Source organism: Oncorhynchus keta, chromosome 13, assembly GCF_023373465.1.
Source record: "Oncorhynchus keta strain PuntledgeMale-10-30-2019 chromosome 13, Oket_V2, whole genome shotgun sequence".
In the NCBI taxonomy this organism is placed as follows: Eukaryota; Metazoa; Chordata; class Actinopteri; order Salmoniformes; family Salmonidae; genus Oncorhynchus; species Oncorhynchus keta.
In genome coordinates, this window is record NC_068433.1 from 50730141 (window position 1) to 50802229 (window position 72089).

Genomic DNA, 72089 nt, shown 5'->3' on the forward strand with positions numbered 1-72089 from the left:
GTGTATGGAATGTAAATAAAATATATATTTTTTAAACTTCCAAAGTTGTGGCAAAATGGCTTTAAGGACAACAAAGTCAAGCTATTGGAGTGGCCATCACAAAGCCCTGACCTCAATCCCATAGAAAATCTGTGGGCAGAACTGAAAAAGCGTGTGCTAGCAAGGAGGCCTACAAACCTGATTCAGTTACACCAGCTCTGTCAGGAGGAATGGGCCAACATTCACTCAACTTATTGTGGGAAGTTTGTGGAAGGCTACCCAAAAGGTTTGACCCAAGTTAAACTATGTAAAGGCAATGCTACCAAATACTAATTGAGTGTATGTAAACTTCTGACCCACTGGGAATGTGATGAAAGATATAAAAGCTGAAATAAATTATTCTCTATACTATTATGACATTTCACATTCTTTTTATAAAGTGGTGACCCTAACTGACATAAGACAGGGAATCAAAAAGTCAGGAATTGTGTATGTAAACTTCCGACTTCAACTGTGCATACTGTATACCATCTACTGCACCTTGCCAATGCCGCTCATCCATATAATTACAGTGAGGGAAAAAAGTGTTTGATCCCCTGCTGATTTTGTAAGTTTGCCCACTGACAAAGAAATGATCAGTCTATAATTTTAATGGTAGGTTTATTTGAACAGTGAGAGACAGAATAACAATAACAAATCCAGAAAAATGCATGTAAAAAAATGTAAAAAATTGATTTGCGTAGAGCTTCCTATTGGTGGACTCTGAAATTTCCCAAGTGGGAAACTTGGGCCTAATCTTTCTAAAACAAGTTTCCAAGTTCAAAATGTCTGAGATTTTTAGTTCCATGTTGTCTTAAACATGGCATTAGATGATACCCGAGTTTCCAACTTGTAATTGTTGGATGACCGTTCAAAACAATGTTTCCCAGACGAGGTTGTTTTGTCCAAGTTCCGAGTTCCCTTGAATGCACCATTACATTTGGTCTATGGGTAACATAAACTTGAGTTTTCATGGGCTCCCGAGTGGCGCAGCACTCTAAGGCACTGCATCTCAGTGCTAGAGGCGTCACTCCAGACCCTGGGTTGATTCCAGGCTGTATCATAACTGGCCGTGATTGGGAGTCCCATAGGGCAGCGCACAATTGGCCCAGCGCTAGTGTTAGGTTTTGGCAGTGGTAGGCCATCATTTGAAATAAGAATTTGTTCTTTTTAACAGACTAGGTAAATAAAGGTTAAATATATATATTTTTAAATACAGTTGGATGAAGCATGAATGGCGTTGGAAGTTCTCAATAACCCTCTCCAGCGGGGCTTCCTGCTGTAACTTCAAAGGCATGCATTTCTAGCACATAGCAGGATCGGTAAGTTTGTCAGTTTACATCGATAAACATTAAGATTTAGCTCTTGTATTTCGGGTTCCTTAATATGGGTTGTTCAATGTCGAGTTAGGTAGGCCTACAGGTGTAGGATATTAATTTGACCTATATTGTCGCAGCAAAAATAATCCTGCAGCAACAGGATTTGAACGTTTGGTTCAAAATGTTGCTTGATTGGTGGTTAAGTTATTAGCTGGTCAAAATTAGGCTACATGAAAAGTGGGAAACTGTTAATATAACCTCAGTAATTTATGTAAATCCCAAAGAGTGATCAAATTAAGATCATACATCTGTATAGCCTACAGTACATACACATTTCAAGTGTCTCTAACTGTTTGAACTCTGAAGTATACAGTTCTCAGAATATTATCTGTCCAGCGTTGTGGCATAGGCTATCACGATCGTCGTAAGAAGCAGACCAAAGGGCAGCGGTGTGAATGCATCATTTTAATGGATGACGAAAACACAACGTAAACTGAAGAAAACCATAAATGAACAACGACCGTGATGCTATATACAAACTGTGCTAACACGACACATAGACAATCACCCACAACCCAAAATGACAAAACAGGCTACCTAAATATGGTTCCCAATCGGAGACAACGACTAACACCTGCCTCTGATTGAGAACCATATCAGGCCGAACACAGAAACAGACAAAATAGACATACAACATAGAATGCCCCCTCAGATCACACCCTGACCAAACAAAACATAGAAACATACAAAGCAAACTACTGTCAGGGCGTGACACTGGCGTAATGCATGGCCAGCAGACCAGTCAATGAAATGTTAGTCTGTCTACACCTTAATACTCTAATGTGGCACAAGCATGCCTATGCACTGCTGTGTGATGTGCTGGAGTTGTTTTAAGCAGTACATTTTGGAACAGCTCAGCTGTTGTGATGTTGCTTGTTGATCAATGCTCTGTTTTAGACCGTTTGATCAACAATCACAGTAGAAGTTGTGTAGGCTTTTTGTGTGTGTGTTGGGTTGTGCATAATGTGTGTCCGTTTGTACTTCTGTTGTCTATTTCAGTGCTTCTTAAACCTCTCCTCAGGGACCCCCAGACATTTCAAAACAATTATTTTTCTGAACTAGCTCACCTGATTCAAATAGTCAAGGACTTGATGATTAGTTGACAAGCTGAATCAGGTTTGCTGGCTCTGGAATAGATGACTACATGGAACGGCTGGCGATCCCTGGGGAGAGGTTTGAGAAGCACTGGTCTATTTGATGCACAATACTATAGTATATTTTCTGAGGTTTCTATGTAGTGCTCTGACAGGGCTTACTTTTACCCGTAATCACCACCAGAGAGAGACAAATACCATGGTATAGAGAGGATGATATGGTCTGTGGCAAGACGACTTGGGATGGACATTTTTATTTATTTATTTATTTTATTGAACCATTATTTTTACTAGGCAAGTCAGTTAAAAACACATTCTTATTTTCAATGACGGCCCACCCCAGCCAAACCCTAACCCAGACGACACTGGGCCAATAGGGCCATATGGAACTCCAAAATTACGGCCGGTTGTGATACAGCCTGGAATCAAACCAAGGTCTGTAGTGACGCCTCTAGCACTGAGATGCAGTGCCTTAGACAGCTGCGCCACTCAGAAGCCCATACATTCATACAGCTAAAATCAAATCAAATTGTATTTGTCACATGCGCCGAATACAACAGCTATACTGTATTTGTCACACACCTTACAGTGAAATGCTTACTTACAAGAACATTGCTACTAGTAATAACATTGTTACACGTTACAGAACCCACACAAGTTAATAGGATGATCACTTTGAACAGTCACTTTTGAAAGAGATAACTTGTTAAAAGATGGAACAGAGCATCTAACACTGTTGACACGATGGCTCGTCCATGAAAGGATTTGTAATCACATATTGTGTATTCAGTGAATTACTATCAATGTCTTGGTTTTGCCAGCTATTTCTGATTCATGAGTTCTGTTAGATTGGTCTATGTGTTTCATAGATCAGTATTCGAGTAGTGTTGTCAGTTTGCAGACCTACCATCAACCTGTGTGTCTGACTCGTGTTCCCATCTCAATTGATTGGGGTTATAATTGAAGCGATGAGACTAAAGAAAGAGATCGGTCTCAATACTCAAACAATTTAACCAGGGGTGGACAGATCACAAGGGCAGGAAGAGAGAGAGACGAACCTGAATGCCTCATTAGGCAAAATGTCTCAAGGCCTCCAAAGGCTTATTAAATTTGTTTAAAAACCTGTTCTATTTTGTCCTCATTTTATGAAATGGTCGTGTAGTGTTCCATAGTTAGAAGTGTGACATTTTATAGAAAAGGGTAGAAAGTCCCACGTAAAAAATAGTTGAATTAAATGTACAGGATTCTGATTAAATACATTTCACAATTGTGAAACTAGTAGAGGATTTTCAGCCACACCACTTGACGTTGGGGACATTGAGGGAATTTTCAAAAGAGATAATATCAAAGTCTAAATTAAACTATAACAAATTAAATGAGTGACATTATTATTGTTATTTTATTGTTACCTTTTTGTATTGTATTTTTTACTAAATATTTTCTTAACTCTATTTTCTTAAAACGGCATTGTTGGTTAAGGGTTTGCAACACCTGTTGTATTCGGCACATGTGACAAATAAAATTGGATTGATTTGATTCAACATACCAGTAGTGAAATGAGTCAGAAATTATAATACAAAGCAAGGCCACTATTCAATATACACCAATCTAGTTGTTAATTAATTTGATTATTTATTTAACAGCACAATGCGTCATTAGTTATCTTTCGACACATTTGTTCATTGTCCAGGGGCAGTACCAATATGTTGCCTAAACTACAGCATGACAGCATGTTGTAATGAAGGACCCAAGCTACAGGCCTAGCAGTAATATTTTAGAACCCAGAATCCCAAGTTTGGTTGATTAGGACCTTATGACTTCAAATGAGTCACCATAGACTTAAACAGGAGACCATTCTCCCGATTGCACAAAGGGCTATTGAATTACTGACAGGGCTGTCTAGATTAAAACACTTTCTGTCTTTCTACATGTCAGGAAGCCAGCAGAGTTGGGTCTTTGCACTTGGCCTCAATCAATCTCAGGTAAAATGATAAGCTGCGGTTTATCTCGCCCAGGTCACTGGGATGAAAATAGGTCATCGATTCCCTTGTCGGCCACAGTAGATTGCAAACAGCCGCTCTGCCCTAGTGCCCTCTTGAACATTGAGGACATTTCAAGCCAATCAAAGAGTGAGATCTTCTGTGGCTGACCATGACGGTTGTAGGGGGAGGAGGTGCATTAGGATGCAAGGGGATCATTCCTTGTGCTACAAGCAGATTCAGAAACCTTTGTAACTTCCTGCTGAAAGAAAGCAGGGCTAAAACATACAGTTTTACATACAGTTTTTACATACAGTAGGAGACAGAAAATTATATCCTGATATCAGAATAACTCCTTTTTGGTGACACTAGTAACAACAATGAATGTAGGCATATTAACATATTGTTGCACTATAGTTTAGTAATTGTATAGCAATTGAGTTGAGCATTTTTTTAATCACACAAGATGAATAGAGATCATAATTACAGTGTTACTACACAAGCATTTGTCTGTAAACGGGAGGGGGTGTATAGCTGGAGGGGGGAAAGAGACACAAGGATGACTGAGACTGTGTTTGTGTGTGTGTGTGTGTGTGTGTGTGTGTGTGTGTGTGTGTGTGTGTGTGTGTGTGTGTGTGTGTGTGTGTGTGTGTGTGTGCGCACAGGTTGTTTTTTTTGGCAAAAGGAGTGCGATGAGGCAGGCTGGTGCTCAGCCAGCCAAAATCCTATTGCATTCCCAGAGTTGGAGAGTGGGGGTCTGTGCAGTAATTACTTTGGGGGAGTCGCTGTGCTGGGGTGGAGGGAGCTTGGAGCGCGAAGCTGTGCAGCTTTGTAGCCGTGATCTTTCCATCTCATCTCATCACCTTCGTCTGGCAAATTCCCTCGACGGCTCTGTGAAGCCTGCTGCATTCAGCGCTGTCAGTCTGGGCCGTCAACTAAAAAAAAAATCGATGCCCATCTCGTCCACTTCTATATTTAACCAGGTTCAACGACTCAGGCACTGATAGGGAGCCTCCCTCCTTGCCACTCCGCTCCCTCTCTCTGAGGTTAGATAAGCAGCAGCTCCAGACTGATCAATGCAGGATAATACACTCTGCAGTCAGATCAGATCAGGCTGAAGCTCTGAGATGCCTTCTGTTACTAAGCCAATTTTAATTTGAATTATTTTGTATGCAGTGTCGACCCGTCATTCAGTGCATTTGGGGCACCTGTTTTGCATGTTACTTTTGCATCATTATGTGTCACATACCAGTTTGCAAACAATGTAAAAAATAAAATAGTGAGTTAAATGAGTTAATAAAGCTGCATACACACTTGATCTCTTTTTTGCTTTCTTGAGTAAGGCAGCTTCAAAATGCAGGTGTTTCAGCCTAGCTCAGTGATTTCTGTAGTGGTGGGGCAGCCAGCGGAGTATAGGTGTTGGTAATGTTCTCTAGTTGTGCCATGATTGGCTCAGTGTTGGCTCAGTCACTTATGGGGATACTAAGTCACTGAAAAATATACGGTAGAGCTCAAAAATTCAAGCCCTTTGGGTGCTGCCATAGAGTTACATTAGAAGTGCCCATCCAAGAAAGCTCAAGGTCATTGGCCACAGCTAAAATGATGTCAAATCACATTATATCTACAGTATCTTTGATTTGACTGACATGTCATTTGACTGACATGTCATAGCTAGCAAGCTAGCAGTCATCATCAGGAATCAAGTCGACAATCTACTGGCAAATAATTTTTAATCCTTGTCATATGAAGATAAATAATGAAGAGAAATTATAGATAAAACGTATCGGTGCTCATCAGCCATTGGACATAAACATAACACAAGAAGTTTGAAATCGCTAATTCAACAATGAGTGGTTTGGAAGGAATCAGTGGCTAACTGCAAGCATTGCAAAGCAATCACTAGCCTGCTATTCAGTGGAGTGTGTGTGTGGTCCAAGTCTGGGGTTAAGGGTCTCTTTTCCAAGTTTAAAAAGATAAACCTTCAACATTGGCCATGCTGTCAATCCAGCATGACTTCAGCCGCACTCAAAACAACTAGAAACTCAGAACTGGGACATCTCAGACTTCAGTACGTTCAAGACAACTGGGAAAAAAACAAGCTCAGACTGGGAAAATAGGTTTTGAACGGTCATCCAACTTGGAATTGCAAGTCGGGAACTCAGATCTTTTTCTAGAGCTCCGACCTGAAGATCACTGACGTCATCATGATTCGACTTTGTTTTTTTCAGAGTTCCTAGTTGTCTTGAAAGCGCCATAAATCCAGAAAATGCCAGACATTGATAACAAAGTTTGATGACAAAATTTACCCACAAAGGACCGCCGTGCCACATTCCTGTTCAAGTGAGCACAGCAAGGTGAGTCCAGAAATGTATTGTATGCTGCTGCAATAAATTATGTAATATGCAAGGGAGATACAGTGGGGAGAACAAGTATTTGATACAGTGCCTATTTTGCAGGTTTTCCTACTTACAAAGCATGTAGAGGTCTGTAATTTTTTATCATAGGTACACTTCAACTGTGAGAGACGGAATCTAAAACAAAAATCCAAAAGATCACATTGTATGATTTTTAAGTAATTAATTAGCATTTTATTACATGACACAAGTATTTGATCACCTACCAACCAGTAAGAATTCCGGGTCTCAAAGACCTGTTCGTTTTTCTTTAAGAAGCCCTCGTGTTCTCCACTCATTACCTGTATTAACTGCACCTGTTTGAACTCGCTACCTGTTGTTTAAAAGGCAATAAATTAGGCTGAATGAACTGTTTCACCGCTAGACAAGGCTCTGTTGATAGCCAGGTGTAGCAACGGTAAGGTGTTGGGACTGCTGTTGGAACGCTGCTGTTGGGACAGCTTTATGTAGGCCCTAACAGTTTGTGGGCACCGTTTATCACTGCTAAAGTGCAATTAATGTATTGTTTAGTGTTATATTGTGTAGTGGCTTTATTGGCATGCATCTAAAAACAATTGGTGGGAGTTTGCCCCACCAAGATATACTTGCTAAAATCACCACTGATTGTATGGACACTTTACCGTTGTGCAAAAAGAATCAACTAAACTATAAGCTAATGACAATACAGTTTCCTCCAAAGACACACTTGAGATTTTTGTCAGGACATTTAGAATGAAAGAGCCCAAAAGTCAAACTGTAATAAACAGACTTTATCATTATCAGTCAATGGAACATTTGTCCGTTATATTCAAACGTGCCATACTGCTGTAATTGCACACGGTAACGTTTGACATTTCCCTCATTAACGTGACCAAGTGTCCTCAGGAAGAATGAAAGCATATGAACAAGGTGGATTAACATCTTACGTTTAACCCTGTCGCTAAGCGATGGTGAACCCACCTGGATGAAGGGTGGATGCTAAATTAATGAGTAAGGAATGGGGGAATGAATGAAAAGCGGAGGAACGTGGTGAAGAAGCATATTTGAGACAGGTGGCACAGCCAACTTCATCAAGGGATGAAGCTTTCTCTGGCAAGAGCTGGGCCGATAGTGCTGTGCTAATTAATCCTTGGCATCATGGACACGGCAACAGTGTGTGTGTGTGTGTGTGTGTGTGTGTGTGTGTGTGTGTGTGTGTGTGTGTGTGTGTGTGTGTGTGTGTGTGTGTGTGTGTGTGTGTGTCAACTAGTTCTCACAGTCTCACGTCAGAATTAGACGTTCGTCAATGTTTCTCAAAAATCACATTTCGAAGTTGTTCCAAATGTCACATTTGAAAGTGTTTAAGGTTACGTTTAGGCATTAACTCCAAAATCTTAATGTTAGGCATTAACTCCAAACGGTCATGGTAAGGGTTAAAGTTCGGGAAAAGCTTTTAGAAAATTTAAAAAACAACTTTCTATTGCTGGTTTTAAACTTGCAACCTTTTGGTATCAGAGGCAGATGCTTCAAACGTGCAATCTTTGGAATCAGAGGCAGATGCTTAAGCCAATCCACCATCCCCGCCCACAACGCCCTAGCAAAACCAAAACCTACTTGAAGGTAACAGCGCTCACTGCTGCCCCTAGTGGCCGGTTTCCTCATAATCTCACGACATCCTCAGACATGGGTGGACGTTGAATACTGACTTGTATGACAGGTGACCTGGCTGGTGTGTGTGTGTGTTTGCACTGGTGTGTGTGTACTGTGTTGCTGGTTGTTCTGAAAGCCTGTTGCTATCTGAACATAACACAGGCTTCTTTTTAGTGTCTTTTGTTCGATGAGGCCCTCCAATCTACTTTTGTTAGGCACTTTTTATAGGCTTGGAGTAAGAGAATGTTTATTGATTACCAATAAAATTAAAAGATAATGTCTTTGAAACCAGGCAACGGAAATTATGAGTTTACAAGTAGGCCTATTTCTGTGTTCACGTGCTAGTCAGAACTATAGGAAACTCAGAAATGTCCGACTTGCTAACTGGTTGTAGTTCTACACCTGCCGCGTTCAAACATTTAGTAAGTCAAAAATATCTGAGTTTTATAGTTCCGACCACGTGAACATGGCATATGACTGCATTATTGCGTCAAGAAAGCATCTGGCTCGTTGTCAAAAAATATTTATAATAAAAAAACAGTCTGATAATATAGAATGAATGTTTGAGAATATAACTTTAACTTATTGTTAGTATTCTGAGGAAGCACCACGTCTGTCATTTTATAAATTGGTTTTCCATGAACAGACAGTAAATTTGGTAGAACAGTTTTACAAATAACTTCCTCTATGTCCTTGGCTGCACACCCAGTCAGTGCTCCTGCAGGCATTCCCATAATGATACCAATCAGTGAGACACTCCCATTTAACTAATACCACTCTTTATGTATGATAGTGGTTCTCTGTATTTACAAACCACCCAATTGCAACATAGCATCACTTCTGACTTTTCAGGATCTTGGTGGAGAAAAGTAGGGGTTCTGTGTTACGCTGAATGCTTGAGAGCAAATTACACTAATTAATTTAATCAAATGTGTACAAGGAGGGGATGGAAGTAGACCCCAGTTGTGAGCACTGTTGATCATTGTTCTACCATGCTAAATCAGATGACACCTGTAGGGAGGAACACTTGTCAAGCGTAGCAATTGCATCTTCTAATTGGGAAGACTTCAGCTGGGGCACAGACACAATCAATAGCCCACTGTGAGAGGAAAGTCAAACCCATTCATACACTGCCATGAGCATTACGAAAAGTTTGAGAGTACATTTTATATTTATGCACTTTGTTTGAGATCGATTGCAGAAACCAGAGAGTATATCGTAAATAGTTCAAATAGGACAAGAATAGGCTCATATGTAGGCTAACAGCTGTGAAATTATATGAGGTCAAACCACATCATTTGGGACTCATTGTGGCTCCTTTAATTCCACAATGGTTAAGTTTGCCCTGTGGTATTTTGGAATGGCTGACACTCTCGGTGACACAAACTGATTGTGTTTATCAAGTATGGATTCAGAAAGGTTTAGAACACCCACTCACTTTACATGCCACTGTACACTCTTACACTCTCTATCGAGAACCTAAAATGGTTCTTCGACTGTCCACATAGTAGAACCCTTTTTTGTTTGATGTAAAAAAAAACTTTGGGTTCCATGCAGAACCCTCTGTGGAAAGGGTTTTTCATGAAACCAAAAAAGGTTCTACCTGGAACCAAAAAGGGTAATTCAAAGGGTTCTCCTGTGGGGACAGCCAAAGAACCATTTTAGGTTCTAGATAGTGAGTGTAAGAGTGTACAGTGGCATGTAAAGTGAATGGGTGTTGCAGAATCAGCCAACAGCAGGGGGTGCTGTGTCTATTTGAGTCATTACCCAGTATTGGGTTCAGGTGTGATCACTGAGCTGCTTTGCTTATGCACTACCCTGATATACAGTGTTGGGGATCTATGTTGACATTAGTCCATGCTGTAGGTAGGTGGTTGTATGTGTATGGCAAGAAGGGACGAATTGTCTTCAACTGGACATTCAATCAGGTCTCATTTATCTTCAAGCGCCTGTTCAGTTGTGAATGCAATTTTCTTTGCAGGAAAACCTTTTTGTATAAACCTATAGAAATACAACCCTATAGATATGCAGCAGATATAGTATGCAACCCTGTCTGGATGTAATGAATACTCATGGGAAAAAGGTGTAGATTCACAGGCAGAGTGTGGCAGATGTTTATTAAGCCTTCACAGGAGGCAGGCATTGTGGTCGCAGTCAAAAAACAAACAGTACCTCACAACCATACAAACAGAAAGAACTGAACTAAATAGGGAGCTGATGAGACCAGGTGAGAAACGAACGCAGGTGAAATAAAAGAACCAGAATGAAAGACGGCTACGTTCCAGAACACAAAGAAACAGGGCTACGAACACAAAGAAACAGTTCCAGAACACAAAGAAACAGGGCTACGGAAACAGGGCTACGTTCCAGAACACAAAGAAACAGGGCTACGTTCCAGAACACAAGAAAACAGGGCTACGTTCAAGAACACAAAGAAACAGGGCTACACAAAGTTCCAGAACACAAAGAAACAGGGCTACGTTCCAGAACACAAAGAAACAGGGCTACGTTCCAGAACACAAAGAAACAGGGCTACGTTCCAGAACACAAAGAAACAGGGCTACGTTCAAGAACACAAAGAAAAAGAACACAAGGTTGACCAAGAGAAGAAAAGCAGAACCTTACAGTGGATGGTTGTGGGGAGAGAATATAGCCATTCCTATCAGGAATGGAATTATTTTCTAGCCAACATTATCCAGTTGTTGACTGAGCAAAACTCTAACATTCTCAGTAATTACAGGTTTAGCTTGGTACTGGACACAGCAGCAGCAATTGAAGCAATTAATGTTGTTTGGGAAGCTGGGATGCAACACAGCAAAGACCATTAACAAACCATTAAACAGTCATAACCACTGTGATCACTGCCAGAATGCTGACACACTCGTTTGAGGACCTGGGATAAGGAAGCGTTATTGTGAGATATGTCTTGCTAAGACATATTTAGCCAATAAGACTCAGCAGCAAGGTTCACTATTGGTCAAAGATGACTAATTAAACTACTAGTATTGAGGACGCAGATACTGGCCTTGTCCGAATACCCATACCTACAGTAAACTTGGGTTCTAAATACTGTAGTAGCCAATTTCAACATTTGAGCATGCTTTAAATCAAATGATGTGTATAAACCCTGGATTGCTGATGCTATGTATTGGCCAATAAATTGTAATTACTTTGCTACTATGGCCTATTTATTGCCTTGCCTCCTCACGCCATTCACACTTTATATAGACTTTCTTTTTTTCAATTGTGTTATTGACTGTACTCTTGTTTATTCCATGTGTAACTCTGTGTTGTTGTTTGTGTCGCACTGCTTTGCTTTATCTTGGCCAGGTAGCCGTTGTAAATGATAACTTGTTCTCAACTTGCTTACCTGGTTAAATAAAAGTGAAATAAATAAATAAAAATACAAATATTGGTACTCCTCAGAAGGTGCAGTCATAGGAATTAATGGAATGCTATAATATTTCACAAAAACGTTTCAAGGACATAATTACATGTATTTAAGTATTTCCTTGTTGCAGTTGGGACAGTAACATTAGCACTCTCTAAAAACTACTTTAAGGAATATGTTTTTATATATTATTCATGTTTATGTCTTATTAACATAATATAATTGTAAAGTATGCATTAAGGTGTCTGTATTAGAATATGCTTGTCAAAACGACTGTAGACATTAATAAATGCATTTCTGTAGCTTCATATTTATTTATTTTACAATGGAGGAGTACCAAAATGACTGTGTGGTGGTTTCCAAACAGCATCCCCGTGTCAGTCATTGTTTAACGCCAGATGTCAAACTAATTTTGGCCTTTCATCTAGTAGAATTGGCTGCATGCTATTGAGGAAGAGAATCGTCTTTTCAGACCCATGTGTGTTTGACAACAACTGATCATTCGCTGGCAGGACAGGTTGTACCAACATGAATAATTGGCGGGAAATGCAATTGTGCATTAGATGACGCATTCTCAGTATATGTGAGTGCTAGTATGCTGACATGTTTTGCTTACTGCATAATTTCTACTAAGCAGTACATTCAAAATAGTGTGTACTACGATTAACAGCCTATACAGTATGTTGTTGTAGTAAAATGTAGGCAAGACAGATTTCGGACATGACCATTGAGTATCACTTTCTGAATTAATATACAAATATACACATTTACTCAGGCACCTCAATTCTGATATTTTTTACCACTAATTGGTCTTTTGACCAATCACCTCAGATCTTTTTCAGAGCTGATCTGATTGGTCCAAAGACCAATTAGTGAAAAATAGATCAGAATTTGTCTGCCTGTGTAAATACATCTTAATCCTTCTTAGACTGGCATAGTTTAGGCTACATTTGGCTCACCCTTCAGTTGTTTAGTATGCGTTTCACTCACTGGGCTCATCTGATTCAATATTTGTCAGAAGTTCAGGTTTAATTACAAACTCCCCGAACACACTGCCGAAATTCCATGGATTATCCAATTACCATTTTATTTCCGTGCTGACAAACAAGTGGGCTTCTTTGCGTTCCGCTAATTGCGGTAAGAAGTGGAAGCAGCGCTCGGGGGGAAAAGGCTACGAGGAGGAATTATTGAAGAAAGGAGAGAAGAAATAGAAAAGAGAATGTGTGGTGTGCCAGCAGCAGTCGGATTTCCTCTAGTTTCATCATGAAACCACAAACTGGATCCCCCAGACAAATGGCTGGTGTGTGTGTGTGTGTGTGTGTGTGTGTGTGTGTGTGTGTGTGTGTGTGTGTGTGTGTGTGTGTGTGTGTGTGTGTGTGTGTGTGTGTGTGTGTGTGTGTGTGTGTGTGTGTGTGTGTGTGTGTGTGTGGGCGGGTTGCTCCCAACCACAGTGAAGAAGAAAGACATGCTGGTCTTCTATCAAGTTTCCACTTTAAGTCAAGCACTCACTCCAGACTGCTCTGCTCCACTCTGCTGTCACGGTTCGCCTGTCCCTGAAATCACTCAAACTCTCTCAGGCTTTCCCTGACAATCATGTCCGAAATATTGTTTGCCAAGCCAGTGTCAACTTTTAACCCATCAATATTGCCTTGATTTTTTTTTTATGACAACACATTGGCACAAATTAATTTAGGATTCAACACAGTGCTCTTACAGGTGTTAGGGGTCAAAGGTCATGATTGGGTGTGTTTTTTAATTGATATTTACATACGAAATGAGTAGGAGTTTAGACTTGTTCAACCCCTGCAACAGCCTTTCAGTATTTAATTTGAGAACACAAGTTTGTCTAGGTGTTGTGAAAAGAATGCTTTGGTGTGTGTGTGTGTGTGTGTGTGTGTGTGTGTGTGTGTGTGTGTGTGTGTGTGTGTGTGTGTGTGTGTGTGTGTGTGTGTGTGTGTGTGTGTGTGTGTGTGTGTGTGTGTGTGTGTGAGTGTGTGTGTGTATCATTTAAATAACAGTGCAGATGAGCAAAAGAAACAGATCGGTACAGAAGGTTGGCTGAATGCATAATTTATTAATCAATTCGCACCATTGAAAATATGAAAACAAATGAAGAACGGCAACAACACAAAACACAAAAGAGCATTATTTATTACAGGAAAATCTGCCAGGAGATAGATTCTTAAAAGACAGAGATGCATGTATATACATACAAAGACTTCATATTAATGCATCAACTCAACTCAGGAAAACAGACAGGCACACGCAGCCTCAGGCAGTGAATCCATTGGCAGTAATCTATTCCAACACATTCTCCCTGAAAGCTTGGAGGTCTATAGAAAACACTGTCAATAATTGATGCTCCTATCATGTGTTGTGATGTAGATTTATAGTGTGAACATTCATGTACATTAGTGAGGGTGTTGAATTATTACACTTCAGCTATGATGGCAGCTAGAAGTAGGTTTTATGAAGCACATAGAATAACATTTCACACTTTACAATGATTCATCTCAGTATTCTAATGTTCATCCTATTTGGGGTTGGGAACCTGGACGAAACTCACCTCAGTTTAGATGGATGTAGTGGACCTACCTTTGCTTGAAGTATTCCATCCATTTGTTAGCAGAACAGGGCTTCCCTTTTCTTAAGGATTTCTTGAACAAGGTTGTTTGATAACCAGTGAATTACAGAGTGGTTTTGGACTATATCCTAGGACTTTCTTTGGCTTTGTTACAGCCTTCAGTACTGGGCCTTTGTTGGTGGGTCTTTGAGAGTTGCCATTCTGTTTAGGCCTATGTGTTTGACATTTCTGTTTAAAAGTCGTTTTTTTCTCCCCAATTTCGTGGTATCCAATTGGTAGTAGTTACAGTCTTGTGTCATCGCTGCAACTCCCTTACGGACTAGGGAGAGGCGAAGGTCAAGAGCCATGCGTCCTCCGAAACACAACCCAACCAAGCCGCACTGCTTCTTGACACAATGCACATCCAACCTGGAAGGCAGCCGCACCAATGTGTCGGAGGAAACACCGTACACCTGGCGACCTGGTCAGCGTGCACTGCGACCGGCCCGCCACAGGAGTCACAAGTGCATGATGAGACAAGGATATCCCTGCCGGCCAAACCCTCCCTAACCCGGACAACGCTGGGCCAATTGTACGTCGCCCCATGGACCTCCCGGTCGCGTCCAGCTGCGACAGAGCCTGGGCTCGAACCCAGAATCTCTGGTGGCACAGCCTTAGACCACTGCGCCATCCGGGAGGCCCGTTTAAAAGTAACTTAACGGGTGCATGTAGGCCTAGAGTTAGACAGTAAACTCCACTGTAACGTCACCGCAGGCTATTTGCTCTGTGTGGAAAAGGAAGCTTTGGCTCTACTGGCCTGCACGTTGACCTCTCACTGTGTGTTTAGTGGCTTCTATCCCTACATGAACACATCTACCCTCACGTAGGAATAAAAAGCCATAAGACACAGCAGCAATCTCACAGGAGGAGGAGGAGGAGGGACGGACATCACCTGAAGGAGGGCAAGGAAGAAAAGAGGGGGAGGAGGAGGAGGAGAGGAGAAACCGGTGCTCGGAAACTAGTGGAGGAGGAGAAGAACAGTGGGGCAGCAGGGACGTAGGGACGGGGGGAGACACAGAGACAGGGACATTAAGGGAACTAGCTACTAGCAGGGAACAGTCAACATGGACAGGTGGAGGCTTGGCTGGACCGTGTCTGCATGACTCTGCGTGTAGATTATCAGTAATACACTTCTCGTCAGATCTCAAAGTGTAACTCATCTCAGCTCCCCTGTTTGTGTGTGAGAAACTGCTTGTTTATGTGTCAGTTTATCAGGTGATTGACATGTAGATTTCACTGACCATCCTCACTCAGGACATCTCATGCTCTAACCATTAGGAATGCACCTCGGTTTCCTCCTTCACTTATGTACCACGACTAAGTTATGCCTGCGTGCGGGTTATTGTGCGAGTGTATTCGTGCGTAAGCCAGGCACACGGCGATAAATATGCATGACTGTCTGCCGCTGATATCCTGCTTTGTATGGAAATGAGCTTGTGTAAGTTTAATAATGCAATCCCGGTGGATTGGAAAGCCGACACGTTGCAGAGCGGAATTTTAAACAGGGCTCTCCGCCTGTGGGCTCCTCATGGCTGGGATCAGACCTGGCTCTCCGTACAGCAGAGACACCATGTGAGCCTTCCCCTCTGCGGCCCAGGGCTCTGACATGGGGGCCAACGTTAATAAGGGGTACAAGAGAGGGAAGGCCAACTGGATTCTCATTGGAAGCCACTGTCACAACTAAACCGCTGGGTGGAAACAGCAGGACTGAACAACAAGGGACTGGAGTCAAGTTGGTGATGGGAACTGGAGTCATGTGAGGTTGAGTTCGAGCTGGTTTGGAGCTTTTAAACTCCTAGGGCATGATGGGATTCTTGGGATTCATGGAGGGTGAGCCCAGCACATCTTGTGACCTGTTTTAGAAAGAGGGGGGATGGGGGGTTACATAATTGCAGGTACAATTATGGACATGGTGCGTAAAGTATTATATAGACCGATAACCTTGCTCTATCTCTATAATATAGATGTCTTCTGAAGACACGACTAACCTGTATGTGAGATGGTGGCACCAGCCGACCTACCTGTTAATGTGCTAATTGCTGACATGTTGGTCACTGAAACAACTTCTTCCAAAGGATTTTGCGGGGCCCTGAAAGAAGAACGGGGGGATAGATTATTATAATTATTATATAAAATAATATAAATGTAATGCGGTGACAGTTAGTTACTATCACCATTGCTAAACATCCCTATTGTTAATGGCAGCAGTATAAAATGAGTTAGTAGTACTGCCATTAGCAGCACAACTGAAGCCTTCTATAAAACCCTATGGACCTCATTTGATAGATGTGCAAAAAATAGGTTCTCTTTTCAAAGTGTCCTATTTCCTTCCCTTCTCAATTTTGTTCCAAATGGTTCAGTATTACATGGCACACAATGAGCAGTGACATATTTATTGTAAAAAGATCGATTGATCCGCCTCAAACTGGTGCTATTGGAGAGACAGATTGCTCAAACATTTTTAGCTCCAATAGCACTTCATGACAAATGGGCTATTTACACAACAGATGAATAATGACTCACTCTAACCATTAGAAGTGGACTCTGGAACTACCCCAAACTGCAAAGGCCTTGCCATCTATTAACATGTTGTACATGAATAATTAAACTCCTATAAAGTGCTAATTAATGTGTAATTTATGTACTATCCACAGATTTGATTGGGTTCTGGCTCTGATGGATCTTTGGGTGCGATTTCACAGTGGGAACAGATGTATACTCGTGCATCTGAGAGAGCTACGGTTGCTAGTGATCATTCCCACCCCACTGAGAACAAAATAGCCCTCATATATCCCTGTAATCTGCATTAGCACTGGAGCGGGAGCTCCGAGACAGCAGCTAGGAGGATGAGTAATGGGCTACTGCTGTAATGGCTGCCCCTGAGCCACACCCCAAAACCAAACCAAACTGCATCCAAGAGAATAGGAGATGTTATTAGAAGGAAGCTCCCCTCAACACTGTTTCTAATAACCAGCATCTCTCCAGCTATTACGACACATTTCACGATGATACACCTGTTGAGCGAAAGACCAAAGAACACATCCAAGTCAGAAAACTGCCCTAATACTGTAAGTCCCAAGAAATCATGGAGCAACTCCTCACACAGACTACTGCACTCAATAATTCAACACAACCAAGACCTGGCCTGAAGACCCCTTCCCAACTTAGCCAACAATTCTCTGAAGAGTGTTTCCCTGCAGCAAGATAGGACATCCAAATCTGATGTTGGAGAAGCCAAAGCCAGCATTTCACCCTTGAGGATGAAATAGCCTTCAGAATGTCATGATAAAATGCCCTTAATTTAAAAATCAAATCTGTCCTCCCCTGCAATCTTCCATTCAGCTTCTTTCTCGTTCTCTTTCTACCTCTCGTTCTCCATAGCACTCCCACTCCCTTCGACTCCTCGATAAGTGAAAAGATTTCAGAGTAGGCAATAAAAGGCTCATCAGGACAAGTTGAAATGATTTCTTAATACGATGGCTTTTTAATGAGGACTGAACGAGACGGCCGTGTGGCTGATGGCAGGTCCCTCTTTATCTACGAGGGCAGGGCAGGAGGACTGATGGCACTTAAACACTCTGGCTGGCAACCCTCTCCACGGTGTGTGTGTGTGTGTGTGTGTGTGTGTGTGTGTGTGTGTGTGTGTGTGTGTGTGTGTGTGTGTGTGTGTGTGTGTGTGTGTGTGTGTGTGTGTGTGTGTGTGTGTGTGTGTGTGTGTGTGTGTGTGTGTGTGTGTGTGTGTGCGTGCGACTGTGGATTGATTGGCCTTTATTCAGCCTACTCCAGTCATGATTTTTTACTCTGAAAACCTGCCTCCTGCATTGTGAGAAGAGAGCTCTGCTCTGATATATCTACCATATGATGACAATGTTATGAAAGACAAAAATATTGCAGTTAAAGCTGCAATATGTAACTTTTTGGGCGACTGGATTAAATTCACATAGAAATGTTAGTTATAGATCTGTCGTTTTTGCTTCTTTTACTTTTGGTTTTGTACACCAGCTTCAAACAGCTGAAAATACAATATTTTTGGTTATTGAAAAATATTTCCCAACAATTTAGATGGTACAATAATTCTATACACTATAGTTGCTTGTTTTGTCACATAAACTGAAATTAGGCGAACAATTATAATTTTAGCAACCAGGAAATGTGTGATTTCTACATAGCGCACCATTACATTTCTCTGCCTGTTGGTGAATGACTCGTCAGAAGTATAGCGTTAGGTTACAACTAACATAACCGTACATGCTGCATTGATTCTGACTGGAAAAGTCTAACTTTGTTTGTAGAATTATGTTCTACACCATTCTTCTATTCTTCCAGCATTCCTGTATGTCTGTCCTTATTCAATGTTATTTCTTATCCTCTCACATCTCTCTCTTTCTTTCATTTCTCTCACTCTCTCTTTCCTTTGACGGCTCTCACGTGGGATGAGTGGTCAGAGTTGGCTGACTTTGCTATGAAACCTGGAGGTCAGATTAGAACGAAGGCTTCACAAGATGAAGAAGGGGTGAGGAGTAGCAAGTCGGAACGGAGGAGGAGAGAGGCCCCCTGCTAGGCAGACAACAAAACGTGTTTGCAAATCGCCCGTGTGGGCGTCCCGCCAAGCCGCCCCCCTCACATAATCAGAGCCTGGTGCGGACACAAGGTCGTTTCAACACCGGCTACGCCTCCCCAATTAGCATGCAGCCCGTGGCGCGGCCTGTCTGGGAGCAAACACGTGCTTGACGCGTCGCTGCCCTAATGAGCTGCCAGTCAGCAAGGAGCAGGCGGCAGGCACAACGTAAAAACTTTCCCGGAGTGTTTGTGTGTGGTCTCAAGGGCGGAAGAGGACACTCTAACCTTGAGAATACCGTCCAGCCATATACTCTGCAGGTCATCCTGTCAGCTCCTTTGGAGAACAGGTGCTAAACTGGTGTTGCTATTTTACTTCATGACTCTGCCCAAAGGTCCTCAGAACTGTGTCTGAACCACTACAGCACTAGAACTTCCAAAGCTCTGTCAATATTGCTTATACATATTTGCAAAGGCCCTTTCCAAAGACACAAACCGTCTTTGCATGTTCTGTCCCATTGACAAATAACATATTAAATGTCCGTTTTCAACTGAAAGTGACTCTCTGTTGTGAGCCAGCTATACAGCAGTCTTCCTGTTGTGTTTGAATCTGTAATACCTTACACAGAATCCTGTCCTTCAGCAGTTTATCAGTCTGCATCAAGTGATGATGTGGTCTACACAGAGTAACAGCAATAACAAATTCAGGCCAAGTACACCGGAAAGCCTCTGTAACTGCTAAGAGACGTTACTTAAACACAAAGGACAATATTTAGACCTGAGCCATCTCTCTCTGTGCTGAGGATCGATGGTAGGAGTCAGTGGGGGATCTTGACTAGATAGAGATGTTTTTTGGGGGTAAGTGAGTGTCAGCTTTCCTCTGTAAACCGTCTGGAGCGTTCACAATTCAACATTTCGCTCAACAAACACACCCCAAATGGACCATTATTCTGTTCATGTTTTATGTTAGACACCTAGTCTTTTAAAACCCTAACCCTAAAAGAGGTATCTGTCTCAGAAAGTGTAGCTTAAACTATTTATAATGAAGTATATATCAAACCCTGTGTAATGCATACATGCAGTATATTCCTTGACTATTCATAATGGTTGGTTAAACAGGTCCGTAGTCTGGGACTTTGCCAAATGTAGCATAACCCTTACGTCACCCTTTAGTATGATACGTACTTCGCTTCGCTTTTGATTCCAACAATGACCTGCGACTATAAAACCTTTCAAAATCTAAAGAAGATCCACCGTAACTCCTGTTATGGGATCAATTCACCAAACGTCTGGCATCACTGGGCGCCGCTGAAATCGATTGAAGGGTACGTTTCAGGTTTGCCGTCACTAAAGACATTTGCCAATTCAAACAATGAAAACAACCATAACAACAGCGGTTGGTTTATCAACATGCCGCGGCGTGTTACAAGCATATAGAGAGCTGAATGCAAAGCTATGGCTTGCAGGCCCACCAAGTGTATGCATTGGTATATTACACTGATATATTTTAGTAAGAGAGGGGCTGTAAGGAGGATAATTATCCAACAGAATCTTCTGCTTCCCACACGTTTGTTCCAGATTCATCCTCCACACCAATCTGTCAAGACAATCTGCTCGATCGCCTTGCCCAAAGTGTGATCAAACAGCCTGAACCAGCAGACTGGGAAAGGAAATACAAGAACTCACTAGTTTGATACTCCTTTGAACTCTCAATAAAGCACTGTGTCATTCTCAAACATAATATTTGATTTGTTTATTTGGGCATGAATGACTCAATTCATTAAATCCAAATGGGACCATTTCTGATAGACTGCAGCAGGTTTATAACACGCTGACAGCACTGAATAACAAGAGTACAGTAACACAACGAGTACAACATTAAGGTGCATGTAAGTTTACGTACGGTATTATTAAGATGGACATTACGCCATGCTTAACATTAAGGTGCATGTAAGTTTACGTACGGTATTATTAAGATGGACATTATGCCATGCTTAACATTAAGGTGCATGTAAGTTTACGTACGGTATTATTAAGATGGACATTATGCCATGCTTAACATTAAGGTGCATGTAAGTTTACGTACGGTATTATTAAGATGGACATTAGGCCATGCTTAACATTAAGGTGCATGTAAGTTTACGTACGGTATTATTAAGATGGACATTACGCCATGCTTAACATTAAGGTGCATGTAAGTTTACGTACGGTATTATTAAGATGGACATTATGCCATGCTTAACATTAAGGTGCATGTAAGTTTACGTACGGTATTATTAAGATGGACATTATGCCATGCTTAACATTAAGGTGCATGTAAGTTTACGTACGGTATTATTAAGATGGACATTAGGCCATGCTTAACATTAAGGTGCATGTAAGTTTACGTACGGTATTATTAAGATGGACATTATGCCATGCTTAACATTAAGGTGCATGTAAGTTTACGTACGGTATTATTAAGATGGACATTAGGCCATGCTTAACATTAAGGTGCATGTAAGTTTACGTACGGTATTATTAAGATGGACATTATGCCATGCTTAACATTAAGGTGCATGTAAGTTTACGTACGGTATTATTAAGATGGACATTATCCATGCTTAACATTAAGGTGCATGTAAGTTTACGTACGGTATTATTAAGATGGACATTACGCCATGCTTAACATTAAGGTGCATGTAAGTTTACGTACGGTATTATTAAGATGGACATTACGCCATGCTTAATGTCCCCTAGGAACCAATGTGTCGGGTCCTTTACTGCTTCAAGTCCTCTGTAACAGTTTGCCATCATTACATAATCACACTACTGAATGGCACATCTACAATCAAGTCTATGCGAAAGCAAGTCACGCCTCGTAAAGCCCTGACGGAGTTCGCTAACTGTGTTTTTTGTCATTGCATCCGCATAGTGCCGGTCCCTGTCGGCAAAGGGGTGTTCTGTTATTGCTGAGCCAATCACCCTGCTGACTGTTTGCTGGCCCCTATTTCCCTTCCACTAATCTGCCAGATCTCTGATGCAGTCGCTAAATCAGCTTTCACTCCTGAGCTGCCACCCCATGACGACGCAGGGAGCATCCCAAGGGCGCCTCGCGGAGCAGCCAGAGCCCAGGGTTTCCATGGAGATGTGAGCGTTAGGACGTGGATGGGTGGGCTAATGATGCCGTTATCTCCACTCTCATGGTTCTGGCAAGAGGCCAGGGTTATTAACACCATGAGATGACCCTAACAAGGAGGTCAGCCAATGACCGAGGGCCTCTACTGTCCAAATACACCTGCTGTCTACTACGTGTTTTGCGTGTTTGTGTGAGTGACAAAGAGAGAGCCGTTTAAAGGAATACAGGATGTTGAGGCCTTACAGCTCTCAGAATATATTACAACTCATGTGTTACAAACACAATCATCTTTGATACATGTTATACCAGGGTTTCCCAAACTCGGTCCTCGGGATCCCAAGGGGTTCAGTTTTAATGGTGTAACACAGGGTATCCCAAACTCGGTCCTCGGGATCCCAAGGGGTTCAGTTTTAATGGTGTAACACAGGGTATCCCAAACTCGGTCCTCGGGATCCCAAGGCATTCAGTTTTAATGGTGTAACACAGGGTATCCCAAACTCGGTCCTCGGGATCCCAAGTGGTTCAGTTTTAATGGTGTAACACAGGGTATCCCAAACTCGGTCCTCAGGATCCCAAGGGGTTCAGTTTTAATGGTGTAACACAGGGTATCCCAAACTCGGTCCTCGGGATCCCAAGGCATTCAGTTTTAATGGTGTAACACAGGGTATCCCAAACTCGGTCCTTGGGATCCCAAGGGGTTCAGTTTTAATGGTGTAACACAGGGTATCCCAAACTCTGGCCTCGGGATCCCAAGGGGTTCAGTTTTAATGGTGTAACACAGGGTATCCCAAACTCGGTCCTCGGGATCCCAAGGGGTTCAGTTTTAATGGTGTAACACAGGGTATCCCAAACTCGGTCCTCGGGATCCCAAGGCATTCAGTTTTAATGGTGTAACACAGGGTATCCCAAACTCGGTCCTCAGGATCCCAAGGGGTTCAGTTTTAATGGTGTAACACAGGGTATCCCAAACTCGGTCCTCGGGATCCCAAGGCATTCAGTTTTAATGGTGTAACACAGGGTATCCCAAACTCGGTCCTCGGGATCCCAAGGGGTTCAGTTTTAATGGTGTAACACAGGGTATCCCAAACTCGGTCCTCGGGATCCCAAGGCATTCAGTTTTAATGGTGTAACACAGGGTATCCCAAACTCGGTCCTTGGGACTTCAAGGGGTTCCGTTTTTTTTGTTGTATTTTTCACCCCTTTTTTCTCCTCAATTTCGTCGTATCCAATTGGTAGTAGTTACAGTCTTGTCTCATCGCTGCAACTCCCTTATGGACTCGGGAGAGGCGAAGGTCAAGAGCCATGCATCCTCCGAAACACAACCCAACCAAGCCACACTTCTTCTTGACACAATGCACATCCAACCCAGAAGCCAGCCGCACCGTGCCCGGCCCGCCACAGGAGTCGCTAGTGTGCAATGTGGCAAGGATATCCCTGCCGGCCAAACGCTCCCTAACCCGGACGACGCTGGGCCAATTGTGCGCTGCCCCATGGGCCTTCCGGTCGCAGCCAGATGCGACAGAGCCTGGCCTCGAACCCAGAATCTCTAGACCACTGCGCCACTGTGCCTTAGACTACTGCACAATCCGGGAGGCCCCCAAGGGGTTCAGTTTTAATGGTATAACACAGGGTATCCCAAACTTGGTCCTTGGGACTTCAAGAGGTGCACATTTTTGTTTTTTGCCATAATATTACACAGCTTGATCAAATTTTGATGATTAGTTGATCATTTGAATCAGCTGTGTAGTGGCAAAAAAACAAAATGTGCACCCCTTGGGCTCCTGAGGACCAAGTTAAGGATAACCTGTGTTATATTATTAAAACTAAACTAAGGAATACTTTACCTTCAGAACAGAATTTAGTGTCCATTTGGCTGTAACAGTGTAAAATATTGTTGGTAAGAATTCCTCCACAGGATCGAATGGAGGGCTTCTCTCACCACTTGAGAGGGACAAGCGGTGAGAGATGTAGCTAAGAAGTGAATAAACTCAGAGGAAGGTGGTATGATTAATATGCGAGAAGTTACGGCTAGCACACAGACACACTTAGCCCCCCGTTATCGAGAAGCACAGATGTGCACAGCCACTTCCCAGCCCTCCCCTCATCCACATCCATCAGAGAAATGCACCTTGGGAGATTAAGAGGATGGCACCGGCGCCAAGCCCACCATCTGCTGTCATTTAGAGATAAATGACGGCCCAAACCTAGAGGGAGCTCTCCATCCGCCTGTCTGGTTCTGCTGCCAGCCCCCGACGTGGTGACGGATCCGCCCAACCTTCACGTCCAAAATCGATGTCTGAGACCCTGGCTGTCAGAATGGAGCGCACCTCGGAGAGAAACTCAGCCTGGCTTTGGTTGGCCGAGCACAGTCTTTTCCTCTGGAGGGTGGGAAGTTGGAACAGCTCCACTGCCACTGATGACACTTTGTAAAGGTACTCACTAATACCTTACAATTAGTCAGGTTAATCAAAGCAACATGATAATATTTTGTGAACTATGCATCTACACAGCTGTGCGTTAGAACTGTATGTAAGGAGCACCTTGGGGAACATCATTGCTCCAGGTCTAGGAACTTCCTCTGTTCCCTGGGAAAAGAACTAAAGTTCCAGTTAGCTAAGTTCTCACACTGACTCCACTATGCCACTATGTCACCGAGCCACCAAGCCATAGCAGTCTGCTGATGGGAGGTTAGCTTGATTAATTTCATGGATTTGGAAATGAGCCGTGGTGATAAGGCTATCGCTCCCTCATCTGGGGCTGACGGGGGCGTAATTAAACAGATAGCCAAAGATGATGAGGAAACGGTCTGGAAAGCCTGGGGAATATGAGGGCGGAATCGTCGGCTCGTTTACGCAGGCGGATGATTAGATTGGCGCTTAATTGCCGCCTATGCTATTTTTAGGGGATCTGCTCACATGAGGCGTTCCCCCACTCCATCATCTGAGCGGTCAAGGTCAGCCTACTGCTCCCCTGCTCAATTGTTAAGGCTGTGTCAAAGGGATGGGTGGTAGGCGATATTGAGAAAAGGTGCCCACGAATCTCCACCAAACCCCCCAAGACAGGCTGGTGAAATGCCTGCTCTTGCAATAGAGGAAAAGAAAGTACATTATCAAGCTCCTTCGGGGTGCATACTCAATAGAACTTTAGCTGCCTCTGGTGCTGAAACACACCTTTCTGCAAGCCAGAGAACAGAAGAAAAAGTCACTTGGGTATTGGAGCCACACAATAGCACTTATTTGCAAATTGAACAGTTCCTATAGTGTTGCAGCAAACAGAAGGTTTGGGTGGTATTACTGAAAGAAAATAGTTTGATAAATTGTCCCCTGGCTAGATCAATATCATAGCCTGATTGTTGCGCCATAGCAACGAAGACCGCGAGACAGAGATGGATAACTGGATAACGGCATAGACGCCATTGTGTATTTCTCACAAAAGCTATTGGATGAGAGCTACCTGAGCAAAAAGTCATCAGGCAAGGCTATTGGTTGAGGTGATTTCATACATACGGACACATGACACGATTGGGGGGTGCAAGTCTTTCGAGAAACAGAGCGGACGATTGGATGAGACAGATGTGAAAACGTGCTGTAGACGTCTGTCTCATGCTCACGCTGTCTGCCTGAACGGCCATGGTGTCTGTGCTGCATGCCGTTCTCCAAAAGCCTCTGCGAAACGCTAAAGCCGTCCATAAAACCATAATCCCGACTCTGCAGACACAGAAGACAATAGAGCTTTATCGCTTTGGGTGACACTCTGTGTGTTTCCCAGCATCCTCCGGGCTTATCGCGCCACGGCACCCAGCGTATTGTCCCATTATCCCAAGCACCGGGGCAGTCCTTAGAGCTGGAGAATGAGCCGACTTGTCAGACAGCAGTACAAAGAGAATCTGTAGAGCCATGGATTAGAGCGATAGAGATAGATAGATGCAGGGAGGGAGAGGCAGGGAGGGAGAGGCAGGGAGGGAGAGAGAGGGGAGGGAGAGGCAGGGAGGGAGAGGCAGGGAGGGAGAGGCAGGGAGGGAGAGGCAGGGGAGGGAGAGGCAGGGAGGGAGAGGCAGGGAGAGGCAGGGAGGGAGAGAGAGATGCAGGGAGGGAGAGGCAGGGAGGGAGAGAGAGATGCAGGGAGGGAGAGGCAGGGAGGGAGAGAGAGATGCAGGGAGGGAGAGGCAGGGAGGGAGAGAGAGATGCAGGGAGGGAGAGGCAGGGAGGGAGAGAGAGATGCAGGGAGGGAGAGGCAGGGAGGGAGAGAGAGAGGCAGGGAGGGAGAGGCAGGGAGGGAGAGGCAGGGAGGGAGAGGCAGGGAGGGAGAGAGAGAAAGTCAGAGGGAGAGAGGTGCCTAGAGAGAAAACGAAAAGGATGTTGAAGGTGAGTTCTACCTTATACCTGTCGTGGAAATTCTACACAGGGACAATCACATACCCTTTGCAGTCGTTCAGTGAATTCTGGGCTGACCAACTGAATTGTTGTTAAAGGTAGCAACAATCTTTAATCAATAAAAAAAACAAGCAAGCATTCAATCAATCAAACAGGATGAAAGAGAAAACACTTTATTTGTGCAATAAAGTGTGCTTGCAGAAAACACCTCCTCTCCCGTCCACAATCACTCACACACACCCGGACGCCAACTCTCGTAGAATCCCAATATCACCAAAAAGCTATATGGTGCAGACGAGCACGCACGCCATCCCAAGATCCCACACTTCATTACGTGTCCAGCCAACCTTGACAGGAGTAAATCGATGCAGGATAATAGCCAGCAGACGCCTCCTCCCTCCATCCCACCCGAAGGTTTTATCAGCACTGCAGATCATTCCGCTTATTGGGCTGGGCCAGTAATAACCCTCCCATATAGCGTCTGTTGTGATCACTGACAGCTTGGCTCTGCTCTGTGTGGTGACAGTATGTATATGTTAAGCTCACTCTCCTCCGTGTGTCAGACTCCTTTCAGTTTGGGGCTGTTCTGTTTGATGTATTTTCAGGTATCTGAGATGTTTGTGTTTGTGAATGACAAAAAAAAAATCCCTGCACAAGGTTATTGCTACCCAGTCTCATGCGCTCTATTTTAAACCATGACAAATGCATGTCAGATTTCTTTGTGTGACAGTTAAGGCATTTCTAATAACCAAACGTTGTTTTTTTTCTGTGGAATTAAAAGGGAACAAATCAATTATGGGGATTTTGTTAAGATGTGAAGAGGGAAAGGAGGTAGAGAAGAAAAGACAGCGAGTCAAAGGTCAATATCGCAAAGTTTTGCGATATTAGAATTAAATAAAGAAAATGTCTAGTGTGGAGAACCAGTCAGCTCTGTCAAACGAACCATTTCAAAAAATGTTAAAAAGACACTTCTTAAAACAAAATAGGGTAGTGGGAAAGAAAGGGAATTCAGATATTTCAAAGAGCTGTCAAAAAGCAAGGTTGGCTCAGGTGATGATGACCTGTAAGCAGAGTATTGATCAGAATTATGATCAAAGATGGCATCCTTTCACCTTACCAGTGGGAAGCAAAACCCCAACTGAAGGTCTTATCTATGATGGAGAGCACGGTTGGTGAGTTTTTAAAAACATGTTTTTGTCATTTTTAGCAGACACTTTTATCCAAAGCAACTTATAGGAGAAATTAGAGTTAAGTGCCTTGCTCAAGGGCACATCGGAATATTTTTCACCTAGGCTGCTACGACATTCAAACCAGCAACCTTGCGGTTCCTGAATCAACCCTCGTAACCGCTAGGCTACCTGATGTCCGATCTCATGGTGTCTCAAAGCTCTAACATTTCTTGCAATCCTCATTCCATTCCCTGGCAGGAGCTCTGTGTAAATACATTTCAAATGCACCCTTCCTTTTTCCTTTTCCTGGGGTAATGACTGCTAGGCATAACTAGACTGGTGTAGCAAACACCACTATCTCCTGACAGGACGGGGACTAAATAAATATCAAAAGACTTACAAATAGTCAAATATCACGTCGAAAGAAAATTGTACTATGAATCAACTGAAAGTCTAAAAACATGTTAAATAAAGCCTACAACACATAAATGTAAAAGAAATTCAATCACTCTTCAGCTGTTTGGTAAGTAAATTCCACTGCAGACGAGCTAGATGTAAGGTAAACCTATCCGAGGCTGGTGTTGATGCAGAGTTAATATTGAAGCAGCTGCAACTCTCAGTGAGGCGGCCATTAAGATGGGGAGGGTGATCGAGGGGGTTCTCCAGGGAGGAGGTATCTAATGAAGGAACATCGCTCCTCGACATCTGCCTCCCTCCATCCCCGTTTACACCCCTCCCTCTGCCGCAGCAACCCCATCGCCTCCATCTCTTCCTCTCCTTGTTAGCTATGTTTGTTTTCAGCCGTTTTTCGGTGGGGGGTCTGGAGAGTATGAAGGAGGGGTGCCCCCCCAACACCTTCTCCCCAGGGCTGCTCATAAACCCACCATCCATCTCCATTATGCCCCAGAAAATGCTGTTTGTCACTTTGCGGGGGGAAAATAATCAATATGTCTTGTGGGGGCAGCGAGCGCATTAGAGGAAGCAAATTGATGTCTCTCGCCCCAGCGCGCCTCTCCAGCACACTGCACCCCAACTAATGGGAAACCTCACAGGTCTGGCAGACAGGGACACATGGTGTGTGTGTGTGTGTGTGTGTGTGTGTGTGTGTGTGTGTGTGTGTGTGTGTGTGTGTGTGTGTGTGTGTGTGTGTGTGTGTGTGTGTGTGTGTGTGTGTGTGTGTGTGTGTGTGTGTGTGTGTGTGTGTGTGTGTGTGTGTGTGTGTACGTGACTGAATAATTGAGTGAGCAGGCCATAGGGAACCGGTAAGTAATGCATTTGGCCAATGGGTTTGGCAGTGTGGCTATATAACTGTATCTCTGTATGTATGTGGCTCCTTCTTCCCTAAGCCTTAGCTCTACTAGCCATCTGGTACCAGATCTCTGGGCATGTCTCTCTGTCTCAGGGCCTCCACGGAGCACCTTAAAGACCACCTCCCAGACTGACACTACACTGTCAGGGCCAAGAAACCCCGTCCCCTGATTGGTGCCTTGCAGACAGGAGTGACTCCCACTCACGTCTCATCACCATGTTCCTAGAGAGCTCTGGTTTTTGCTCAGGTGGTCGGAATCACAAAGGTCCAAGTAGAGCTTGCCAACATCTTTTAGAATCTATCATAATAAGTCTCTCTCCTCTTCCTGGAAGGGTGATGGTGGTTTCAGTCAGCTTAAGACACTTGTCTTTAATAGCCCCAAACCTGGGTAGGTTGAGACAAGGTATGTGGTTGGGTGTCTCAAAGATAAAGATTGGTCGCAAAATGAGAAAAGACACACACACACACACACACACACACACACACACACACACACACACACACACACACACACACACACACACACACACACACACACACACACACACACACACACACACAGACAGAGAGAGAGAGAGAATCATTCTCAGAATCTGTCAGAGTTCAGAAGGCTACAGTGGGGCAGAAAAAGTATTTAGTCAGCCACCAATTGTGCAAGTTCTCCCATTTTCATCATAGGTACACTTTGACAAACAAAATGAGAAAACAAATCCAGAAAATCACATTGTATGATTTTTAATGAATTTATTTGCAAATGATGGTGGAAAATAAGTATTTGGTCAATAACAAAAGTTTATCTCAATACTTTGTTATATACCCTGTGTTGGCAATGACAGAAGTCAAACGTTTTCTGTAAGTCTTCACAAGGTTTTCACACACTGTTGCTGGTATTTTGGCCCAATCCGTCCATGCAGATCTCCTCTAGAGCAGTGATGTTTTGAGGCTGCTGCTGGGCAACAAGGACTTTCAACTCCCTCCAAAGATTTTCTATGGGGTTGAGATCTGGAGACTGGCTAGGCCACTCCAGGACCTTGAAATGCTTTTTACGAAACCACTCCTTCGTTGCCCGGGTGGTGTGTTTGGGATCATTGTCAGGCTGAAAGACCCAGCCACGTTTCAGGAGGAGGTTTTCACTCAAAATCTCACGATACATGGCCCCGTTCATTCTTTCCTTTACACGGATCAGTCGTCCTGGTCCCTTTGCAGAAAAACAGCCCCAAAGCATGATGTTTCCACCCTCATGCTTCACAGTAGGTATGGTGTTCTTTGGATGCAACTCAGCATTCTTTGTCCTTCAAACACGACGAGTTGAGTTTTTACCAAAAAGTTATATTTTGGTTTCCTCTGACCATATGACATTCTCCCAATCTTCTTCTGGATCATCCAAATGCTCTCTAGCAAACTTCAGACAGGCCTGGACATGTACTGGCTTAAGCAGGGGGACACGTCTGGCACTGCAGGATTTGAGTCCCTGGCGGCGTAGTGTGTTACTGATGGTAGGCTTTGTTAATTTGGTCCCAGCCCTCTGCAGGTCATTCACTACGTCCCCCCGTGTGGTTCTGGGATTTTTGCTCACCATTCTTGTGATCATTTTGACCCCATGGGGTGAGATCTTGCGTGGAGCCCCAGATCGATGGAGATTATCAGTGGTCTTGTATGTCTTCCATTTCCTAATAATTGCTCCCACAATTGATTTCTTCAAACCAAGCTGCTTACCTATTGCAGATTCAGTCTTCCCAGCCTGGTGCAGGTCTACAATTTTGTTTCTGGTGTCCTTTGACAGCTCTTTGGTCTTAGCCATAGTGGAGTTTGGAGTGTGACTGTTTGAGGTTGTGGACAGGTGTCTTTTATACTGATAACAAGTGTATAACAGGTGCCATTAATACAGGTAACGAGTGGAGGACAGAGGAGCCTCTTAAAGAAGAAGTTACAGGTCTGTGAGAGCCAGAAATGTTGTTTGTTTGTAGGTGAACAAATACGTATTTTCCACCATAATTTGCAAATAAATTCATTAAAAATCCTACAATGTGATTTTTAAAAAAAAATCTCATTCTGTGTGTCATAGTTGAAGTGTACCTATGATGAAAATTACAGGCCTCTCTCGTCTTTTTAAGTGGGAGAACTTGCACAATTGATGGCTGACTAAATACGTTTTGCCCCACTGTATGTGTCTCATTCCAAGCTCTGGATGGGGGCTGGCACCACAGGATATTATATTATTCATCTATTCGCTGTTGAGGGCTTCAGGGCCTGTCAATCACAATTTACCTGGGCTGTCCACACACTCCCACTCCCGCCAGCTCCCGCTAGCTCCCCCCTGCTCAGCCACACACACACACACACACACGCAAACACGCACACACGCACGCACACGCACATGCACACACACGCACGCGCACGCACGCACGCACACGCCCACACACACACACACACACACACACGCACGCACGCACACGCACACGCACACGCACATGCACATGCACATACACACACACACACACACCAGCTCTGAACACCTCTCTTTTGCACATTTCCCTTAGTTGTAGTCCTTGATCCAAGCAAGGTGATCTAGAGATTACATCCGCCTTACAATACAAACCTGGTTGCCTTCGAGCAGCCAGCAAACAAATTCATCACACAGACTCACAAAGGGTTGACATTGCAAGGTCTTTTGGGAGGCATGTAATAGAGAGGAAATAGGATTTTGTATATTTATGAAGCATTCTCTTGAGTATTTACCATTATAAATTGAATATTTTAAATGTTTTAAGCCCCATATTATCCAATGACTTTCAGAGATTAGACCATTAACAACTTTACTTGATTAGAATATCTAATTTCATGCAGCAACAAGAACATAATTCAAAGTTGAATATTTTAAAACTTTACAATGTATGCACACATCCCTACTGAAAAATAGTTTTTTTTTAAAGTAAGCACAGATCCACCAGGAAAAGGTGGATACTTAGGCTGTGTTTACACAGGCAGACAAATTCTGATATTTTTTACACTAATTGGTCTTTTGACCAATAACATCAGATCTTTTCACATAAGATATTTTTCAGAGCTGATCTGATTTGTCAAATTGGTTGCCTGTCTAAACACAGCCTAATCAAACATTCTTCACAGTTAAAATGAGTAAAGATGATGCAGTAGGTAGATAAATACAGACTAATGGTTTCAGTATTGATGCACACAGACACACACATGATGACACACCTATGGTAGAGCTGAATGGTCCTCGTGGCATGTTCCACTCCAGTCGGTGTCAGTCTGTAGAATATGAACATCAGTTTACCTGCATAACAAAAACAGAAGAGACCCATTATCAAAGACAGTAAGACATCTCTTATCTTTATCATAAAAATGGTATACTCTACAATCCCTTCCATGTAAATTCAGAACACGTTATCTAGCAAGTGCTATTATCCTACCATCTATCTCAAAGGGAGGATGCGAGCAGATTTGGATCTCATTCTCTGGTTGCTGCTGACAGCATGTTTGCATGGCCATTTGTCTGCCTGTCCCTACCTGACTATGGCAATATGTTAAGACTGTCACATAGAAACCTGTGCCTGATTGATGATGACAGCATGTTTGGTTTCTCGTCTGTTGTTATGTTCATTGCTGATGATGATTAATGACAAACAGTTGACTGTCATGACATATATAAGATTATGAACTGGGTGGTTCGAGTCCTGAATGCTGATTGGCTGACAACCGTGGTATATCAAACAGTATACCACGGGTATGACAAAACATGTATTTTTACTGCTCTAATTATGTTGGTAACCAGTTTATAATACAAATAAAGCACCTCAGGGGTTTGTGGTATATGCCCAACATACCACGGCTAAGGGTTGTGTCCAGGCACTGCGTTGCGTCGTTCCTAAGAACAACCCATAGCCGTGGTATATTGGCCATATACCACACCCCCTCGGGCCTTATTGCTTAAATAGAGACTGATGATGATTAGGAGAAGTTCTCACTGGCTGCAAATCCAGGATCAGCTTGTGTATAAGTAACTGCTAGATTGTGTATAAACTGTAACTAAGTACAATGTAAGTATTATATAGAAATGTGCAATATGCATTAGTTTGCAAGTAATGTATAATAAACAATGTGCAGTTCAGTTCCAGTGGTAGAGCAGGTGCAAATTGGTTTCAGTGAAAGAGACATGGCAGTGTATGTAAGGGTTTAGGTGAAAGAGACATGGCAGTGTATGTAAGGGTTTAGGAGACATGCAGTGTAAGAGAAAGAGACATGGTGTATGTAAGGGTTTAGGTGAAAGAGACATGGCAGTGTATGTAAGGGTTTAGGTGAAAGAGACATGGCAATGTAAGGGTTTAGAGACATGGCAGTGTATGTAAGGGTTTAGGTGAAAGAGACATGTGTATGTAAGGGTTTAGGGTGAAAGAGACATGGCAGTGTATGTAAGGGTTTAGAGACATGGCAGTGTATGTAAGGGTTTAGTGAAAGAGACATGTTTGTAGGGTTTAGAAAGAGACATGGCAGTGTATGTAAGGGTTTAGGTGAAAGAGACATGGCAGTGTATGTAAGGGTTTAGGTGAAAGAGACATGGCAGTGTATGTAAGGGTTTAGGTGAAAGAGACATGGCAGTGTATGTAAGGGTTTAGGTGAAAGAGACATGGCAGTGTATGTAAGGGTTTAGGTGAAAGAGACATGGCAGTGTATGTAAGGGTTTAGGTGAAAGAGACATGGCAGTGTATGTAAGGGTTTAGGTGAAAGAGACATTATCATTCTAGTATACAACATAAAACACTTCTCTCATGTCAAGTTATTTTTATGATATCCCCATAATCATTTCCGTTCTGATTGAATAAGGAGCAATGTTTGGCAAAGGTGCCATTTTCAAGAAGAAACATTTTGTTCACATCACAGACAGAATGAGATCGAGACGCCGTAGGGTAAATCTGAGCTTTGTCTGATGCCGACAGTGAAACTGTGGCAATTAGAAAAACAGTGTGTGAGTTGGCTGGTGCATGCACCGCTGGGCACAAATGAGTCTAGCAGCCCGGGTGACACAGGCAGGCTGTAGCGCAGCCGCCTAAGACACGCCTAAGACTCCCATTGTGCCACGGCTAATCCATTTCCACTCTAACAAGCTGCTGCCTCCGACTGAGTCATCCAACTAGTCGTTTCTCTCCCGTCTGTTGGGCCTCGTTCAGGTCCAAACTCAAGCTGTACTGGGATCTGTGTGAAGCTAACATGATGGCTCTGTTACAAAAGGCAAAGTCACTCCCAGGGAAATAGTTACTGGTTCAGGGACTGTCCACGTTTATTGTTAAGTTCAATGAAAAGCTTTAAGGCTGGTGGTGATTATGATCGTAACACCTCAGCAAATGTGGGTGTAATATTCGAAGCAGAGCAATACATGTACCATGCACAGACTCAATAATAGTACGTTTGAACCGATACCAGCGCAGTGAACATTCTTTAGATGACTGAAATATCCTAACGCGCATTTCTCCAGCATAAGAAGAACATACTCTGTACCTCAGCAGGGAGTTGTGCGAAGGTTACTGACTTTCCTCTCGACGTTTGATGCTGACAGGTGGCAAATCAGCCACAGCGCATCCTCAGCCGTTCTGACACATGGCAGCATCAAGTACCCTGCAGTCAATGTGAGATGATAGGAGTTTCTCTCTAACCAGTCGAGTATGAGCATCAAAGCAGCCACAGCAAGCCGCATATATTGTACAGAGAATTAAAACTGCCCTTTCAACTTAACACCATTGTAACTCCCTGGGGAGACCATGGAGGAGATATTGGCACGTCTCCAGTCTGGTATCATAAATGGGATCATGCTCTTCATCACTTAAGACATGTAACCCCATTTATTCATTCTTTCAAACACTGCCACAAAATCTGTTCTCTACGATTCATTTTGGTGATGGAGTGGATTTTGTACAGACAATCTGGTCCTAATCGGTGGACCTACTTTCCAAGTCAGTAGTTCCTTTTCACATAGTTTAATAATTCAAATGATTGTGACAAATACCTATCTGGAAGTTAGTCCAAACAGAGGGAGATTTTTTAGCAAACGCAATACCTCCCATTAATTAATTTCCCTCACTAGAGACAATAAAACTAGCAGAAATTGGGGGCTCTAAAGCTGGTTTAAACAGTCCAGAGCAGGGGGGCTCCCAAAGCCAGGTAGAGACCTTACAAGGACTCACAGAGAGGAGACATTGGGGCTCTCCTAATGAAGCCCTTAGAGACAGAAAGGAGTGACATACATGTACTGCCTTTAAAAGGTCCCATCGAGTCCGGAGGTTAGTCCTCCACTTTTTTTTTCTCAATTATTCTATTTTTTGTCTGCCTCTAGCCTTCCCCCGCTATAGGCCCGTGACTCTGGAAATTAGAAGAAAGTGTTTATTACATTTTTTTAAATCATGGAGGTCCTATTTCAAAGGAAAATGTGTATGGGCCAATTTCGGCCTGTCTCTGTCTAAGCTGGTCCCACTTTACAATAAATGTCCCTCAGACCATGTTGAGTGTAATTACAATTGTGAGTTAATTTGTAAATCCTTGAAATAGGATGCATGATGCAAACAGGTATTAATGTGTAACAATGTATAACTAAACTGTAACTGTCTATAGAACGACCATGTAAATGCATAGTTACAGTTTGATTTTGGTTTATTGTCTTAAAAAGTCAGCAGTAGACATTGGTTCAACTACTTGTTTTGTTATTTAAATACTTATTTTCTGTGTGTTTGATTATTTACAAATAATGTGACCCAAATCCACAACCTCTATTGAAGTATTTTAAAGTATTTTCAAATACTTATTTCAAATACTATTTTTAAAATACTTGGTTTAAATGCATGGGAGTGTAGTTGAGTTAGTGTATTTGAGTATTTACAAATACATACCATTATTCAACTACTTTTCAGAATAAAAATATCTGAATACTTACTTCCAGAGGTCTTTGAAAGTAATTGAAATACCCTAAATAGTATTTAAACCCAGGTCTGGTCAGCAGTAAAATTACCAACAGACCAACATGCTTCTGACATACCAGAAGATGACCAAGTGAGAGTCCTCCACATCTCACATAACATCAACAGTCACCACATCTCACATAACATCAACAGTCACCACATCTCACATAACATCAACAGTCACCACATCTCACATAACATCAACAGTCACTACATCTCACATAACATCAACAGTCACTCTCACATCTCACTACATCTCACATAACATCCACAGTCACATCTCACATATCATCACATAACACCAACAGTCACAGTCACCATATCTCACATCTCACTACATCTCAGCATCAGTCACAGTCACCACATCTCACATAACATCAACAGTCACTACATCTCACATAGCATCAACAGTCACTACATCTCACATAACATCAACAGTCACCACATCTCACATAACATCAACAGTCACCATCTCATCTCACATAACATCAACAGTCACCACATCTCACATAACATCAACAGTCACCACATCTCACATAACACCAACAGTCACTACATCTCACATAACACCAACAGTCACCATCTCACAACATCAACAGTCACCACATCTCACATAACATCAACAGTCACCACATCTCACATAACACCAATCTCACATAGTCACCACATCTCACATAACATCAACAGTCACTACATCTCACATAACATCAACAGTCACCACATCAACAGTCACTACATCTCACATAACACCAACAGTCACCACATCTCACATAACATCAACAGTCACCACATCTCACATAACATCAACAGTCACCACATCTCACATAACATCAACAGTCACCACATCTCACATAACACCAACAGTCACCACATCTCATATAACATCAACAGTCACTACATCTCACATAACACCAACAGTCACCACATCTCACATAACATCAACAGTCATAGGCTACGCTAGACCATCAGCTATTGTTTGCTTTCGATGCAGTGTCCCCTCCACCCACTCCCTGCCAGGGTGTAGTGATATGAGATTATAGATTAACAGGCTGTTCAAAGTGACTGCTACTTGCGACTTTTCTGATTGGCAGAGGGAAAAATCAACAAAATAAACCTCCACCCAAGGACAAGGCACGTCAATAACTGCCAACCTCGGCTTAGAGGAGCTTATAACAGGGTCTCATTTCCTACTTTAAAACAACGAGTCTGGAGACCGGCTCAGTGCAAACAACAGAACACGAAGCCAAATCCCACTCACCTTCATTTTGAACACGTACAGTTGGTGTTTTGAGCCACAGCAAATATTAGCATTAAAACTAGTGGGATGCTATCTGACTGTTTCGCTGTCATTTGGTTTCTAGAATCCTCTGATAATAAAAGCAGAATAGACAAAGAATGTACTATTTTATGTGTATGAAATGAAAAAAAGTAACATCCTAGAATGTGCATCAATGTTTAGATAAATCTGGACACGACCTTTTGATGTCTGATGCGATCTGGTATAGCCTGGCAGTAACAGCAGTATGCCGTTGGTAAGTTACGGCTATGTATGCTACAGTATACACTCTAAAAGCAAACTCGAGATGTGCTGACATTATGTGGTCACCAAACACTTGGGATATTGCAAATGTCAATGTCTGTGTTCTACTTGTGTAGTATCCTGGTGGCAAGCTCTTCCTGTGTGGTATACTGGTAGTTAACATAGGGTAGAGAGGCTACGCAGTGTGGCTTTGGCTATAGCACCTCGCCAGCTCTTACCTAGTTCTTCCTCTGGTAGAGTTGTTTCTCTGGTCACCCACACATTGTGGAAGGATGAGTTTTCCTCAGTGGTAATGTGTGCAGTGAAGCCTCTATCTGGGGAGCGTAGACTTCTATTAGAGCCATAAATCATGTTAGTGGGAGAGGAGGGTGGACAGGGGGAGGTGGAGGTTGGACACGGGGAGGTGGAGGGGGGCTCAGGGTCGTAAATCTCATTACCTGAGACTGTTGCTCCCCGTTCTCAATCACTCCCATTATCAGCTGACCTTGACCAGCAGTGCAGACACTCACACTCAATCAGGCCTCGGGGAGATGTATGCTTGCGTGTGTGTGTGTGTGTGTGTGTGTGTGTGTGTGTGTGTGTGTGTGTGTGTGTGTGTGTGTGTGTGTGTGTGTGTGTGTGTGTGTGTGTGTGTGTGTGTGTGTGTGTGTGTGTGTGTGTGTGTGTGTGTAGTGAGAAAATGTCAGAAACCTCTTTACTTTTTCCACATTTTGTTGTGTTACAATGTGGGATTATAATAGATTTAGTTGTCATCTTTTTGTCACTAATGTCAAAGTGGAATGAAAAATAAAACTAATATGCTGTATCTTGATTAGATGAGTATTCAACCCCCTGAGTCAATACTGTACATGTAAGAATCGCCTTTGGCAGCGATTACAGCTGTGAGTCTTTCTGAATAAGTCTCTAAGTCTAAGGGCTTAGATTTGAATACCAATTTTAGTCAAAACTGTAACTAGGCCACTCAGCAACATTCAATGTTGTCTTGGTAAGCAACCAGTGTATATTTGCCCTTGTGTTTTAGGTTACTGTCCTGTCTGGGGAAAAGCAGACTGAACCAGGTTTTCCTCTAGAATTTTGCCTATGCTTAGCTCTATTTTATTTATTTTTATCATAAAAATACGTCCTAGTCCTTTCCGATGACAAGCATACCCATAACATGACGCAGCCACCAAAAAACATATATGATGAGTGGTACTCAGTGATGTGTTGTGTTGGATTTACCCCAAACCTAACACGTTGTATTCAGGACAGAAAGTTCATTTCTTTGCCACATTTTTTACAGTTTTACTTTAGTGCCTTATTGCAAACATGATGCATGTTTTGGAATATGTTTTATTCTGTACAGGCTTCCTTCTTTTCAGTCTGTCAATTAGGTTAGTATTGTGGAGTAACTATAATGTTGTTGATCCATCCTCAGTTTTCTCCTTTCACAGCCATTGTTTCTATTTTAAAGTCACCATTGGCCTCGTGGTGAAATCCCTAAGGGGTTTCCTTCCTCTCTGGCAACTGAATTAGGAAGGACACCTGTATCTTTTTAGTGACTGGGTGCATTGATACACCATCCAAAGTCTAATTAATAACTTCACCACGCTTAAAAGGATATTCAACGTCTGCTTTTTGTTGTTGTTACCCATCTACCAATAGGTGCCCTTCTCTGCGAGGCATTGGAAGACCTCCCTGGTCTTTGTGGTTGAATCTGTTCTTGAAATTCACTGCTCGAATGAGGTAACTTATAGGTAATTGTGTGTGTGGGGTACAGAGATGAGGTAGTCATTAAAAAATCATGTTAAACACTATTATTGCACACAGAATGAGTCCATGCAACTTATTATGTGACTTGTTAAGCCAATTGTTACTCCTGAACTTATTTAGGCTTACCATAACAAAGGGGTTTAATACTCATTGACTGAAGGAACTTCAGAATTTTTTACGAATTTGTAAACATTTTGAAAAACGTAATTACACTTTGAAATTACAAGGTATTGCGTGTAGACCAGTGATGAAACATCTCAATTTAAATTCAGGCTGTAACACAACAAAATGTGGAAAAAGTGAAGGGGTGTGAATACTTTCTGAAAGTACTGTATATCTGACTAGGTCAGGGTCGTTTAACCTCCGTACAGTATAACCATTAGTTCCAATGTGTCCATGATATTCGTGATCTCCTTAAGTGCACGAGGGTGATAGTTTGCAGTGTGATTTCCTTTCACGTTCCACTGAAGTACTGAAAACCTTTTTTTTTATAGTCTCTCACCACAACAAAACGTGGAAAAGTCAAGGTGTTGAATACTTTCTGAAGACACTGTATATTATGTGTGTGGGGGCTCATGTGTTAGAGGAGTCTTGTTGTCATACAGGTCAGCTGTTACGATGCTCATACTGTCAGTGGTGCAAATGGATCTGGACATGAACGTGTTCCTTTTTGTTCATATGTTTCTGCATTTCGATGTACGTTGCGTTTCAGCACGTTTAGTTCTTTGATTCATTTTTTGTCTTTGCACTCCAATCTTCTCTATCGTCTCAGCCGACTTTCTCCATCTGTCGTCTTTATTGGACCTCTCTGACCTTTTCTCAGTCTCTGTCCTGTGCTGTTTGCTTTTCTCAGTCTCTGTCCTGTGCTGTTTGCTTTTCTCAGTCTCTGTCCTGTGCTGTTTGCTTTTCTCAGTCTCTGTCCTGTGCTGTTTGCTTTTCTCAGTCTCTGTCCTGTGCTGTTTGCTTTTCTCAGTCTCTGTCTGTTTTTGCTTTTCTCAGTCTCTGTCCTGTGCTGTTTGCTTTTCTCAGTCTCTGTCCTGTGCTGTTTGCTTTTCTCAGTCTCTGTCCTGTGCTGTTTGCTTTTCTCAGTCTCTGCTGTTGTTTGCTTTTCTCAGTCTCTGTCCTGTGCTGTTTGCTTTTCTCAGTCTCTGTCCTGTGCTGTTTGCTTTTCTCAGTCTCTGTCCTGTGCTGTTTGCTTTTCTCAGAGTGGAGTTGCAGCTCTGTGGCGTTGCCCTTGGTTTCTCTGTTGTTAGAGCACTCCTGCCATCAATCTAACAGTGGGGAACACTGACCAAATGAATGTCAGGATTCCAAAAAGAGCAGAGAAGCCAGTCTTGTGTTGCTTACACACACACACACACACACACACACACACACACACACACACACACACACACACACACACACACACACACACACACACACACACACACACACACACACACACACACACACACACACACACACACACACACACACACACACACACATTCACATGCACACCACAGGAGGCTGCTGAAAGGAGGATGGCTCATAATAATGGCTGCAATGGAGTGAATGGAATGGCATCAAACACATGGAAACCAATGTGTTTAATGTATTTGTTGCCATTCCACCACTTCCGCTCCAGCCATTACCACGAGCCCATCCTTCCCAATTAGTCAACCTCCTGTGACACTCACACACACACACACACACACACACACACACACACACACACACACACACACACACACACACACACACACACACACACACACACACACACACACACACACACACACACACACACACACACACGGATCGTTATTCACAAACCAATTTCTCTATTTTTCCCCCCACTGTTGGCTTCTTGCTACTTCACGTCCTCTTTCAAGCACACAACAATCAATTACCAGGTGGATGCAAACCGCAGTGCAAGTTCACTTAGAATGTTTATGCTATATAAGGGGTGTTGACTGCATTCAGACAACATACCCTGCAAGCTGTCCACCAACAATGTCATTGGATATTGAGGCAAAACAACATCAGTCCTAACAATACACCTTGACAAACATTTTTTGTAAACCTGCAGTGCGGTATATGTTTTTGGGGCTTTAGTCACTTACTGTAGAGCACGCACACACACACACAGGTCTTGGAACAGGTCTCATTAAAGACCACTGCAGGGTCAGAGTGCACCGTACCCATGTCACTTAGCCATCCCACAATCCCCTGCGGCCTCAGCACAAACACAACAAATCACTGCACAATGCCTGCTGCCGGCATCCTAATGCCTAGATCTTTACACTTCAAAAACACAATTATGCTAATGCCAGGAATCATTTGCCATTCCGGGTCTAATTTAATTCACCCTTTTAGCGAAGAAAGCTAATTAGAGGGTTTAATTAACATTTGCGACACAAACCGAGAATGGGGCGGCGAGCCTGTCGATCGTAGAGAGCAACTAGCACTACTGAAGACGAGGGAAGAGAGAGAGAGCGAGAGAGAGAGAGAAAAGGTCTGAAACCCATGCAGATGAGGAGAGGGAGCACCATAGGGAGCACTAAGTGAAGCTCTTCCATCCGTCTGCCAGTGAATCAGAGCACTGTCTTGTGATGTTTACTGCTGCAATGGTTTGGTAATTATCACAGTGTGACTTAGCCAACGGCCGCCTCAGTAACACACTACGGGTGACATTTTACACTAGCAGTGCAGTCTGGCCAATGAGCAACAGGGGGGAAGGAAGCTCAAAACAATACAGCATGGAACAAGTGGTGACATCCCACCCACTGAAAGAAGGCATCCCAGTAATGCACTCTAACCCAGACCAACAGGTGATCACAGATCACCATGGGAACATGGGAACATGTCAGTCACACACCTTAATGGAGTGTTAAAGGCCCAACAGTAGTAGTTGTGTAACACATCGGCTGGAGTCATCACAATGACACCCTACGATCCTGGCTGAAGCTAGTCATCAACGAGATGAGGATATTTGACAGGAGGGAGAATGGCACACCTTTGTATGCAGTGCACTCCACTCAGCCTGGGGCAGGAGAACACTTTCACCTTCGTCTTCATGGCACAGAGCAGCTCCTCGTCTCCTCCACCTGAAGGACAATCATAAAGAATACATTAATGACGGATTAACTTCACGCTCTCTCTCTTCACTTTCTCATTTTTTTATGACATGACCAATAGAGGTCTTCAACATCAAACCTAAAAACCAACTTGACACTGGCTCAGTGGTACTCTTAGAAAAAAATGGTTTCTAAAGGGTTCTTCGGCAGTCCCCATAAGAGAATCCTTTTGGGTTCCATGTAGAACCCTCTTTGGAAAGGATTCTACATGGAACCCAAAAGGGTTATACCTGTCCCGGAACCAAAAAGGTTCTGTCTAGAACCAAAAAAGTTATTTAAAGGGTTCTCCTATAGGGACACCTGAATAACTCTTTTAGGTTCTAGATAGCACTTTTGTTTCCAAGAGTGTCAGGTGGTGCTCTGTCAACACCACAGCCCAGAGACGAACAACAACAGGAATATCTTCAGCTATGAAGTGCATCAATGTAGCGATTGACTTCAACAGTGTGTCATTTTGATAAGACTTGCTGGGGTCTCGCTATCGTGCGAAACACGGTTTTTATATGAAGTCAATCACCGGCATTAATCCCCATCTTCAAAGAACTGTGAACATAAAGGCAGTGGGAGAAAAAAACCTCTGATAACTTCAATCGACAGTCTGCACCACGCAACGCTCATTAAAAAAACAATACGAGCCTAGAGGAACAGAACAGCGGCAACAATGGCGGTATACCAGGGTGGTTGGATGTGAGGGCTTTGTAGTGAACCTGATTAGAGGGAAATTGCTTTCTAGCGCTCTCAGGGTCTGCCTCCCCGAGTGGCAAAGCTCTTGTCAGCGCTAAAGGTAGAGTCTCAGAAACTATTCTGTCAGTCAGAGATACCCAACATGAGGTGATGCTCCTGAACTTGTCTGCTGGAGAACAAAGAGCGAGGAGGTTCTGATGATGCCTAACAGGGTGATGGGTTAAATGGCTGTTGAAGGGGGAGGGGGACTTTGTTTGAGTTCATATCCGCTTGATCGAGTTGATGTTTCACTTGACACTAACGCAGGCAATCCAAGTCACCTCGACCATCTGGGAGGTTGCCTCTGAACTCCTCGACTCGCAAATAACTACAAAATATTCCAGATCCTGGTGGTCTAACATCACTGTCAATTCTGCTGAAAAATATTTTGGGCAACTTGGGCTATCAAGTTAAGTTCAGTTAATTAAGTCAAAAAAGTGTTTGGTTGATGTTTGATTGATGTTGTAATTAAACTGAGTGAGCACTCGGACCCGTGTCTGTAATGCATTCGTGTCTTTGCATTAGACTGTGTCGACTCGGCTCTAGATAGGAGATATGTCAGTGACTGAGCCAGGACAGGAATCCCATGGCAACACTCATCCCACACGATCGATAACCACTGTGACAACCGCCGCATCCGCCTCGCCCTCGGTCGCAGTCCACAGAACAAGCCATCCTGGGGCCTGAGACTGACGATAACAGCCCCGGAGAGGTAGCTTGATTTACGACCGTAGTACCAAGATTGAGGCACCCCCATCCACCACAGTCGCCCCCACAAACGACCTGCCTCCAGTGGGGCTTAGCATGATGCTCACACCAGTCTCCCCACCTCCACGCTTGTCCACCCTCCAGTGTCTGTCTGTCTGCCATTTAATAAGGCTAATATGCAACATAGCTCAGGTTAAAGTACCTGCCCTGGAGGAGTCTGGGTAATCAAACTGTCATTTTCTGTGTTAGAATGGACGTCACATAGGACAGATAAGAAGACTCCATTTTAAAGGGTAAACAGGAAGGAGAAATGAATATATCCCTCACCTCGATTAACTCGACTGCCCAGGTTAAGGGTGTGTCAGTCTGTCGGCCAAATGGAGCTATTCGCAGATGTTGTCCCATACCTCAGCCCCCACCACCACCCCCTACCCACCTACCCACGACCCCCCCTCCTGTTCATCGGTGGAGGTTGATGAGCGATTGAAGACACTGCTTCCATCTCTCTCCCGAGTCGTATCAATATTCATGGGGCTGTCGGGCGTGTGTGCGCTGCCTGTCTCGTTACCCTTTGATCCCCCTGCGAAGGCTGTCGGAAGCCCAGCCGCACCAACAACACAGGCGGCGTTTGAAGTGAGGAGAGAACAGCTGCTCACATTGATCTCCAAACACTCTCCCTCTCTCTGCAGCACCCCCACACACATATAAAACACATACAAAGCACATACGAAACACATACGAACATATACGTTCATTCCCACCCGCGGGCATGCACAGCTACGCATGAAGTACATTGAGTCTGTGATGAAACATCAAACACAAGTGAACAACCTCTATGTAGACACCCCACTATGCCAAACATAGTAATAGAAACAGTACAGCGGTGACAAGTGCCTTGTTAATTTACTCTTCCATCTTATTGTCACAAAGAACTCATCAACAAGTTTTTACGGTAACAAATTACCGTAGTTGCGTGGGGTCATTGCTGTATTTAAACACAGTAAAGAAAAAGCAGGAAAACGAGTTGCTCGTAAATCATTTCGGTTCAGTTACTATCAGTGATATTATTCAGATCCACATCTAAATATATTATATTATATTTCACTTACTTCTTTATGCCCTTTCAACTTCGTAATATCTAGCAATTAAATTAAATAAAAATGGGAAGAAGTTGGCTTATTTGAACATTAATTGGTTTGAATGAGTAAATGTACATTTTTATTTGCAGTGATTGGTTATTTTAACTCTCAATAGAGAGTAAGTAACCTCAGGTTCGTTCAGCCAATCCTATGGGGGAAAATAATGAGTAAAGAATAAGGTTTTTGCAATAAACGTTTTAAAAAAGGTCTGTGTTAAACACAGGCTTAGGAGATCTTCTACGTTTTGTTCTATGAGATAATATCAGTCAGTTAACATGACCTTTATGAATTATGAAGCCTTTGTGATTTTTTTTTTGCAAAAATGCTGAAAAAAATCTGTGACTTTAGCTGATGAAGATTATCTCATAGAACAAAACGTATAAGATCTCTTAAGCCCGTGTTTACCACAGACCTTATTTTCAGTGTTTATCCAAAACCCATAGAAAAACTCCATTAATTTCCCCAGGCTTTGACCAACAAGTCATGCCTACAGTTAGAGTTAGTGCCTACAAAAAGACGCCATTACTATTGCGCTCTATTGCAGTCAATTTTACACAAATTTAAACCCAGAGTTAGAATAGGTATCTGACTTAATCTGTAATTCTAACCAACCCAAACTATGATGACAACATCTACAAAACAAAACATGAAGATTGAAATAATACATCTATTATAATCCTATTAAATTAAGGTTTATTGTCAAATACAATCTGGAAATCAGGCAAATTAGTAATATCAATACAATCAGGTATTACAGTGCATTAGATTGACATTATCCAGGCCAAGGGGTATAATCAATATAACCCACTATCAGACATTTATAAGCCTGTAAACCTCACTAACTGTAGCCTCTGCATGACTCCATTTTATTTTATACTCAGTACATTCTCATGCTCTCTTTATATCTTGTGTGATAACTCATAACATACACATTGGCAAATTATTGTTATGGACTATGTACATAGAAACACATATTTCCCATTGTTCTACCATCAGAAATAAGAGGTCAATGTGGTTTTGTTTAGTTGAGAATTGCTTCACACTGACTGAACAGAAATAAGAGAACATGAATTTGAGAATTTAACCCTATCACCCTTTTAGAGAACACCCTATGAGAACACCCTATGAGAACATCTTATGAGAACATCCTATGAGAACACCCTGTGAGAACACCGTGTGAGAACACCCTATGAGAACATTAATTGAGAACATTCATTGAGAACACCATATGAGAACACCCTATGAGAACATCCTATGAGAACACCCTATGAGAACACCCTATGAGAACACTCTATGAGAACATCCTATGAGAACACCCTGTGAGAACACCCAATGAAAACAACCTGCAGTATGAGAACACCTTATGAGAACATCCTATGAGAACATCCTATGAGAACACCCTATGAGAACATCCTATGAGAACACCCTATGAGAACATCCTGTGAGAACATCCTATGAGAACACCCTGTGAGAACACCCAATGAAAACAACCTGCAGTATGAGAACATCCTTATGAGAACATCCTATGAGAACACCTATCCTATGAGAACACTCTATGAGAACATCCTATGAGAACACCCTGTGAGAACACCCAATGAAAACAACCTGCAGTATGAGAACACCTTATGAGAACATCCTATGAGAACATCCTATGAGAACATCCTATGAGAACACCCTGTGAGAACACCCAATGAAAACAACCTGCAGTATGAGAACACCTTATGAGAACATCCTATGAGAACATCCTATGAGAACATCCTATGAGAACATCCTATGAGAACACCCTGTGAGAACACCCAATGAAAACAACCTGCAGTATGAGAACACCTTATGAGAACACCCTCTGCTGATTTTGTTCCAGTGACCAAATAACCTCAGCAAGTCTAGTTAGTTAATCAAATAGAATTTTCAATTTATGATCATATAATTGAATAAGCTAATTATTTCCCCTGGGCCTGGCTCGCTAAAGTAATACGATGCACCATTTTCAGCCTTGTATGTGAAGTTAGATGAATGTCTTACATTCTCGAGAGAAATTCAAGGACAAATCACGGGTCTCGATGCAAAATGTCTCTTTCATTGTTTCTGATAGCACCTTGAGTGTGCTTTGCATGTCAAAACGTATCTTTCACAAGTAGTGCTCACCAAATTGTGGTCACCCATGTAATATTGACTGCACAGTCCCATTCACTCAGATGCAAAGCATCTGGAATAAAAAGAGGGCATTGCAACAGTGCTATGGTAACCATGCTGGTAGTACTAAATGTATTTTATCTACGACTGGAAATGCTCATGGAAAACAAGACAAGTGCATGTTCTTAACAGCGGTCTTATCGCAAGAGTGTTGTTAATCCGTGTCCTGGTTCAATTCCAAACCTGGCCCCTCACTCCATCGTGGCCATGTAGCCTGGTTCCCAGTGTCAAATTAGCATAACCACTTCACTGTGACAGTGGATATGTGGTGAGAGTTCTGGCACAAAATGGCTGTCATGCATCACCCAGATGGGTTCTACGATGTGGTGAGTTTCTCCATATGACAAGTCCTGAAGAGCTACTGGGTGTGCAGGCCTGTCCCAAGTAGCATGAGTAAATCTGATGATCTCATGAGTTGGACTAATAAGGTCAGGGCAAGGTGGGGGAAGGTGGGGCTACAGTAGTATATAAGGTTTACAAAAAAAATGGAATACTGTGTTGACCACACTCTTTCTTTTCAGTCTATAATACAGCCTGCTTGGAACGATCGTTTTTCTAGTGATGGTACAGTGAATCATGGGAAACCCTCCAGGGATGATCCCCCGGAGAACGACAGGAGATAAGAAAGAGTCAGCTCTGAGAAATACACCCCAGCTGGAAGTCAACCCTAAGTACAGACCTAGGATCAGCTCTGAGAAATACACCCCAGCTGGAAGTTAACCCTAAGTACAGACCTAGGATCAGCTCTGAGGAATACACCCCAGGTGGAAGTTAACCCTAAGTACAGACCTAGGATCAGCTCTGAGGAATACACCCCAGGTGGAAGTTATCCCTAAATACATGTCTAGGATAATCTCTCCTTACCCCAGTCCTACTCTTTAAATTGACCAATTGATCAGTGTGTTAAAAGCATCTTAACTCATCAATACGATATATGACACTTGGTTTGTTAAGATGTTAAATCGAGAATTACTGAAAAGCTGCATTCAGATCAGCAGCTGCATCGTCCATTTTGCTCCCAGAAGGAGAGGTTGGAGATCGATACAGCCAATCTTCAGAATAACGTTAGCCACTTCCTACTGGCGCTAATGAAGAGAGCTGTCTACAGAGAGCGAGGAAAACCTTTCTCAAGGGACCCACAGTTACCCATGATCACATTACGAGAGACGGGCAGTGAAACAGACGTAACAGATTGAGCAAACACATACCTAAATACACACACACACACATCTACACACAGACTACAAACACACACCTAAATACACACACACACACACATACACACAGACTACAAACACACACCTAAATACACACACACACACATCTACACACAGACTACAAACACACACCTAAATACACACACACACACACACACACACACACACACACACACACACACACACACAACTACACACACACACACACACACACACACACACACACACACACACACACACACACACACACACACACACATACACACAGACTACAAACACATACCTAAATACACACACACATCTACACACAGACTACAAACACACACCTAAATACACACACACATTCACACAGACTACAAACACATACCTAAATACACACACACACACACACACATTCACACAGACTACAAACACATACCTAAATACACACACATCTACACACAGACTACAAACACACACCTAAATACACACACACACACACACTACACACAGACTACAAACACACACCTAAATACACACACACACACATACACACAGACTACAAACACATACCTAAATACACACACATCTACACACAGACTACAAACACACACTTAAATACACACACACACACACATACACACAGACTACAAACACACACCTAAATACACACACACACACATACACACAGACTACAAACACATACCTAAATACACACACATCTACACACAGACTACAAACACACACCTAAATACACACACACACACATACACACACACACACAGACTACAAACACATACCTAAATGCAAACTTGTTATAAACACTCACACAAACATAAGCCAAATGTGAGCCTGATACAAAATGACACAAAATCCTATATATGTATATTAAACGTTCCACTGTTTTAGTATACCTGTTAAAGAATTAGATTTAGAATGAGTTTCTCATTAGTAACTTGTATGATAAGGCCTTTATAGCACTATATATATAATACTCTCCCAAGGCACTTCAGTGCTCTTGTCTCTCTTCTGAACTTCAAAGATGTCTTTCCGTACAGCTATAATCAACATATTCCTCAGTGTTTACATGATCTTCACAGGACTAACGAGGTGGTTTTGTCCCAGTCTGATCACTAGAAATAGACTTGGATGTGAAAAGGTCCTGAGAGCGTGTGGATATCTGCCTTCCTCTGCACTCGCCCAGCAATGGGCACAAACTCATCATGCTCAGAGCCGGAGCGCGCTGCTTCGACCACTGCGTCACCGCGGTTCACAGTTCACTCTAGCAAACCGTGAGAATACTTGATGATAGAAACAGGGCATGGTTTTTTATTATTTTGTTTTATTCCTGCCCCAAACCATAGCCCTAACCTTAACCACTCAGAAGTCATGCCTAAACTATTAGCCTTTAGAGTTGTTTCTGTTTTAACCCTGGAACCACACGGAATCAACCCATGTACCCACGCAGAATTAATGCTTCAAAAATAGACTTTCATCCATAATACGTCGAATTTCAAAGGGAAACTATGAGATTTGATGTTTTCTCCACCCGCTGAATTACACTGTGCCCTATGATGGCCGAGGGATTGTGTTGGCAAATTATTTGACCGCTTGTAGAACAGTTTCCATAATGACTGATGGAAAGGTATCACGACTATATTAAAATAAGAGTTGCATTTAATATTTCTCACTGTGATATAGGAACTTGAACTACTGCGATATTGCCACAACCTGAACAAACTGCTATGACAATTATTCAATTTTTTTCACAAATCACTGTCCATTTAGAAACCGCCACAAGGCTTTTCTTGGACATATAGCTGGACCTGATGAATACAAATAGAGAATAGAGCTGATGAATAGAGCACACATGTACGTAAATTCATCCACACTTAGTAGAACAACATGGAAGGATAGCAACCTGGCCGCAGGAGGACGGTTAATGTCAGTGAGCTAGCTATGTGAATAGCCTCACTCCGCAAATACGCACATTGGTTCATATTTTTTTTACAAATGTTTTTGTCACTGCTCGACCAACTTTATATGAAATCTATCAATATATTTTTTTATCTAAGACCACAAAGGAAACAACTACGTCGACTATTTAGTAGTATATGTTTAGTATTATATGTAGCAGCATTCATCCTGTTCATATTAAAATGTACACAAAATATATCCACAATCACACAGGTTATAAACCAGAAAGCATATCAGTTAGAAGTCAAATCAATTCTCTCTTGGCTTAGAGATGCAGAGACACCGCTGACGCAATGTTCGAACTTACCATGTCTCTCTTGAACGCAACCCAACACAATAGCTGAAAATGATGCAGACACCAACAAAACCTACTTTAATCCGCCTGTAAAACTCCTGTAAACCTCCTGTAAAACCTGTTTCCTTTATTGTTGAGGTAATGCAGAAAGTACAGACAATCTGCTCTCTTTTATTAGCCGACTAAAATTGTCTCCTAAAAAAGCGCACCTGGCAAACTTCCCTTTATGACACACTTGCACACGCGGACAAACACACACACATCCACAGTTTCTTCACTTGGGTCACTAGCACCTTCTCTTTCCTACACACACACACACACGCACACACACGCACGCACACACACACACACACACACACACACACACACACACACACACACACACACACACACACACACACACACACACACACACACACACACACACACACACACACACACACACACACACACACACACACACACACACACACACGCACACATTCCTCCAACCTGCCATTGACTAGCCTGCTTTGTACTCTGTAGAGTTTGTCACTCCCTTGCTATAGAGCTAAGCACACAAGAGCCAGTCTGATCTGAGCTAAGTGTAGGCAGTCAGGACAGCTTAGGGACATGGTGGGAACACTGCAGAGAGTGTAGAGCAGAGAGAGTACAGCGGAGAGAATAGAGCAGAGAGAGTAGAGCAGAGAGAGTAGAGCAGAGAGAGTAGAGCAGAGAGTGTAGAGCAGAGAGAGTACAGCGGAGAGAATAGAGCAGAGAGGGTAGACTAGAGAGAGTAGAGCAGAGAGGGTAGAGCAGAGAGATTAGAGCAGAGAGAGTAGAGCAGAGAGAGTAGAGGGGAGAGAGTAGAGAGTAGAGCAGAGAGAGTAGAGCAGAGAGAGTAGAGCAGAGAGAGTAGAGCAGAGAGTGTAGAGCAGAGAGAGTACAGCGGAGAGAATAGAGCAGAGAGGGTAGAGCAGAGAGAGTAGAGCAGAGAGAGTAGTGCGGAGAGAGTAGAGGGGTGAGAGTAGAGAGGAGAGAGTAGAGGGGAGAGAGTAGAGAGGAGAGAGTAGAGGGGAGAGAGTAGATAGTAGAGGGGAGAGAGTAGAGGGGAGAGAGTAGAGGGGAGAGAGTAGAGGGGAGAGATTAGAGAGGAGAGGGGAGAGAGTAGAGGGGAGAGAGTAGAGAGGAGAGACTAGAGGGGAGAGAGTAGAGGGGAGAGAGTAGAGAGGAGAGAGTACAGCGGAGAGAGTAGAGAGGAGAGAGTACATCGGAGAGAGTACAGCAGAGGGGTACATACCTACAAGGCTGTGCCGAGGCTGTGGAGTCGCAGTGGTGAGATTCATCTGGACGAGCAGGAAGGATGGATCAGTGCTCCTCAACAGCTCTCAGCTGAAGACTTGACATCCTTTAACAGGAGAGGAGCTGTTTCCTCTCTTCCCTCCTTCTCTCTGACTCGCTCCTCCACTCTCTCTGCCTTACGTCTCGCTCCCTCCCTTCCCCTACTCCCCTCGTTCTCTCCTCCCCTCATTCTACCCCCTCTACATTCCCCCCCTTTTCTAACCCACTCTTTCTCTCTCTCCTACTCTGCCCACCTTTTTCTTTACTTGTCTCTCTCTCTCTCCCTCCCTACACAACACTACTCCTCTCAATCTTTAGAATCGCTTTTATCCCAATGAAATTCTGAAGTTCTATGAATATTTGAGGATTATTTAGAAATCCTGAATGGAGGGAGTTGACTAAGTATCACCTGTCCCTCTGCGTACGTAGGATGGAACCCCTTTGTCCAAGTCCGAGTGTGTGTGGTTTAGGAACAATGAATTAAGTCTAGAAACAGGTTGAGGTGTGTGTGTGTGTGTGTGTGTGTGTGTGTGTGTGTGTGTGTGTGTGTGTGTGTGTGTGTGTGTGTGTGTGTGTGTGTGTGTGTGTGTGTGTGTGTGTGTGTGTGTGTGTGTGTGTGTGTGTGTGTGTGTGTGTGTGTGTGTAGGACCTGAGAAGCTGGTCAGTAGTGATCGCTGATCGCCCCATCCTTCAGAATAGCAGAGATGCCGATGAGCTCTTGCCATCATCCGTGAACTCTGCTGTTTAATGCCTATTGATTGTCACGCACAAAGACATGCATTTTTTTTTGCCAATGCTCCAATATACTGTGGAAGAGGAAATACAAACATTACACACACAGGGCAGCTTATGGCCACTGTAGCAGTTGAATGGTAGAGTAGCGGAGTGGTCTCTTCAAATACACAGAAACACACTCAGAGGATTGAGCTGATGATGGCAGAAAAGGTGAAGTGCTCTCCCTGCCATTATCAGTGCCAGAGGGAGAGCGGGTGAGATCATCCCTGGACTCTGACTGCAGTCGGTGTTCCACCTTCCACCCCCCTTTGTTTTCTGCTCTTCCCTTCACTACGAAAGAGAGCTCTCACACACTGCCTCATCCCCTGTTTCCATAGTGACTCTTTCCCCCTCTCAGGCTCGGCATAATCAAGAGCAAAGGAGTGGGGAGGGTAGTGGAGTGTGGCGGGGGGGCAGAGAGAGTGAAAAAGGAAGAGAGATGAGGGAGGAAGATAGGAAAAGCAGAGGGGAGAGAATGAGTACACAGGCTAGAGAGAAAGAGAAAGAAAGGTGAGGGAAAGAACTGGCTGCAAAGGGAAAGAGAGAAGAGAGGGAGGAACGGGGAAGGAGAGAGACCTAAGAGAACGGATTTTGTAGTTGAGTGAAGGAACTAAGGGAATGTAGTTGAGAAATACTGTATGCAAAGATTGTTTTGACTTGTGTTAAAAATATTTGCTTTTAAATTGGCCATAGCATTTTCTCTGGCATCAATGTTAAATGTAAAGAAAACAGACATGCAATACCAATTATGTCAAATAAACTGTTGATATAGCATTTAAACGTCCAAATCCTCTCCCTGAGTTGGATCCTAATTATCCCAATATACAGGATCAAAAGGATCCCAATCTCCACCTTTGAAATCTGAAAAAGAAACAGTTGCTGCATTTATGACAGAATGTCAGATTGGACGACCACCAGAAAATCTGGATCAGAGAGATCGGAATCTTATCTTGACGTTTTGAAACACCTAATTGGAACATATAATAAAAAATGTGAAATCCCACATTTTTTAAAGCCAGTGGGCATTGAAGGTACAGTGGCTTGCGAAAGTATTCACCCCCTTGGCATTTTTCATATTTTGTTGCCGTACAACCTGGAATGAAAATGTTTTTTTGGGGGGGGGGTCTGTATCATTTGATTTACACAACATGCTAATACTTTGTAGAGCCACTTTTTGCAGCAATTACAGCTGCAAGTCTCTTGAGGTATGTTGTTGTTATGGTATTTATGCCCAGTCTTCATGGCAAAACTGCTCCAGCTCCTTCAAGTTGGGTGGGTTCTGCTGGTGTAGAGCAATATTTAAGTCATACCACAGATTCATCAATTGGATTGAGGTCTGGGATTTGACTAGGCCATTCCAAGACATTTACATGTTTCCCCTTAAACCACTCAAGTGTTGCTTAAGCAGTATGCTTAGGGTCATTATCCTGCTGGAAGGTGAACCTCCGTCCCAGTCTCAAATCTCTGGAAGACTGAAAAAGGAGTCCCTCAAGAATTTCCCTGTATTTAGTGCCATCCATCATTCCTTCAATTCTGACCAGTTTCCCTGCCGATGAAAAACATCCCCACAGGATGATGCTGCCACCCCCATGCTTCACTGTGGATGGTGTTCTCGGGGTGATGAGATGTTGGGTTTGTGCCAGACATCGCTCTTTCCTTGATGGCCAAAAACCTGCATTTTTGTCTCATCTGACCAGAGTACCTTCTTCCATATGTTTGGGGAGTCTCCCACATGCCTTTTGGCAAATACCAAATGTGTTTGCAATTTTCTTTTCTTTAAGCAATGGCTTTTTTTCTGGCCACACTTCCATAAAGCCCAGCTCTGTGGAGTGTGCGGCTTAAAGTGGTCCTATGGACAGATACTCCAATCTCCGCTGTGGAGCTTTGAGGCTCCTTCAGGGTTATCTTTGGTCTCTTTGTTGCCTCTCTGATTACTGCCCTCCTTTTCTGAGTTTTGGTGGGTGGCCCTATCTTGGCAGGTTTGTTGTGGTGCCATATTCCCTCCATTTTTAATAATGGATGTAATTGTGCTCCATGGGATGTTCAAAGTTTCAGATATTTTTTTATAACCCAACCCTGATCTGTACTTCTCCACAACTTTGTCCCTGGCCTGTTTAGAGAGCTCCTTGGTCTTCATGGTGTCACTTGCTTAGTGGTGCCCCTTGCTTAGTGGTGTTGCAGACTCTAGGGCCTTTCAGAACAGGTGTATATATACACACTGAGATCATATGACAGATCATGTGACACCTAGATTGCACACAGGTTGACTTCATTTAAATAATTATGTGACTTCTGAAGGTAATTGGTTGCACCAGATCTTATTTAGGGGCTGTTATTAATTAATTAATTTATTGCTCATTTGCACACCAGTATCTCTACTTGCACATTCATCTTCTGCACATCTATCACTCCAGTGTTTAATTGCTAAATTGTAATTATTTCTCCACTATGGCCTATTTATTGTCTTACCTCCCTTACCTTACCTCATTTGCACACACTGTATATATACTTTTCTATTATGTTATTGACTGTATGTTTGTTGTTATTCCATATGTAACTCTGTGTTATTGTTTGTGTCGCACTGCTTTGCTTTATCTTGGTCAGGTCGCAGTTGTAAATGAGAACTTGTTCTCAACTTGCCTACCTGGTTAAATAAAGATGAAATACTTTTTTTAAATTCATAGCAAAGGAGGTGAATACATATGCATGCACCACTTTTATTTATTTATTTATTTTTCACTTCACCAATTTGGACAATTTTGTGCATGTCTATTGCATGAAATGCAAATAAAAATACAGATTACAGGATGTAATGCAACAAAATAGTAAACACACCAAGGGGGATGAATACTTTTGCAAGGCACTGTATATTCCACCTTTAAAAAAAAAAGATTCTCCATTGAAAGCACCAGCCCTCAGAGTGTCTATGGCGGTATCACGGTGCTGTACTCAGAGTACCAGACCCTGTCTGCCTCTGAGAGGATAACCACAACTCTATCTCTAGGATGAACTTGTTGGACTCTTCTGCCGTTATCCCAGGTATTAGTTTGGCAGCAGGAATGATTGACAGCTGGCTGATTGGGAGCTGTGGTTTTCCTGCCCTAAAGCCTTCGTTATCGGTGAGATTCAGCCAATTACAGCTCAAGGGCATGGAGACAGAGCACGGTGCCTGTGCAGTTGCTTCTCTCTGCCACCCACACTCACACAGTAGGGCCATCAGTGCACAGGCACGCACAGAGACAGAGACACAGATTACAGAGCACAGGGAGATCCTGAAACAGGAACAGAGAATACACTACAGACAGAGAGAGATGGATATTGTGTTGTACACAGACACAACATGGAGAGAGAGTCAGACAACGCATGCAGCTTTATGAAGACATCAGTTAGGGGGGAATGTGCAGTGGCTACTTTGAAGAATCTCAAATATAAAATATATTTAGATTTGTTCATCACTTTTTTGGTTAATACATATGATTCCATATGTGTTATTTCATAGTTTTGATGTCTTTACTATTATTCTACTATGTAGAGAATAGTGAACATTTAAACTGGAATGAGTAGGTGTGTCCAAACTTTTGACTGGTACTGTATATGGATATGACATTTGGTGTGTGTGTGTGTGTGTGTGTGTATGTGTGTGTGTGCTCCAGTCTTCATTCAGGTCATGTCACTGGCCAGAAACTCAGCTGGTAATAGTGTCTTTCATCCTGATGTCAGATGGCTGTCATCCAGTTCAGTTATACAGAAGATGAGCAAAGACAACCTGAGGACTGACTGAGAGACAGGGATGGAGTACAAGGGATCACACACTCATGCCTAAGGACTCACATACTGTCTGCACACACATTTCTGCTAGAATGCGTACACAAAAACAGTGCACACCTCACACACACCTACAGTATGACCACAAACCTTACACACATCTCACACACACCTACAGTATGACCACACACCATTTTCTTCTTTGCTCTCTCCAATATTATTTTCCAGTTCTGGCAGAAGAGGATACAATTAGTGTCTCAGGGTGTTGTCTATACCTCACTGCTCTGTCTGTGTACTTGCATACGCGTGTGAGTATGTTCTTGTGCAGTGTGATACAGAGCTTATATTTCTTCTTGTTACCGCTCAGGTAATTTGTTACCGCTCAGGTAATTTGTTACCGCTCAGGTAATTTGTTACCGCTCAGGTAATTTGTTACCGCTCAGGTAATTTGTTTACTCCATTTGTTGTCTGGGAAACTTCCATTAAATGTTTTACCTTCTTCCAGGTAAATGTGATGATGAGCTGCATCTCTGTGACCTCAGAATGTCTCTGTGACCTCAGAATGTCTCTGTGACCTCAGAATGTCTCTGTGATAGACCTCTGCTCCACTTGGGAGGCCCTAAGGCACTGCATCGTAGGGCTGGCGCCGCTACTACAGATCCTGGTTTGATACCGGGCTGTGTCGCAGCCGGTCGGGACCAGGAGACGCACAACTGGCCTAGCGGCGTCCAGGTTATGGGAGGGCACATGCACGCTGACACGGTCACCAGGTGGACAGTGTTTTCTCCGACACATTGGTGCTGCTGGCTTCCGGGTTAAGCGTGCATTGTGTCAAGAAGCAGTGCAGCTTGGAGGGGTTGTTTTTCGGGGGATGCGCGGCGCTCAACATTTGCCTCTACCGAGTCCGTACGGGAGTTGCAGCGATGGGACAAGATTGTAACTACCAATTGGGGTTATGACCATCACAATGTCTCTGTGATATCAGAATGTCTCTGCCATTATCTGGAGTTGATAAGCCTTGATTCGTGAACATCTCTCGCTCTCTACACACTCTATGCAGCAAAACAAAATGGCAGCATACCTTTCACGTTTATCATAAATAACAGCCTTTCACACCTTAACATAACACAAAGGTTATTCATGAAACATTGCAATGTACATTTCACTTTTGAAAAATGCTCCTCGTTGTTCAGTTTAGAGTCCATTCGGCCACAACATTGATTTATGGATTTCTACATGCTTCCAATAGTGCTGTCTCTAAAAGCCTCTATGAAGAGATGAATGTATTAAAGAGCCTTGTTTACCTGGCCCGTGAAGAACCCATTAGGGAATGTAATATAGCATATCTGTCATGTTGAAGCCATACGTAATAACCTGTGGATGAGGCTATCCCTTTCTATTTCTGCCCAGGGACCTGAGTGTTCTATATTCGGACGGTGTGATCTGTGTGTCTACTGTCCACCCAAGGCTGTTCATTTGACCTGTCCTGAGTTTCATTCTGCCCTCACAATTTTTCATTTTATTTTCTCTGTTCATTGGACTTATTTGACTGCTATTCCTCTAAATGGAATAGATGGCTGTGGGGGAGAGGGTGTTCGGGGACTGCCACAGGGGTAGCCAATCGGTTTCCAATGCAGGGAATTCATTTGGAGGGAACAAATCATGAATCCTTAAGCCCATGGTTAAATATTTCACGTCAGATAGTCAGGTTGGTCACCCAAAAGCAATAGACTAGACTAGAAAGACTGTCAAACATACAGTAGTTTTGGGGTGGCAGGTAGTGGTTAGCGCGTTGGACTAGTAACCAAAACATTGCTAGATCGAATCCCTGAGCTGACAAGGTAAAAATCTGTCATTCTGCCCCTGAACAAGGCAGTTAATCCACTGTTCCTAGGCCAGCATTGTAAATAAGAATTTGTTCTTAACTGACTTGCCTAGTTAAATAAAGGTTAAATAAATAAAAAATGAAAACGGAATTGCTAAACAGAGGTTTGAAAATCAACCACAATGAGACAAACAGGAAGAATATAAAAAATATATTGCCCCTGTTCAAGAGGATCAAAACCACAATGTATCATGGGTAAATTGACTGACTGATCTACAAATAATAATGAGTGCAAGGTTCTTTGAAGATCAGTCATTCGGCAGTCCCCTGCACTGTCAACTGCAATGTCAAACAAGCCCATTATGTTGTTATCATTACAGACAACTGACAATGGGGAAAACATGAAAACAGAGTTAACAAAACCAGACAAAAAACACACACAGACAAACAGACATATAGACAAGCAAGCAGTCAGAACAGACTTTATGATGGCAAACAGACTAACACAAAAATCCTACACGTAGGCAGACAGTAATACATCACGGCTAATAGCTTTCGCCTCTTCTCTGGAGCCAAGGCATCCCAGAGAAGGCTCTGAGGAAGGGAAAGGTCATGGGCGCTCGCCACTGGTGTCGAGACCCTCGCCGAGACCCTCGCCGAGGCCCTCGCCGCTGCCGGCAGCTTCATTAAGTCTGCTGGATTATATGTCCCTGCTTCTGAAACGGCAACAGCAGCAGGAGAAATGGAGAATCAACAACACAATAATAACGCTGACATTTACGAGGCATTGTGTATCATATCTGATTTCCCCTGCACGCTCTTAATTCCTTTTTAATTGCCTGTTGTGTTTGTCCCTGACTAAGGCTGTCCCTTCTCATTTCTCAGGATGGAGGAAGCTGGGGTGGATGGGTATAGGTGGTGGGGTGGAGGGATGGAGGGTGTATCAGTGTTCACTGACGGGGCCTGAGAAAAATGCTCAGAGACATCATTACTTCACTTGCTGTATGGATAAACAGTCTGATTAAGAACTTTTACTCTGACATGCAAATGTATTTGATAATACTTTACTGAAAGTCCTCAATAATTTGAAGTCAGAGAGCATCATCATTCAGATACTACAAACCCATTGTTACTTGACATGTGTCCTAATATTGCACATACTATGTCCTGGGGTTGTTTTGGGTCCCTCAATGCAGTATAACACTTCATATGGATAGTCCATCTGTAGATGCTCTACAGACTATCAGTAACATTTCAACTATCTACTAACAACTAGCCCTAACCTTATCCTAACCCTAAATTTAACCCTAACCTTAGCCCTAACCCTAATCCTAACCCTTATTCTAAACCTAACAGAAGTTGCTTATCAACAGATACTAGTTTGTTGATGGTGTGACCATTTGTAGAGCATCTGCAGATGACAAACCCGGACTATCCAAATAAAGTGTGACCCAATGCACTTCTTCCTAGTTGAACTGTGAGTATTAACGTCTTAACCCACGGCCCCGGCAGCTGGCACCCCATTGGGTTTCTACCCCAGTTCTCAGTCAGCTCCATAGCCCAGGGGTATCACTATAGCCCGGTTCCCTCTACGGCTCAACGACCCATGACGGCCCGCACCCCTCAGACGAAGCTCTGTGATCCAGCCGTGTGTGTAGTGGTTAATTAAATCCCCCGAATTTCCATAATTCATGGATGCCCATCTGTTTGCCACCACCCCTGTGCCCGGCATAGAATAAACAAACACAGGAGTGGGGCTGAGGGGCCATTTACTGACAGCTCCAGACTCAGAGAGAGGATACACACACGCACACACACAGATACTCACACACACGAGCACATAGACACACAAACATATAGAAATGCACATGACAAACATTCAATCCCCGAAACACACACACACACCGACACACGTATTATTACATTTGGCAAACACAATCACCTGCTCAAAGAAACATAGTCAATCATCCGCACTCATTTCTCATGAATAAAAACCTTGGATTGAGGTTGGTGAGGTACACCCATGTGGAAATATTAGTGTAATGTACGTTGAGACCATTGCATCATTATTGTGTTATCTTCAGGCTCAGGGCTGGCAGGGTTTGGGGGATGGGAGTGTGTTCCATCTTCATACAGAGGGATAGAGATGGATGAGCTAATAAAGCCTCAGCTATTCCTCCTGTCACTCTCAGACGTATCAGTGTGAATACCGACCGTTCTGCTGCAATGATATATTTAGAAATCCATATGTCTCCCATACTGTACAAACAAAGATAATATCCAACTCACCCACACATGGACGTGACTGACAACACACACTTGTGAAAATCTGAACCCTGAACAAATCATCAAACCTCTTTTTATGCGTCTGTATCACAGCAACAGCAAATGGATGCAGTTGAAATGTTTCACCAAAACACATGGCAGTGTAGAAACATTTATTTTTTGTTTTGTTTTATTTTATACTGTAGGGCTGTGAGCTTTCCATTTTGCTTCTCCACTAACGGTCAGCATACAATGCATCTGGTTAAACCACATGTATGAAACGTGTAGCCTGCGACGTGGCGTAGCAGGGCCGTAACATACAGACAAACATACTAACACCTGCAGACATGGACACGATACTGTAGCCTACACATAGAGATACACACAGTGTTTCTTATGCCGTTTTATTTTAGAGAGCAAATGGATCACTGGGACTTAAGGTGAGCTTAGGTCAGACTTGCAGCTCAAAAGAAATGACCTGCCACACAGACCACTACAAACCCAAAGCTTGTTACTGGGACATTGGGCCACCCTATAGATAATTGGTGCAGGGTTAAGGGGTCTCCCTCCCGTCTGGCCTGCAAGGGGCCATGGTTTAATGGAGGGAACACTATTTTAATTGTGTGGGTGAAGGAGATGAAGCAGTCTTTTCAGAGATTTCACACCTGTCTGCCTGCCTGTCTCCGTAGATAGAGAGAGATATAAAAAGGAGGGAACGAGACGGAAAGAGTTGGTGGAGGGGAAAAGAGGGAGAATGTGAGAGAGAGCAAGAAGGAGGGCTGTCGTGGGTGGGTGTTGTCTTGTAATGAGAGAGAGAGAGAGAGAACAGGAGGTTTTAATATGCGATATAGGTAACATGGGCGATTTCAAAGCATATGTTTTCACGTTCACACCTCTCCCACATACAGCATGTCCTATTCTCTGGTTATTAGTTTTGATCCCATTCAAGAACAACCAACCCAGTAAAATGCATGAAGGTGTTCCTGGTCACTGAGCTTGCAGTATGACCATTTCTATGGAGAAGGCTTCTTCAATATATTAGCTGGGGCCTTGATATAGACATAGACCAGTGGAGGCTCCTCAGAGAAGGAAGGGGAGGACCATCCTCCTCAGTGAAATTTCATAAAAATAGTGAAACACTAAAAAAGTTATCCTTTTGAGATACAATTATACTAAATATATTCACATGTCACCAAATAATTGATTAAAACACACTGTTTTGCAATGAAAGTCTATAGTAACTTCAACAACACTTTCTGGGGTAGCACCATGGTGTACCCAGAGGACAGCTAGCTTCTGTCCTCCTCTGGGTACATTGACTTCAATACAAAACCTGGGAGGTTCGTAGGCCTACTCCATCCCAATCAAAATGTTTGCAGTGAACTGTCATGTTGTCCATCCAATCATAGGATTAAGATCAGATAATTAACCTAGTGTGTCATATTGGGGTTGTGCCGCAGAGCATTATGGGGGTGTTTGTGTTGAGAAGCTTGGTGGCATTATTGGATAGAGAATTAAAAGTGATACTTGAGCATTTTAGGGATATTATTCAATTGAAATTTGTTTAGTCAAATTACAGGATACGGAGGATGTAGATTCTAAATTGTTTTCTTGGTTTTGGAATTATTCTTTTTTTGTGTCCAGTTACTGCAATTTAGTGCAATTCATTTCAATGTGCCTTACTAACTTCAGTAGCAAGTAGCAGTAAGTTAACGTTAGCTCGCTAGCTACCAGCTTCAGTGTCCAGTTTTCACCGCAAACGTAATTTTCTTTGACTTTTTGTTGAAGAACTCCTTTCATTCTCAGGGCTACACGGAAAAGGTGCAAATTAAAACCGAGGGTCGACCTCTGCCTGAGATCAATTTCATGAAGAAGGATGAAAAGGTGAGGCCGTTCACTACCAATTGGTATCAAAAGTACAGCTGGTTAACAGGCCAGGGAGCCTTTCATCAAGCCGCCTGTATTGTTGGCCTTGTCTGCTTTTTTGGAAAGTCTGAGTCTTGGGCGAAAGAGGGGTACAGTGACCTGAAGAACATCGATCGTTAAGCTAAACGGCAAAACAAAAGCAGGGAACATATAAATGCCCACATCAGATTCAAGCTTCTGGGAAAGAGCTGCGTCGATGAGGTCTGCGTATTCAAACTGAGCAACAACGAAAAAGTAAGAAGAAGCAGGGATGTTTCTCAAGAGGTTTATCAACACCACTGCATTTTTGGGCACGCAAGCATTGGCTTTTAGAGGTTCCGCTAACAAGTGCAAATACAAGGAGCTTGCAGTGGTAATTGCATGTTACGATGCTTTACTTGCTGAACATATGGAACTTTCTACTGTCTTTTCTGGGATGTCAAAGTCAATTCAGAATGATTTGATGGCTTCCATCACATCATCCATTAAAAGTTAGATTAAGAGAGCAGTGTTGTCAACTCCTCAGTAAGGAAAGTAACTATTGGCTGTCCTAAAAGTCGCTAGAAGTCGCTAAATGACATCATCGCCTAATTTGCCATGTGCATGTAATTGGGATGGACGCTGTCATGGGAGAGATAAAAACATCCTAAATATGTTTAGAACTACAAATCAACTTTCTTCTGTTGATTCTGGGTTTTTTTATGTCACAATTCCAACCCTCCTCCTTTATCCAGGCTTGGGACAGGCCAAAGTGACCCAAAAGAGACACTCTGGCAGAGTTACTTAGTTTTATATTTTATTTTAGTTTAGTTTTCTTAATTTGGTTTGGTTTTTAACCTTATGGTCCACTTACAACAAGTCTACAACATAAACATTTTTAACCATAGCATTAAAAAAACAAATTTGTATACAATCTAAATGGACCAAAAATAGACAATAGAAAAAAGTGTCAATGTGAGAAAATTATGGTAACTAGTCTGGCCCTAATTCAGGTTTTATTTTGTATTTAATTTTTTATGTAAGCCAGGGCGGTATCAGCCAGCCGCCGCTTTCCGCATGAGTGAATCATTTGCAGTCTGGACGTGGAGGGGTGAACTTCTCCTGACCACAGCATTACCCGCTGCTTGTTGAGAAGAGTAAGAAGATACATGCTTTCACGTCAGAGTCTCCAATAACACCAGAAGAAGTCGCTAGATTTGTCCCTAGTCGCTTTTTTGAAAATGTGTTGCTAGAGGGTTCTGAATACTCGCTAAATATAGCAACAAAGTCGCTAAATTGGCAACACTGAAAGCGAGAGGTTGACGCAGCAATTTTTTTTGTGCGCGCTCAAGTAGGATTTCCACTTTCCTCCAGTATTTATTAAGCGATGATGATAACATAATCACTCCGGACAGACAAGCAAAAACTCATTACATAAATGTTGCAGCAGCGAAAATGTGGGATGCATGCCACCAAAGCCACTAAACAATACATTAATTGGACTATAATAGTGACAAACCGTGCACAGAAACTGTTAGGGGCTACATAAAGCTGTCCCACAGCAGAGTCCCAACACCTTACCTCTGCTAAACCTGGCTTTCAGCAGAGCCTTGTCTGGCAGCCAAACAGTTAATTCAGCCTCATGTACTGCCTTTTAAAACAAATGTGGTTTCTACTGACAATTGAGATGTACAAATTATGGCATAAGGAGACGACAAGCGGATAAGATGTCATCCGTAATGTCGATTAAGACATTAATGAGCAAGCGATGACTGACCTTAGTTATCTTCGTTTTCTTTATTATTTTGGTTAGGTCAGGGTGTGACGAGGGTGGTTTTTTAGTTTCTGTATTGTCTAGGAACACAGCCACTCCACTGATTAGCAGGCTAACATTAGTGGTTTCTTTGCAACGATTTCAGTTAGCCACTGATTCCTTCCAAACGACTCATTGTTGAATTTGCGATTTCCAACTGGTTGTGTAATCTTTATGTACAATGGCCAATGACACCGATACGTTTTATCTATAATTTCTCTTCGTTATTTATCTTCATATGACAAGGATTAAAAAGGATTTGCCAGTAGATTGTCGACTTCATGACAACTGATGATGACTGCTCGCTAAGACTTTGAAAGTAAGATGTTGACATGATCTGTCCAATCAAAGCTTCCGTAGATATAACATTATTTAATGTCATTCTATCTGTGGCCAATGACCTTGAGCCTTCATGGATGGGCACTTCTAATATAACTCTGGCAGAACTGTCACTCCTGGTCCCTGGCACTTGAGGCTCCCCAGCATTATGCACTCCTGCCACCATTAGAACGCACACCTGTCTTCCCCGTCACGTGCATCAGCGATTATTGGACTCAATCACCTGTGTCCTTATCTCCCCTATACCTATTTATTCCCAAGCTCTATTACCTGCTTCAGGATTAATGTTTGTTTGTCTTTGCATACCCGGTTCTTACGCTGTCTCTGTCCTGTTTGATGTCTGTTCCATGTTAAATGTTCTACTCCACGTACCTGCTTCTCTTCCTCAGCGTCGGTCCTTACAAGAACCCAAGGGGCTAACATTTTTGAGCTCTATCCTTAGAATTGGGGATGACGTACTGTCCCATGACTGACAGAAAAATGAGCCTATCAGGCGCAACACTCTGTATTTTCTGCTGGCTAGCCCCACCACCACAGAAAACACTGAGCTAGTCTGAAACACCTGCAATTTGGAGCTGCCTTACTCAAGAAAGCAAAAAAGAGACCATGTTTGTTTGTGGATTTATTAACTCAATTACATTTGATTTACATTGTTTGCCAACTGATATGTGACATGTATTAATGCCAAAATAACAAGCAAAAAATATATATATATTTTTTACCTAAAAGTGTGGTGCTCAAAACAGGTGGGGCTCTGCCCCATTAGAGATCTGACATGCTGTATTGGATGAAAACTAGACAATTTTCCAGCCTGATCAACTGTAGGCTACTACAGCCTATGTGAGCTGTCCCATTTGGTCAGGGTAACTAATTGGTAACGTTATTTATTTATTTATAGTCCATTTGTGTATCAGGAGAAAATATATTCTATTCAAAATTGGTCTGGCTAGGCTCCCTATACGTTTTCAATCCAAAATTATTAACTGGAATTAATCAATCAACATAATAGTGATGACACATGTGAGTACATTTTTTACAAGGCCTACTACAGTTGTTTAGGCTTGCATGATGCAAACATGCATGAAGCAAGCTCAGCCCTGAGAGTTTGTCTATCAGTTGTTGTCTCTGTGTCTGGGTAGAGGACATCCCCCTCCTGATCTAGTCTAAATATAATTCATATGAACAGGTTGCTGCAGTTTGACAGCGTTTTCCTGGTTAGGTTAACAGATAAGGAAAAACTCCAGGCCCCAGGGAGTAAAAATTGCCCCAGTTGTCAGTTATCATCAGGTATGTGGATGATCAGGGCTTTATTCAGGAACATTTCTTGAGCTACTTGATGTGTCAAGTGGGGGAGATGCGCAGTCTGTGTTTAACTGTATGGAGAAACATGTTGTTCAAACCTACGATGGCACAGCTGTAATGGAATGTATCTGCTATTTGTATTTCCAGCTAGGTCCCCTCCAGCACCATGATGAAGAGGGGATGACTACTCCACTATCATTGTCAACTCTCTTTCCCCTCCAAGCACTGTGAATACCCCTATCAATTTTCTCTCATTACTGTATGTTGAGTCAATCACATACGCAAACACAATCCCATTATTACACATAAATGATTTGACTCTTTGCTCAGACTAACTCATTCTTCGCTCTTTTGTCCAACTGTGTAATGTGTTATGTTATTGTATTTTGTCTTCCCAGACAAATCCTGTCCTGCACTGAAGTCAAGCCTCTGAACACCTCAACTCATGCATCATACTCTCATTCAATCACAATCCCTTCCCAAAACTGTATACTGTAAGTAGCCCTCTCATTCCCATTCCCCATAATATTGCACTATAATGTCTTTATTAAATGCTTTATGTTAAAATAATTTCTCTTTGATGATTTTTGAAACACCCTTCGACGTCTCCATGCGTTCCACGCTTATACCGTGGGTCTCCCATCATCCTCAATTTTTCAAGTCACCAGCCTCCACTAACATAGATGTAGATTCGCTGAAAGAAACAGTGCTACTGGTGGTGAGGCAGGTTCTATATTGTTCCTTTTGAAGTAGTGAAAGTGATATAATGATGAGGTAAAAGGAACATGGGTCTGAGCTGTGAAGAACGTAGTCTATTCATGACCACGGCACTGTTGACTTTAAGTAACACTTGATTTGGAAAGTCCCTGCTCTACAGACTAACAGTAACATTTAAACTAACTATCTACTAAACCTAACCCTAGCTCTAACCCTAACCCTTATTCCTAACCCTTACCCTTATTCTAACCCTAACCCCAACCCTAACCTTAGGAAGCGGTTGCTTATCAACAGATAATGTGTTAATAGTATGACCATCTGTAGAGCATCTACAGATGGAAAATCCGGACTATCCAAAATAAGTGTGACCGTTCTTTCCCTTTCAGGAACTGAGTCAGACCTGCATGGGACGCCAGGTGAGTGGACTCTCTAGCCATTCAAGAACATCTATGTATTAACTCCCCGGTAGAACATAAAAATGTCATCAGTTCAGGCCTCAGGGAGTGGAATTGAATTGCCCTAATCTAAACACACATGGGTTTTGTATAAAATAGCTTGGCTGAGCTATTTCCCCTTGAGCTTTATAGGCCTATCTACCTTCTGAGAGAGGTAGAAATCCCTTGCCTCCTGAACACACAGAACATTTCCAGTATTGTAATGTCCCATGTCAACCTTGTAATAGTTCCCACGACATTCACTTGAGACAACAACGTTAAGGGGAGACAACAGAAAACATATACTCATTAACCATTAAACTATCTTGGGACATGATACATAATTCTAAAAATGATCTTACTTCCCAGTGGAGAGATGTGTGTTCATATTCCCTGCATTCCCCGGTGGCCATTCTTCCCGTCTAAGAGCAAGGGGGGTAGGGGTGGGGGTGCAAACATCCCTCATTATCCCCAACAGCCAATTCATTTCTCTGCACCATGTTCAGACAACAACCCAATTATCACTGTCAGCATCGGCCGCAGAGGCACGGCTTATTTCAGTGATCTTTGGCATTTCCTCATATTAACATGCATGCAGTGTGGTGGTTTCACTATTGCCTGACAAAATGTCAATGCAACAGAAATATAATGAGAAGGGTGAGATAATGAGAATGTACAGAGAGGAAGTCATGGATCATTTGTTTGGGATCGGGGAGAGAGAGAGCTGCGCATGAGTGTGGCCACATCATATAGGCTTAGTACTATGACATTAGCAAAGTAAATTTCCACAAGCCTAGACAGGTTGATCAGTTCAGGTGGTAAATCAATTTCTTGGGCGAAAATATAGTCAATGTGTTTCTTGTTTTTAGTTATTACTTTTCTCTGTGAAGTGTGTTGAGACATTGTTCAATGCACTTTAAATAAACTGAGGCTTGACTTGGCTACATAGCATCATTAAGGAGAGGTATTTTTGTAATTGGTCCTTATGTTAGTCAGTCTATTAAAATTGCATAGATATACACTTCCCTTAGGTGTCCTGGCTGAAAGAGTTTTTATTAGCGCAGTATGTAAAAATCATCCGTTACACAACCCTGCTTTCCTGCTGTGCCTGACTAGTTAGCTGTCATCCACAGTTGAATCAACTATGAGCCTCCTCTTCATCTAATATTGTGAGTCTAACCCACTAATGTATAATGCTAAAGTTGCCCTCAGAGGTTGTTCCTGGACAAGACCATCACCTGTCCTGGTGTGGTTAGCTCTGGTTGGCTGGGACTGTTGCCTCCAAACCAGCCCTCCATCCTCACTGGACAGCTGTCTGTACCATGCTGGTAATGGTGACTGAGCACTTCAGATCCTTCTAGAGCGACCGTCTAGCCTGAGGCTGCTGGACCAGAAAGACAGGCCACCCACTTAGTTTGGGTTCCTGGATCCTTTCACAGCAATATAAGGTTGCGTTGAGACCAATGACTTAACAATGACCCAAGTCCAGCTCATTTAATCCCTACCATTGTGTCGCTGAGTTGTCATAATGCTTCAGCAAATGTACATGATCCCAGGGGCGCTGGAAGACACAATGTAAGTAACCTAATGTATGTCCCTCTTACTGCTCTGAATGCTTCTGCTGATCCTGCAGCTATTGTATGCAGTAATCATATGCCTATGAAACAGATACTGTTAGCACTGAAGTGGTGTGCCCTAGTAGGAAGTCCACTGTGTGCAGCTCACCCTGCACTAATAAAGATAACCAGAGTATGTCTACCTTTGCTAAGCTTCCCAGTAAAGCAATACAAATAATCAAGCATCCCAGAAAAGTGTTAGAAAATAGCCCAGGTTAACATATGTAGCTTAAGAAAAAATAGTTCATGAAATCAATCAGTTGCTTGTAACAGATGACATTCATATTCTGACCATCTCTGAAACTCCCTTAGATAATGCCTTTGATGATACAGTGGTAGCAATACATTTACGGAAAAGACAGAAATGCCAACGGGAGCGGTATTGTGGTCTCTATTCAGAACCACATTCCCCTAAAGCTTAGAAAGGATCTCATGTTAAATATTTTTCACCTGCCTCACCTAAAGCTAATTCTTGTGGGAAGCTGCTATAGACCACAAAGTGCTAACAGTCAGTATCTGGATAACGTGTGAAATGCTTGATAATGTATGTGATATCAATACAGAGGTATACTTTCTGGGTGATTTAAATATTGACTGGATTTCATCAGGTTGCCCACTCAGGAGAGCTTCAAACTGTAACTGGTTCAGGTTATCAATCAACCTACCAAGGAAGTTACAAACAGTAGAGGAATGAAATTATCAACATGTATTGATGACATCTTTACTAATGCTGCAGAAATTTGTTTGAAAGCAGTTGCCTAATCCATCGGATGTACAGTAGTGATCACAATATAGTAGCCATATCTAGGAAAACCAAAGTTCCAAAGGCTGGGCCTAATATTGTGTATAAGAGGTCATACAATAACTTTTGCATTGATTCCTATGTTGTTGATGTGAAGAATATTTTGTTGGTCCATGGTGTGTAAGGACGAGCAACCAGATGCTGCACTTGACACGTTTATGAAATTGCTTATCCCAGTTACTAATAAGCATGCACCCATTAAGAAAATGAATGTAAAAATGGTTAAATCCCTGTGGTTTGATAAGGAATTTAAAAAAATGTATGGTTGATGAGGAAAAGAGATGGCAAGTAGGTCTGACTGTACAACCGATTGGCAAACATACTGCAAATTGAGAATCATGTGACTAAACTGAATAAAAAGAAGAGGAAACTACACTATGAAACAAAGATAAATGACAAAGAATGATAGTAAAAAGCTTTGGAGCACCAAACTCCGCTCCATCATTCATTGAATCAGATGGCTCATTCATCACAAAACCCACTGATATTGCCAACTACTTTAATCATTTTTTCATAGGCAAAATTAGCAAATTTAGGCATGACATGCCAGCAACAAACACTGACACTACACATCCAAGTATATCTGACCAAATTATGAAAGACAAGCATTGTAATTTTGAATTCCGTAAAGTAAGTGTGGAAGAGGTTTGCTTTTAATGGAACTTTAACCTCATTCTACAGTAGGATACACACATAATGGAAAAGGACCCAAGAAAGAGGAAAGATTGTTTGTCTTTGGTCAGACTACAGCTTGAAAAGCTAGGACTCCTTCCATCTGAAGATCTTCAATCTACTTTCCCTGTCAACATGGGATTTGCCTGTGAGGCTTTTCAGTGAGTGAGGAATCACTCCTCAAAGTGTCTGTAGAAACCATGGCAGCACTGCGGGAAAACAGGGTGTATTTAGGCATTTTTCTCTGTGAGACGGTTGTGGGAGAGATGACAGAGGGTTGGTGGAGGGTTGTGGAAGGGATGACAGAGGGTTGTGATCACACATCAAAGATATGTCCCCTTTAGATCTCACTCTGTGATGAAACACAAAACAAACGAGGCGCGGGCTGAGAGGGGAGGAGAAGAGAGGCGCGACTGCAGCTATGGAAGTGTGTACTATCTGTGCCCAACTAAAAGGACTGAACAGTGAAGAAACAGAGCACACTCTGCTCCAATACACTAATAGGCCAGAGATACATGCATAGTGTACACACAGTGTATATCTAAAGTTAGAATCAGTTCAATCTGTGACAGTATCCACAAGTGTTTTTGTGAGACCTTGGTTTGGCCAAGTGTGGTGTTGCACTCAAGTCTTTACAAAACATTACAGAAGCTAAAACCTCAGAGAGAGGTCAGAGGGAGTTGTATGTAGTATTTATGGCATAGCATGTGGCACATGCTACATCATTGTCCCTAGCCTTTCCAATAAGACTTCCCCGGGCAAAACGTTATTCCATTGCAGACATATTGCAGCACAAGCATAGAGAAATGGAACGAGGGAGAAATGCAATAGGAGAGCACCATCTAGCCTTGTTAGTGAGGAGAACCTTTACCCTAGGGCAGAAAGCTTCTCTCAGCGAAGTTGCTGTGATAGTCCAAAAAAAGACTTATTAAACAAGGAATTGATTAACATACGCAGGCACACACACACACACACACCACACTCGCATAACACACTGAATGCTTTATGCTTTACTGCTACATTAGAACTAACACATTTAGTAAGCAATACATGACATATTAATAAAACACAACAATTCCTAAGTGCTTGTTAGTCAACAACTGAAGATATGAAAAAAATATACACAACCCACCGACTGAAATGTTACCATAAAGTCTCTGTGACTTTAATTTGCTGCACAGAAAGATACACAGATGATACAGATGCACAGTATGAGCATTATATAGACAGATAATGAGACAAACAGTTCAGGGGTTGCGTTTGAAGTTGCTCCCTGGGCACTAATGAATCAGTCGCCTGGGGTCAGTTCAGTTGGTGTGTTTTTCATTACACTTTCAACAGGCGATAATGAGCCGTGAGGACTTTGGACACTGGAGCGCTCTGATCCCACATCAGCCTTTGGAGTGACTCAAGAGGGCCTGACCACATTCTCACTATATCAGAGGGTGAGCAATCAGCATACTCTATCTCTCTCTATCTCTGTCTGTCTGTCTGTCTGTCTGTCTGTCTGTCTGTCTGTCTCTCTCTCTCTCTCTCACTCTCTCACTCTTTATGTCTCTCACTCTTTCTGTCTCTCACTCTGTCTCTCACTCTCTCACTCTTTCTGTCTCTCACTCTCTCTCTTTCTGTCTCTCACTCTCTCTCTTTCTGTCACACACACACACACACACACACACACACACACACACACACACACACACACACACACACACACACACACACACACACACACACACACACACACACACACACACACACACACACACACTCTCGCTCTCTCTCTCCTGTCAGAAGACTCAGAACACTGAGCGAGCCACCTGGACCCTTCCTCCATTACCATATAAATGAGGTGCTTCACGCTAACCTCTGTTCTCTCTGCTTCCTGCTCCTCGCGCAAACAATGACAGTGGCCGAGA

The 72089-nt window shown here is 42.8% G+C and overlaps 1 long non-coding RNA gene across 2 annotated transcripts; it reads right to left on the reverse strand.

Annotated features, from left to right (window-relative positions):
• Positions 1-13932: 13932 nt before the first annotated feature.
• On the reverse strand, positions 13933-52081 carry LOC118392526 (uncharacterized). 2 transcript variants are annotated; one of them, XR_008062984.1, is made up of 5 exons: positions 51925-52081; positions 42294-42384; positions 32252-32330; positions 16528-16595; positions 13933-16359 (listed from the first exon to the last, which is right to left on the reverse strand). It is a non-coding gene; the product is annotated as an uncharacterized LOC118392526 (long non-coding RNA). The 2 variants fall into 2 exon arrangements; XR_004827388.2 differs by lacking the exon at positions 51925-52081 and adding an exon at positions 50658-50814.
• Positions 52082-72089: the final 20008 nt, after the last annotated feature.